The sequence below is a fragment of the Salvelinus namaycush genome, chromosome 5, assembly GCF_016432855.1.
Source record: "Salvelinus namaycush isolate Seneca chromosome 5, SaNama_1.0, whole genome shotgun sequence".
NCBI classification, from domain to species: domain Eukaryota; kingdom Metazoa; phylum Chordata; class Actinopteri; order Salmoniformes; family Salmonidae; genus Salvelinus; species Salvelinus namaycush.
The window spans coordinates 26,594,132-26,659,433 of record NC_052311.1 but is presented as its reverse complement, the minus strand read 5'-3'; the positions used below and the strand labels follow the sequence as shown (position 1 = coordinate 26,659,433).

The following is a 65,302-nucleotide window of genomic DNA, read 5'->3' as shown; positions in this document are numbered from 1 at the left end:
TGCCACTGCACCATGCCAAAGGCCTGGGAGAACAGGACACCACCAGTCAACACACCCTGTAACTTTTCTGAAGTCAAATCTGGTATACCCAAATACTTCTCTGCAGCTGCCACCACAACATCTATTCTCTGTGATTCACGTTCCATTTTTGTGGTACAATTGACAACCATTGCTATGAACGCTAAGAAGCCAACCTTACTGAAGCATACCGTATATCACTCGTTGGCCTATCCCTCTGTGCTGGCACAGATCTACTACTCACAGGAATCCTCTCAGGATACCTCACCCTTGACCCATCCTCCTCTACTTTCTTCACTGTTTCAGCATATGACATCTTCTGCACTACTCTAGCCACCTCAACCTGCCTCTCTCGCACTGGACACTTCTGATCCCGCCTCTACCATCCGTCCTATTGGCCAACGTGCAATCATTGGAGAATAAACTGGATGAGCTCCGTTCGAGACTATCCTACCAACAGGACATTAAAAACAGTAATATCTTGTGTTTCACTGAGCTGTGGCTGAACGACGACCTAGATAATATACAGTTGGCTGGGTTTTCCTTGCATCGGCAAGACAGAACAGCTACCTCCGGTAAGACAAGGGGTGGTGGTCTGTGTCTATTTGTCAATAACAGCTGGTGGGCAAAATCTAATATTAAAGAAGTTTTAAGGTTTTGCTCGCTTGAGGTAGAGTAAGCTGTAGACCAAACTATTTACCAAGAGTTTTCATCTAGATTTTTCGTAGCTGTCTATTTACCACCACAAACCGATGCTGGCACTAAGACGGCAGTCAACGAGCTGTATAAGGCCATAAGCAAACATGAAAATGCTCATCCAGAGGCGGCGCTGCTAGTGGCCAGGGACTTTAATGCAGGGAAACTTAAATTCGCTTTACCTAATTTCTACCAGCATGTCACATGTGCAACCAGAGGGACCACCTTTTTTCCACACACAGAGATGCATACAAAGCTCTCCCTCGCCCGCCATTTGGCAAATCTGACCATAATTATATCCTCCTGATTCCTGTGTCAGAGGAAGGCCTTAAAAATGTCCAAAGACTCCAGCCACCCTATTCATAGACTGTTCTCTCTGCTACCGCACAGCAAGCGGTTGCGGGGCGCCAGTCTAGGTCAAAAAGGCTCCTTAACAGCTTCTACCCCGAAGCCATAAGACTGCTGAACAGCTGATCAAATGGCTACCTGGACTATTTGCATTGACCCCCCCCCCCCCCCCTTTTTACGCTGCTGCTACTCGCTGTTCATTATCTATGCATAGTCACTTTACCCATACCTACATGAACATTACCTCAATTACCTTGAGTAACCTGTACCTCCGCACATTGACTTGGTACCGGTACCCCCTGTATATATAGCCTCGTTATTGTTGTTTTATTGTGTAACTTTCTTTTACTTTAGTTTATTTAGTAAAATGTTTTGTTAACTATTATTTTTCTTAAAACTGCATTGTTGGTTAAGAGCTGGTAAGTAAGCATTTCACAGTCTACGCCTGTTGTATTCGGCGCATGTGACAAATACTATTTTATTTTATTTTGTTTGGCTGCTGTGATTTCAAACTTTCCATGTGTGTGGTCTTGGTCGGCAGAAATGATGGTAAGGAATTTCAGTTAGGCTATCATTTTGCCTTTCACTTTGAGCTATGTCTTTGGTGTAGCTACCTAAGTTCTTTGTAGATGTATACTAGCTTGTTATTGCTATCAAACATTAACGTGGCTATAATCTACCAAGCTAACATTAACTAACCTAGCCTGTTAAAGTAGCTATCATCACTGAGAGTCCTGTTTGCTGTGAGCGACTGTTAGCTAACGTTATCAACTTACTAAACTATTTGTAATTTATGCTTGTGTTTGACAGCATATCACAGTTTTTAAAGCTGCTGATAGCTGCATAGTTTTATTATTTTATCCCAGTGCCAGAATGCCAATTGTATCGTTGTCCTGTCTGCCCCCTCCCATATCATGCCCCGAGACTATGCCCCCTCCCATATCATGCCCCGAGACTGTGAGCACACATTGAGTCTCACAGATTGAAGTCTGTGCCGCATAGAGGTAAGCACATGTAGCTACAGTAATTGCGCCAAAATATTTAAAAAATCTAATCGGAAAATCATGATTTCCCAGTAGGGGAGCAGAGTAAAAAAAGGGGGGCTAATAATATTGCAGGTAGCTACACATAGGCCTTCTAGCCACATAAAGCCTACCATTAATTGGACTAGGTCATCCCCTGTCATCGCATGACAACCTTGTTTAATATAGACTAGCCAGGCTATTTGCATCCCCACTTAGTGTTTAAGTTTTTGTCATTTCAGAGGGATCTGTGGATGCTGGTGGCGTCTCTGCGTCTGAAACCATTCGACGTGAGAGAATGGTAAAACAGAGTCATATAGAAACCTGTCACAATAGGGGGACAAGACCGGCCTTCAGAACCTGCAGGCTCTGGTGAAGTGTATCACGCTGCGTCGTACAAAGACCAGCCATGTGTGTGGGCAGCCTCTGTTCTCTCTGCCGGAAAGGAGCATCAGTATAGAAAAGGTGGTGATGGCACGCACAGAGGGACGCACCACCATCCGCAGGCACGTTGTGGAGGGGTCCTTCCTCAGGAACTACGCGGATGTTTTGGTTATTCTGGTCATGCTGAGACAGTTATGCTGCTACCCCTACTGGGCAAGACCACTAAACACACAGGTGTGGTAACTGTGACTCTTGCAGAGTTGAGAGGGCATCTGATAGAGATGCTGAGGCTGGTGCTGGGCAGTGGCTCTGATGAGGAGTGTGCTGTGTGTCTGGACTGTCCTTTTGCCCTTCACCACACACTGTGCACACAGGTCTACTGCAAACTCTGCAGCGCAGAGGTCATACGTACCGAGCAGGAGCAGACGCGGTGCCCTCTGTGCAGAGGCCAGATCAATGCCAATGAGCTGGTGGAGTTTCCTCAGGAAGAAGAAGAAGAGGAGGAGGAGAGCAACCTCTCAGAGAACTGGAGGAGCAGCTCCAAGGTGGAGGCTGTAATGTCTAGCCTGCTCAGACTGCACAGTGAGGAGAACAGCATCAAGAGTCAGAAGCAGGATCTGGTGGAGAAGGCTTTTGGCTTCCCCAGAGAGAGGAAGACTTCATGCGTAGATGATATCCGAGCCCTCGTGGAGCTCTAGACATCTGGCTGTTAAAAATACTGTTTGAAGAAGACTGTTCTCACTGTTCTTTTGTTCTTTAATATCCTTTAAATTCAGAGGGAATATACACAGACACAAACACAACAAGGCCCATCTTTTACAAAAAAATCATCAAGAGCTATGATGAAACTGGCTCTCATGAGGACCGCCACAGGAAAGGAAGACCCAGAGTTACCTATGCTGCAGAGGATAAGTTCATTAGAGTTACCAGCCTCAGAAATCAGCAATTAACTGCACCTCAGATTGCAGACAAAATAAATGCTTCCCGGAGTTCAAGTAACAGACACATCTCAAGAATCAACTGTTCAAAGGAGACTGCGTGAATCAGGCCTTCATGGTCGAATTGCTGTAAAGAAACCACTACTAAAGGACACCGATAAGAAGAAGAGACTTGCTTGGTCCAAGAAACACGAGCGAATTTACATTAGACCGGTGGAAATCTGTCCTTTGGTCTGATGAGTCCAAATTTGAGATTTTTGGTTCCAACCGCTGTCTTTGTGAAACGCAGAGTAGTTGAACGGATGATCTCCGCATGTGTAGTTCCCACCGTGAAGCATGTAGGAGGAGGTGTGATGGTGTGGGGTTGCTTTGATGGTGACACTGTCAGAGATTTATTTAGAATTCAAGGCACACTTAACCAGCATGGCTGCCACAGCGTTCTGCAGCGATACGCCATCCAATCTGGTTTGCGTTTAGTGGGACTATCATTTGTTTTTCAACAGGACAATGACCTAAATCCCACCTCCAGGTTGTGTAAGGTCTATTTGACCAAGAAGGAGAGTGATGGAGTACTGCAGACTTCAACCCAATTGAGATGGTTTGGGATGAGTTGGACCGCAGAGTGAAGGAAAAGCAGCCAACAACTGCTGAGCATACAATATGTGGGAACTCCTTCAAGACTGTTGGAAAAGTATTCCTCATGAAGCTGGTTGAGAGAATGCCAAGAGTGTGCAAAGCTGTCATCAAGGCAAAGGGTGGCTACTTTGAAAAATCTAAAATCTAATATTTTGATAATAATATATATAATATGTTTTGATTTGTTTAACCATTTTTTGGTTACTACATGATTCCATATGTGTTATTTCATAGTTTTGATGTATTCACTATTATTCTACAATGTAGAAAATAGTAAGAAATAAAGAAAAACCCTTGAATGAATAGGTGTGTCCAAACTTTTGACTGGTACTCTCTCTCTCCCTCTCTCTCTCTCTCTCTCTCTCTCTCTCTCTCTCTCTCTCTCTCTCTCTCTCTCTCTCTCTCTCTCTCTCTCTCTCTCTCTCTCTCTCTCTCTCTCTCTCTCTCTCTCTCTCTCTCTCTCTCTCTCTCTCTCACTCACACTCTCTCTCTCTCTCTCTATATATATATATATATACAGTGCAGTGAGAAAGTATTTGCCCCCTTTCTGATTTTCTCTATTTGTGCATATTTTTGATACTGAATGTTATCAGATCTTCAACCAAAATCTAATATTAGATAAAGAGAACCTGAGTTTACAAATAACAAAAAAAATGTATACTTATTTTATTTGTTTAATTAACAAAGTTATGCAACACCCAAAGTAATTCACCCCTTACACTCAATAACTGGTTGTGCCACCTTTAGTTGCAATGACTGCAACCAAATGCTTCCTGTCGTAATTTTGTCCCAATCTTGCATGCAGAACTGCTTTATCTCAGCGATATTTGTGTGTTTTCAAGAATGAACAGCTCATTTCAAGTCCTGCCGCAACATCTCAATTGGGATTAGGTCTGGACTTTGACAAGGCCATTCCATAATGTCAAATATGTGCTTTTTTAACTATTTTCACTTAGGCTTGATTGTGTGTTTTGGATCATTGTCTTGCTGCATGACCCAGCTGTGCTTCAGCTTCAGCTCATAGACGGATGGCCTAACATTCTTCTGTAGAATTATCTGATACAGAGCAGAATTCATGGTTCCTTTTTTTAAGGCAAATCGTCCATGGTCCTGAGGCAGCAAAGCATCCCCAAATCATCACACTACCACCACCATGCTTTATCGTTGGTATGAGGTTCCTACTGTGGAATGCAGTGTCATCTGTCCAGGTGCTTCCAGGTGTTTTTTGGCAAACTTCAATCAACTTTTTGGTTGAGATGGTTCCCATTATGTCTGGCAAAAACCAAACACTGCATTCCAAGGTAAGAACCTCATACCAACGGCCCTCCAACTGGTAATTACTAGTGGGAAACTCATCTATCATCCTTGAGCTCCAAGTAGGAGGTGGGAATTGTGAAGTTGTAAATACCAGTTGGATGTATTCACATGCTTTGAACTCGTTGAGAAACGCCCAATTGGCTAATGGCCAACAAGTTGTGTCAACCATAAACTAAAAGTCCAGCTATCAGGCTTTTAAACAAATAATATTGTTCAAAAACCATATTAATAGATTGCTTTTAAACAAAAATGTTTTGTACTTGCATTTAACTGCTGAAAATGTTGTTATGCTGTTATCGCTGTCAGCGGTCACCATGTGGGAGATGTGTGGGAGAAGCTCAAGGATGACAGACGAGTTTCCCACTAGTAACTACCAGTTGGAGGGCCGTTCAAATAGATTTTTCCCAGTTGTATGTGGTAAACATAGAGAATGATAGAGATATCATCTTTATATATGTCCCATTATGATGTCTGTGGGTGCACGGGCAGTGCCATTGAGGCCATCTCCATTTTGAAGTAGTACATTTTTCTTTTTACTACTACTTTATGAGTTGGCAAACAAACTGAAAGGGTGCATACTACCATCTAGAGTGTGTTGTTTGAATGGGTATAAAGCCACGGTTGGTGATTTACTGCCACCTACAGTTATGGAATGTTTGCTCACAATAATAATTAATTGACTGATTCCTCCTGATGACCCGGATGGAATCATGTAATCCTTCCTTCACCCACAGAACGGCACACTCAGTTGACTACTTTAAAATGGGGGTAGCCCTCAATGGCAATGTCCATGCCAAAATGGGTTTTATCCATTTAGAGTCTTCCATCTAATTCGATGGAGGTAAATTCCCACTTCCCAATTGGTTAGGAATGCCGCATTACTCAATCAAATTATTTAAAAAGGAAAATCAGAACGGTTATTTTCCAATAATAAACACAAATAAAATAGTAAAGAGTAGAGAGCTACTATGAGGAATTGTGGTGTGTGTGTGTGTGTGTGTGTGTGCGCGCATTACGCACTTCCCCCACAGAGATTAATCTGACTAAATCTCACCAAATCCCTCTCCTCACCCCTCCCATCCTCCTTTTGCTGTATCTGTCTGTGTCCTTTCAAAATTACAAAAGAGAAAAACTACATAGTCAACTGTCTTTTTGTTTTACACCACTCACTGCAAACCGGCCAAACCCCTCCCTCTCTCAGTTCCAGCCCTTCTGTTAGCTAACCTCGCAGTGCCCTGATTCTGTCCCAAGCGATCCCCAGTCCTGGCTAACACCCTATATTGTTAAGGCCTCACTGAAACAATAGAGTAGGAAGTGGAGGGCGGAAGGATATAGCCGAATGCCGCAGCTTAAACCATAGAAAAGCCATTTGTCACACTTTCTGTCTGTGTATATGAAACTGTGTACACTGTAACTGTGCTACACTTCTTGTTATGCATCAAAGTGTGATGCTGGTGTGTGTGTGTGTGTGTGTGTGTGTGTGTGTGTGTGTGTGTGTGTGTGTGTGTGTGTGTGTGTGTGTGTGTGTGTGTGTGTGTGTGTGTGTGTGTGTGTGTGTGTGAGGGCCAAAGCTTGGGGGGTGCAGAGTGCAGGAAGTCTTTAAAAAATGTATATTAACAAAACGATAGACTAAAAAGATACAATGATATATAGCCTATTTTTTGTGTGTATTTTATAGATTAGGTCTATACATAGATTTGAACAGAAATGTGATAGGCTACAGACTAAAGAAAATGAGTATGCCTATAAACACACGCACTCAAATTGCATGTGTGATGTAATTTCTTTCCACTGGACACAATACGTAAGCTATTATTTTACCGTAAAGGAAAACCAAACGGAAAGGGAAAGGGGGAGACGGCTTCAGAAGAGGGGGCATTCCTACAGCGCCTCCTTCACAACCGCAATCAGACAACCAGATTTGAATGCTCAAATACATACTGTAGGATAATAGTCAGCGTTTTTTTACTTCAATGTACTGTATATTTTTATCTTCAATGTTAAGCCGAGCATATCTTCCAAAGAAGTGGTCTGTATCGATTTCGTACATTTTTATTGTGTTTATCCATGTTGTTTTGATAAGCCTCGCCTATGGATGATGATTTGACACTTCTATTACTTTTTATGTGAGGGGAGAGTAAAAAGGACAATCACATTATTTTTAAATGGGCGTCATTTTCTGAAATTCACAGAGTGGAGAGAAAAACCGAGTTTGAGAGAGAGGAGACATCCGTTTGATAAGTGACAGTGAAGAAGGCGGACATTGTTATCCTCCACACACCACGCAATAGGACAAGCATGAGTCTGGATTCATATTTTTTTGAGTGACTTCAAAGCCTTATGGTTTGTTTGTTTTTCTATGGTGAATTTCAAATGACTGCCTCTCATAGTTTCATAATCAAAAGGAATGAATGTTATGCCATGAACAAATCCTCCGAACAGAGGGAATACAACATTTACTCGGACAACGAACGCAGATGCTCTTCCGCACGTCTTTTCTGATAAGACTTGAAGATCTCAGTGAAAGAACATTGTCATATCTTTGTCCAAGGTTTTGCGATATAGGATTACGAGCCAGCTACAATAAAAACGAAATAACGGATTGAAGCAGCATGAAAACCTCACCCTGCCGACGGTAACCAAGGAAAAGAAAGGGGAAACGGGACAGACAGTAATGCATACTTGTTTCATAAAGGCCTCTAATCACAGATTATCATGTGAGATTTGAGAGTGATTGATTGACATTTGATAGAACAAATATTGCCATTGTTGCTTTTTTTTTTTATAGCAATAGCGACCTTGTTCAGGGCATTTTATAGCTCATAGAAAAACGTCAATTTGATCATGTGAAGCATGTGCACTGTTCCCTTTATCCATAGGCAAAGCCAAGAATTGCTGTTGGCCTACATTTGCTTCAACGGTGGGAAAGAGACAGTTGATAGTCACAATTCAGGGCAGACTAAAAAGCTTGCTATACATGCCCCATTGTAGAGCATCCCAGGAATTAAAGGCTACAGTTATTTTACCCTCAACTGCCTGTAATCAGGAAAGGCATTTTTTTCTCAGGTTATTGTATTGTAATCAGCTAAAACAATATGGGGAGTGACAGTGAGATTTACAACAGAGAGTTGTCAAAGATGTCTGACGAGGATTTACTCGCCTGCTCTAAAGAAGAGCTGGTGAGGCGACTGCGTAAAGAGGAGTCTGAAAAGATCTCTGCTCTTATCCAGCGTGGTCGGCTGATAAAAGAAGTCAACAAACAATTACAAGGCCACCTGCTTGAGATCAGGGAGCTGAAAACCATCAACCAGCGTCTCCAGGAAGAAAACACAGAACTGCGCGACTTGTGCTGTTTTCTTGACGATGACCGACTAAAGGTGAATAAACTGGCCCGGGAATGGCAGCTGTTCGGTCACCACGCAGCCAAAGTGATGCGTGAGGATCTGGGCGGCTACTTGAAAAAACTGTCCGACCTAGAGCGCATGCAAGACGGATTAGTGAAGGAGAATCTGGACCTGAAAGAGCTCTGTCTGGTCCTGGAGGAGGAGTGTGTCAGCAGGAGTGACTCCAGTCCCGGTGGATCCACTGAACTCAACCTGCCGTGCATGGTGTCCCGAGACCTGGGGGATGGAAGTTCAAGCACTGGGAGCGTTGGTAGTCCGGACCAGCTCCACCTGGTTTGCTCACCTGATGACTGAAGATGGAACAGAGCTGGATACTTTCACTGATTAGTGAAAAAGCACGATACAGCGTAATATGGGTCGAGGAAATATGTTGACATTGTAGGAATATAATTGTTTACAGCATTCTTTGCTAGAACACACACTTTGTTGGGATTCTTTTAAGAAGATATCATATTACACGAAATACAGCAACATCTCCAGAATGGCAGCCGGTCAGGTGTGCCTTCAGCACCTGCTGCTGTCGTCACGAAAACTTGAAAAATAATCCTGAAGAGAAAATAAAAATGCTTTTTCCTGGAAAGATTGACAGCCCTACAGAGACATTAGACACTTTTCGACCAATCTTGTCGGTTTTTCTCTTTTCAGTGATTGAGACTGTATATGGTTAACATTAGAGGTGTTGTTGGAAGGGAGGATGAGTTAGGATGTTATCTCATGCACTGGCAGTGGACTACTTTTCACCGTATTGCACTGGACAAAGCATGGATCCCTGTAGATTCATATCTCAACACAGATTTGAGCCATACTAGTACATGATATCCAAAACCATTGAAAAATTTGAAGGATGAGTTTTTTTGTGAGAGACCTTTAAATAACATTTAAATCATGTAGATTATGCATTCAGTCCCTCAGGTCAGGATTGGAGTGCTGTGTGTATGAAATCTCAAACTAACAATGAAATTGTGTATTATCAGCGCTGTCTTGGCTGCCCTTCAGTTTTACACTGAAATTGCACGAGAGACATAGTGTGCTACAGTCATTTAGGCTGTACAATACACTAAATATGGCACCGCTGGTTTGAGTCTTACACCTGCACCTATGAACTGAACTCACTCAGAACTGAACTGCCCAGGCAGTTCTCAACCAGCCACTTTTGTATCAAACTGGTAGGTCTAGACTGGAGTTTACAAGATGATGGATTTATAGATGCTGGCGACTAGGCAAGACACTTTTTATTTCTTTATTATTGTTATGATTATTATAACTGCTTCACATTTTCTGTATAAGTTGCCAGTAGTCAGGATCCCAATATAACTCATGTTTTGTGGTAATTCTGTAGAGCTACTCTCTCATTGTCTTCATTAACTTGACCTATTAGTATTACTTCATTAATGAATACACATTTCTGTTTTGTGCATCTAGAACATGGTCCTGGATTGGATAACATTTGCTTTTTTGGCTTTAATTGGTGGGCTGCTCGTATTGCATTGAAGACCTTTAAATACACTGGCTGAGACACTCAATCGTATTGTGACCTTTGTGTGTGCAGGAAGACCATTTTACATGGTGTAACGTGAGTGATTGATTGATCTCGCGATCTGTTTGTCCCAGACTGCAGTTGATTGATGTTTCTGTCCATGTCATACAGCCTGACATTGTGGATATTCATCAGTTTTATTGTTGAACCTGTTTGCACAGCAAGGAGATCTGGAGTGGACAGTAACACTTTCATCAACTTAGTGAAACACAGAGAGCTCCTTTGACAGTGAGGAACACACATAGGCACTGCACTCTCTCTTCTAACCCCTATATTTATCATATGCTCTCTGGGCCCCATGTGAGTGAGTGACTCACTTCATTTGCGAGAAGTACAGTAACAAGAGAACTCTTGTGTTCAGGAATCAGGGTCATGGTAAACAGATCTCCATTTACTAGACTCATGATCTACTCCTCTACTTTCCTGGACTCCCTCTTACTGTAAACATGTTTTCCCATTCAATCAAACCAAGATGTGTCATTGTGACCTCATTTTCTTCTTGCTCGTTATCTTTTATACTCGGCACATCTGAAATGTTAATTTGTGTTCTTTTCATCTGTTTGTATGTGCCAGTGATACAGTTCTTTGCCTTTTACAAGGACAACCAGAGAGGATGGACAGTTTTCCACTCCCTTTCCTCCCCAGCATCCATTACTCCCTTCTGTAAGGTTGCTAGGCAGCAACATCAAGCAGGAAACAGGACCTATTCAAAATGGAACAACTAACTAATTGGTTTAACATTAAGGAATATTCTTTAACCCTTTTGTACTATTTTAAAGCATAGAATTTGCTTGGACTTGACAATGAGATATTTGCGTCAGTATGTTATCAAACATACTTGATCACCACCAAATCAACATCCATAACTTTGTCTTTATAGTCTCTTTTATTGTACAGCTTTGTAAGATCACATCAAACTGGAGGCACTGCCCACTAAACCCACAGTCAAAAGAGACACATTATCAAAAATATACACTACACGATCAAATACATGTCTATATATATATTCTATATTTACTCCCATGGTCCTGCCTTAGTTGTCTTGAAAATGTTCCAAGAATAATGCGGTTTTGCATAAATGAAATAAATTCTATTGTATTAAAGATACAATATGTATAATTTTTTTATATAAAAGATAGCATACATGAGAAAGATTACCACTTGGCATGCACGTATGATTATCCTAAAACAAAACCAACGTGTTTATTAGCATGTTGTTACAGGTAATAAAGGCTAGTGTTCATACAGAACATGTAAGGCTTCAGTAAATTGATGTGGTTGCTACATTTCAAATGCAAAAATATCACCATTATTGACAAAGTGCACAAAGTTGATGCATTTTTGTTTGAACATTTGCACAATTCTACCTCTTGGGTTTTGAGCATAACACATATACCGTAGTTAGTCAGAAGTTAAATGCATCAGGGAAAACAAAAAAATGGTGTAACAATACAATCCTTTAAATATAAGTCGTTTGCATCACCATAATGCCTTGTGAGTGTCAGTGTGTTAGCTTTCGTAGGTCACCCATGTCGTTGTCATAATCGTCGTCATCTTCATAACCGTCAGTGTTGTCACTCAGTCTTTCCCAACATGGAAGCCCGTTAAATCACAGTGTTAAGATGGTAGGGGAGTTTAGGGAGTGATCTGATTGGTCCCCACTGCTGCTGCTACGGCGATGGGCAATACTACAGGGCTGGGGGTTTCGAGACTGCTGGGCCACATCCTGTTGAGAGGAAGATGGCAGAGGCGGTAGAGCCTGGGATGAACTAGTGGAACTGGAGTCTAGCGAGCCAGAGGGATAACTGAAGACCAGACTAGCCATGAAAGGAGTAAGAGATGGAGTAGAAATAAGAATTGGGGTGTGAAGGGACTCAGATTCTATGGGGACGGTAAAGGATGTCACAGGACGAGCAGGGATAATAATTTGGGGTTTGGGCTTCTTAATCTTTGATTGGCTCTTTACTGAGGACCGTGGTAGGTCCACAGGCTCGATTTTAATTCCTAATGAGGGAAGCCCTGAGCTCGGGTCAGAATCCGAGTCAGAGTCCTGGATCTTGCAAATGGGACGGTGGGCCTCTATGACCAACTCTAGCTTTTCTTTGTCCTTCTGTAGTTGAGCAATCTCCTTCTGCAGATGGGACTTTTTAACTTCCAACTCGTCTGTCTCCTAAGAAAGAGAAAAGGTTAGGGTTATATTGTCAATCTATTTATTTTTCCAATTGGCACAAAAACCCAGTAGTTAAAACATTAAATGTGAGTGTCTTATAAACGGGTGATATGATTTACAAAACGTTAAGAAATATGTTAATAAGCCTCTTCAAATTAAACTTACGCTTTGCAGCGTGTCTGTCAGCTCACGTCGGCGGTTACGACACTTGGCAGCTGCCTGTTTGTTCCGCTCCCTCCTTATTCTGCGTCTTGCCAACTCCTCTGGGGACAACTAAAGTGAGAGAAAGACATTTGATGACTATGAAAAAAGTACCAATAAGTTTGACAAAAATGTACTAGAACTTGAAAGACATCTAGCTCAACTCAATTGAAGGGGACTGCACTAAATAGCAGATCACTAAAATGTGTTTAGTTGTGAAATACTACCACCTTGTGTATAAACTGAGTCACTACATTCAAACTTTCACAACGGCATTTTGTAACATCTGAGCCTTTTGTCACGCCCTTCCTCCAATTTAATTTAACATTTTGTCCAGTTATTTGTTTCTGTTCATCCAATTTTTCCCGCCCCTGTATTATGATGATTCACTCAGACCCCCGTTGTGACTCAGGTATGAGTCATATGACTTGCCCCACTGAGTCACATGATAGCCCATTTCCCATCCCATCATGCTCAATCAACCACACATTCTGGAAGTGTAAATGATAGCCAACGGGTATAAAAAGCATATACCCTCAAGGAAAACAAAAACATACTACTAGTAGTAGTTAAGCAATTTGATAATTACTTGATGTGTTGCCGTCTTACATTTCGTGAACCCGCACGTCAGATATATTTTGTCTCAAAATCAAAACAGGCTGATAAAAGCTCTCATATTTTCTAGCACTTAGCCTATTAAGTGACTAACGTCAAATGAGCGGCATTTCTCAAACAATTATAAAGCAGGTCAGTGTACATAGCTGTTCCAAAGTACATAGGCCTAGGTGTCAACCAAAACAGATGTGGTCAACCTCGGCATCATCTGGAATTTCCAAATTTTCAGGAATATTTGTTTCTGTAATTTCATTTTTCATCCTATCAGACAGAATGGGTGTGTGGTAATGTCTCACTGCCATGTCAGAAGTATAAGTCAGTCACAGACACTACAGGATATTACTCACTACTGACACCGACTCAGCCATCCGTCTCTACACCTCTGTGAAGTCTCTAGTTGCCATTTTCCATGCCCCTCTCAGTCCCAACGAAGCACTGGAATTCTAAGCCTCTCTGTATCCAGTGTAGCATTATTAATAAAACAACTACACGGAAAAGGGTCTACTAGTGCAGAGCGATTAACCGAAAAGTATATATTTTTTAAAAGAACTAATTGACGGAAGTCAGTTCAATTATTTGAATTCCATTTTGTTTTGTTTTTTTCTGTGAGCTAGATGTGCGGTTTCTGTAGAGATAAATCAGATGAAGCCTTAACTGTCCGATGTAGGGAGGTGTAGTTTCCACCAGGCCAATATTCTACAGTTTAGCTCAGAAAATGTTGTAATTAACTAGAATGACCATAATCCATTGTGCTTCTGCTTAAACTTGTCTGAGTGGAGCAGACATGGAGACAGAAGAGAGAATGCGCGATCGAGAGGGCTAGAAAGCAGTTGCTTTGCGAGCTTGAAAATACATGATTTAAGTCAGGGCCCGAGTTTGGGAAACCTTGATCTAAGTGATTGATAGTTGGTATTCAGCAGTCAAAGTATGCCTTATTTATTTCGAAGAACTATTAAAATAGTGATTTTGTCACAGCATAGGCAGCAGCTCTAGAGATGAGATGACTCAGAATGAAATAATTAAGTCTTCAAATAAAACAAATATTTTATTAAAGTATATTAAAGTAAAGTTATGTGAATAAATTATGATTAATAAGTGATAAGCCGTAATGGGCAGTCACAACCATCATGGGACTTTTATTAACTGGTTTATTCAGTGTTAAAGCATTCAGCCCACACAAAACATGAGATTTTTTTATTTTTATAATCGAACTGAATCCGAACCAACTTCAAAAAGTACTAATCACTCAGCACTTGGGCCTACTAAACTATACCTCTTCAAAGACAACCACCTCTTCGAAATGCATGTTGTGATAAGTGACCTTACGATTCATCTGCATTTTGGTCAAATATCCACCGACATTCTGGCACAATGCCTACCTACCTTTTGAATTAAGAGTTTTACACTCTGCTGGCTAAAGACGAAACATATTCTTACATGTTCATCGTTCCTGCGTCTGGTCGTGCTTCCGGAACTTGCCGCAGCCCTTATGACCCCTGGTCTGTAAAGGTGTGGTTGGGAAGGTGAGGGGTTGAAGGACCTCATTCCTGCTACAGGTGGGCAAGGAGGACGTGGAGGCCACGAGGGGCCAGCTGGACCGATGAGGGAGGGCTGGACCAACCACTGGAGGTCTTGGTTGGAAGTGATGTCGTTGAGACTGGGAACAAACTGACTGCCTCCTGCCACAGTGAACTTCTGAAGAGAGCGAGAGCAAAAAAAAAGAATGAGAGCAAAAGAGAGCGAGATTAGCGTAAAGAGATTGACAAGCAGAAGGATTTAAAGCAAAACTATTATTTTGAACCAGATATATGACATGGATGTATCAGGACATAAAGGCAACAGTTTTGATAGACTGAGAATTAATGGTTAAATACATCCATCACGTGTATCAATTCAACATAAGCCCACAATCAGACAATGGTAATCAGACTTACACCATGGCTATAATACAATTATTAGCCTACTACATTATGTCATTATTATTCCATTACTACTCTATTATTAATATATTCTGCAATTAATACTATTAAGCAATATAAATATCGGGGGGAAACTTTAAACATTTTATAATGTATTACTCTTATTAAAGTTTATCAACATAGCCCATGTGTGCCGCCTACCTGATGTTGTTGAGTGGTTGAAGTGCTGGTGTCCTGGGATACAGCGCTCGATGCGGTGTGTGGGGGCCCAGAGTCGCTGTTGGGGTACGTAGAGCTGCCTCCGCGGCCCATGTCCCCAAAGTTCCGGTACATCTTTGATTGTGAACTGCTATCCCGATGAGTGCAAAGTAATCCAGAGGAGTTTTATGAAGAGCAAGCGGTGAAGTGAATGAAGTGTTCGAGTAGTGTCACGTTCAGTATTCAAACCTTGGGGAAACCCTCCTTATTGCGGGAAGTTGGTAGGATCCGAAAATATGTAACCTGAAAAGGGGAAGAAGGAAACTGCTAATGAAAAGCTTGTTCTTGTATATGACTAAATTCGCTAAAATAAATGTAAATTACTCCTTACTTACATTGATCATTCCAGTTGGACTGAAAAGTATAGAATGATCGTAGAATTATAAAAGCCCAAACCAATACTATAGTTTCTCCACGCCCCTCCCAAATTACTGGAAATGGTGTTGTCTGGTTTTCGGCGTGTAACTGACCACGTGCTAATGACGTATTTGGCCATATATGGTGAGTTTCCTCCAGCAAGTGTTCCCGGGAATCCTCATTGACAGTTTGGTTGTTTAAATCAAATCAAATTGTATTGGTCACATACACATATTTAGCAGATGTTATTGCGGGTGTAGCGAAAGGCTTGTGTTCCTAGCTCCAAGAGTGCAGTAGTATCTAACAATTCACAACAATACACACAAATCTAAAAGTAAAATAATGGAATTAAGAAATATTAGGATGAGCAATGTCGTTGTGACATTGACTAAAATAGAGTATTAGCTGTTTTTCAGTCTCGGTCCCAGCTTTCACGCACCTGTACTGACCTCGCCTTCTGGATGATAGAGGGGTGAACAGGCCGTGACTCGGTTGGTTGATGTCCTTCATGATATTTTTCGCCTTCCTATGGACAGGACGCTCTAAATTGTGCATCTGTAAAAGTTTGTGAGGGTCTTAGGGGCCAATACGAATTTCTTCAGCTCCTGAACCTACAAAACTATGGAGCAAAACAGATGGGGTTGGCTTAGATGTGACAACATGTAAACTATAGATTTCGTCTCCAATGTTTATTGAAAACATAAAAAGACGTTTGCACAATGACCACTTGTCTCAAATACATTGTTAGTTGTTGGCTAGCTAGCGTGCGAATTTTAGCTATATTAGCAGACATGAAATCAGTCAAAACACCTCAAATCAAAACGTGGTATCAAGAACAAGCTTAAACCGGTTTAAATGCCTCACGTACGATTCCCCACATGGTCGTTTCTTGTCATTGTTGGTAGCTATCTGGCAATCCAGAATCACAACAACTCACGGACATCTGCCCAATTGAAGCTGTGCGTATCGTTTTGGTGATGTTGTCAGCTAACCCATAACAGAAGCGGAAAACACGCCCTCTTTGAAATCTACACGTTTCTGCCCCATACTTTTCCTCCACTTTCTTTTTCTTGACCACATAAATCTAGGGAACGGTGCCTGAAGGAGGTCAGTCAGCGGAATGACACTTTGGCTGCGTTTAGACAGGCGTTTTCACTAATTGGTCTTTTGACCAATCAGATCAGCTCTGGAAAAGCTGTGATGTGATTGGTCAAAATACCAATTAATGGCAAAAATATCAGAATTTGGTTTGCCTGTGTGAACGCATAATGTGAATTATTTCTCCATCTGTTTCAACTGTCTTTGGCAGTGTCAGTAGCTGGCGGTTTTCTATGTAGCCTACTATCAAAAGCTTCCATAAAAATACTTAAATCCTAAATGTGCAGCGACTGCCACCGTTTCTCTAGTAGTGGCGATATCACTGAACAGCTGCAGTCCCTGCTCTCCCTTATGGCTCTATTGGGGTTGAGTTCCCGCCATGGTTGACTCATCTTTTGTGAATAACTACCGAGTATTATCGAAGCCAATACATAGCCTACTGTAGGATTCAGTTGCAATTTATACCAGCTTGTCTCTTAGGATATAGAATAAGGCTAAAACTTAGCAGCATGCATTATGATAAATTGATATGTATTGAAGATACAGTGAATCATGACTGTTTTATCATCGTCTTTATCATTTGAGCCATTTTGCTCTTACTGTTGTTTTTGGCACTCACCAACATCGCAATGCGTGAAAGTGAAAGATTTTCACAACATTTGATTTATTTTATTTTTATTTAACCTTTACCTAGGCAAGTCAGTTAAGAACAAATTATTATTTACAATGACGGCCTAGCAACAGTGGGTTAACTGCCTTGTTCAGGGGCAGAACGACAGATTTCTAAAGCATCGCATTTTTGTCTTATGCATCACAGTGACCTAATATTACGTTCACTTCCTTCTTTTCAGGTTTACTTTTCCTGTATTATTTATTTTTGTGGGGACACGTGCACTTCTCTCTCTGTGGCATACTATATGAATGACACCTCATTACCTCATGTTGAATGAGAATATAGGGGAAGGTGAAGATGACTTAATGCCTCTGGAATGCCGTGATGACACACCGTTTCTGTCTCTATATGACATGCCACAACATGCTGGCCGGCCCGGGATTTTTTTTCACACCAATTGACTCAGACATGCATCATTGATGCATCACAGACGTAGACTACATATACATGCAGAGGTAGCTACAGTGGTACACATCGTACAACCATGCACATTACACACCCAGATGCATTTTCTAAGTCTTCATGTTTTTTTCGTATGCCACATCACATACACCTACTCATCCAATCCCCCATAACACACACACACACACACATGCAATCTCCTACCATACACACTAACATCTAATATGGATGAGTAATTTCCCTGTCTTTTTGTTGTACCTTTGATAAATAATGTTTTGTTGATATGTTGTTCATTTGATTATGTATCAGATTACAAGTAATAACCTTCACAGTTACCAAGTGTATTTAATTAGTCACCATGAGTCACTGTTTCTTTCAGAAGACAACATGGCCTACCTTCTATAAAACTAAAGTTAGCCAGAGGAATAGTGCACTGTAATTTGGTTTTATGTAAAGCAACACTGTGTTTACAATGGCTTTTTGTTATATATATTTGTTACTTTTCTTAGGTGACAAATAAGCATAGAAGCAGAAAATAGCCAACTAATTGAAGCAAGCAGTGTCAAACTGAAGTAATGTTCCTCAGTTCAACAGTTTTGACTTTTGGCACAAGCTGCCAACAATTCTTGATAAATGTGTAGTTTGAGTGCATTCTTTGAACATAAATTGTTTCTATATCCAAGCTCTAGATAACAATCCACCTCTTCATGGAGATAGGGTACTGCTAGTACCATAGACAATCAGGAAGTAGCTGATTCTGCTTGATCTTGGCCATAGTTTTATAAATATCTATATGGCTGTATAATGTATATACACTGCTCAAAAAAATAAAGGGAACACTTAAACAACACAATGTAACTCCAAGTCAATCACACTTCTGTGAAATCAAACTGTCCACTTAGGAAGCAACACTGATTGACAATAAATTTCACATGCTGTTGTGCAAATGGAATAGACAAAAGGTGGAAATTATAGGCAATTAGCAAGACACCCCCAATAAAGGAGTGGTTCTGCAGGTGGTGACCACAGACCACTTCTCAGTTCCTATGCTTCCTGGCTGATGTTTTGGTCACTTTTGAATGCTGGCGGTGCTTTCACTCTAGTGGTAGCATGAGACGGAGTCTACAACCCACACAAGTGGCTCAGGTAGTGCAGCTCATCCAGGATGGCACATCAATGCGAGCTGTGGCAAGAAGGTTTGCTGTGTCTGTCAGCGTAGTGTCCAGAGCATGGAGGCGCTACCAGGAGACAGGCCAGTACATCAGGAGACGTGGAGGAGGCCGTAGGAGGGCAACAACCCAGCAGCAGGACCGCTACCTCCGCCTTTATGCAAGGAGGAGCACTGCCAGAGCCCTGCAAAATGACCTCCAGCAGGCCACAAATGTGCATGTGTCAGCATATGGTCTCACAAGGGGTCTGAGGATCTCATCTCGGTACCTAATGGCAGTCAGGCTACCTCTGGCGAGCACATGGAGGGCTGTGCGGCCCCACAAAGAAATGCCACCCCACACCATGACTGACCCACCGCCAAACCGGTCATGCTGGAGGATGTTGCAGGCAGCAGAACGTTCTCCACGGCGTCTCCAGACTCTGTCACGTCTGTCACATGTGCTCATGTGCTCAGTGTGAACCTGCTTTCATCTGTGAAGAGCACAGGGCGCCAGTGGCGAATTTGCCAATCTTGGTGTTCTCTGGCAAATGCCAAACGTCCTGCAAGGTGTTGGGCTGTAAGCACAACCCCCACCTGTGGACGTCGGGCCCTCATACCACCCTCATGGACTCTGTTTCTGACCGTTTGAGCAGACACATGCACATTTGTGGCCTGCTGGAGGTCATTTTGCAGGGCTCTGGCAGTCCTCCTCCTTGCACAAAGGCGGAGGTAGCGGTCCTGCTGCTGGGTTGTTGCCCTCCTACGGCCTCCACGTCTCCTGATGTACTGGCCTGTCTCCTGGTAGCGCCTCCATGCTCTGGACACTACGCTGACAGACACAGCAAACCTTCTTGCCACAGCTCGCATTGATGTGCCATCCTGGATGAGCTGCACTACCTGAGCCACTTGTGTGGGTTGTAGACTCCGTCTCATGCTACCACTAGAGTGAAAGCATCGCCAGCATTCAAAAGTGACCAAAACATCAGCCAGGAAGCATAGGAACTGAGAAGTGGTCTGTGGTCACCACCTGCAGAACCACTCCTTTATTGGGGGTGTCTTGCTAATTGCCTATAATTTCCACCTTTTGTCTATTCCATTTGCACAACAGCATGTGAAATTTATTGTCAATCAGTGTTGCTTCCTAAGTGGACAGTTTGATTTCACAGAAGTGTGATTGACTTGGAGTTACATTGTGTTGTTTAAGTGTTCCCTTTATTTTTTTGAGCAGTGTATATATATGCTACCAGGGCTGCCCAACCCTCTTTCTGGAGATCTACCGTCCTGTGGGTTTTCAGTCCAACCCTAGTTTAACACACCTGATTCTACTAATTAGTTGCTCAAAAATACCTTAACTAGCTGAATCAGATACACTAAATTAAGGTTGGACTGAAAACCTACTGGACAGCAGATCTCAGGAAGAGGGTTGGGCAGTCCTGTGCTATACAGAGCCTATTCAGATCTTTTTTTCACTAATCGGTCCAATCAGATCAGCTCTGAAAAAGATATTGATGTAAAAATACCTTTTTTCCCACTTAGTCGAAAAAAGGTCAGAATTGAGTTGCCTGTGTAAACGCAGTCTATGTGGCTCTGTATAGCATATATACACATCATACACACTAAAATACAGTAGAATAGAATACAGTATATACATATGAAATGAGTAAAGTAGTATGTAAACATTATTCAAGAGACTAGTGTTCCATTAGTAAAGTGACCAGTCAATGTCACTCCGACATTGCTCATCCTAATTCCATTATTTTACTTTTAGATTTGTGTGTATTGTTGTGAATTGTTAGATATTACTGCACTGTTGGAGCAAGGAACACAAGCATTTCGCTACACCCGCAATAACATCTGCTAAATATGTGTATGTGACCAATAAAATTTGATTTGATTTAGAATACATGTGTATTCATGTCATACTATTCTAAATGTTTGACATGGTAAAGACTCTACAGCAATCATTTTTGCTCCGGCCAAGGTTGAAGGAGCTGATGATTATCAACGTTTCCTGATTCACCACGACAAATATCCCGGAAAACCAATCAGTGCACAGGCTGAATCTTAATTTAACGTCACAAGTTACCACAGCCACAAAGTCATAATTATGGCTAAATCCCGCCAATTTCTACATTTGATCTTCTTACAATCTATACTTAACCACACTGCTAACTTTATGCCTAACCTTAAATTAAGACAAAAAAGCACATTTTTGTTTCCATTGCTTTTTAAGATATTGTAATGAAACAGGCAGGGAGCAGGTCTCGAACCCTCGACCTTCTAGCCCGAGGTCCGGCGCGCTATCGACTGTGCCGCAAAAGCATGCTCAAGCGGCAGAGTCGATTTCCGCGCTTATAAACCCAGGGTCGTTACACTACTCCCTCCTTTCAAAGAGCGCGTCCTCGCGGGTCGTTACAATATAGACAATTTTGACTTTGTGGCTGTGGTAACAACCATCTTTATGGTTGTGACTAGAGGGAGTACAGCTACGACCGGAAGTTACTTTTGGTAGCAGGTCAGGATAGCAATTTAGCATACCTTAACTCTAACCTTAACCAAAGTCTCATAACCTGATGCGTAAGAGCCAACTTATACTTGATCCGAAAATGTTATAGGAGACTCCGTATGGAGGTGACGCTATCGCGGGACTTCGGAGCTCAGTACCGCATGGCTGTGGGCCTCCCAAATTTTGTAACAATACAGAGGGCTCTGTATAGCTCCGCGTTGACATGATTGTTTGATGGTAGGTGGGGGTGGGAGGTCCTGTGTAAACACAAACTCACTTCCTTGACAACATCCTTCACAACAGCTCTGAACTGTGCTGCAAAGTGCAAGAAGTATGAATGCTCTGACTTCTGCAGAGGCTCTATAACCGTAAATGCTGCACGGCCAATGCAGATGTCAGATTGACCATGTAAAGCCTAGAAATTCTTCAAACCTGTAACGAAAAAGTCAATTCCGGTCGTAGCTGTACACTCTCTAGTCAGAACCCATCTTTATTTATGCCAATATAAGCGCAAATAGAACAATACAACTCTTTGATATAAGTATTTTGCTAATAGTTAGCGCTATCTGTAATCCTAAAGACGTCTCTACCATGGATTCTAACCTTAACCACTATCTAATTGAACCCTTACAAATAAAAAAAATTGTTGTTTTTATTTATTTATTCATTTAATTTTATATTAACAAACAAATATCCACAAACTAAAGAGGAATAGTCAGATGCAAACAAACATACATACAAACTATTTATATTGCCAGGAATCCTAAACAAACAAATTATATTAATTAATAATACAACAAGTTTTAATTGCCTTTTTGTTTTTCATTTTAGTTAAAGTAGTGCCATGTTGAAATTCAAATTCATCACAAGTTAGGTTTTGAATTAGCAATTTGCATTTGCGAATATGAAATGTACCTAACATTATTAGCAGTTTAATTAAATATACTTAAACTTTATCAATGTCCGAATTTCTGAAATAAATAATTATATTTTACCTTAAGTATTTTAAATGTTAACTTCAATAATCACTGTAATCACAATAATCAACTCATCACTGTCAAACGCTCCCTAAATCACTTCTGCGAGCAAGCCTTTCTAATCGACTTGGCCGGGCTATCCTGGAATGACATTGACCTCATCCCGTCAGTAGATGATGCCTGGCTATTCTTTAAAAGTGCCTTCCTCACCATCTTAAATAAGCATGCCCCATTCAAAAAATGTAGAACTAGGAATAGATCCTTGGTTCACTCCAGACCTGTCTGCCCTTGACCAGCACAAAAACATCCTGTGGCGTTCTGCATTAGCATCGAATAGCCCCCGTGATATGCAACTTTTCAGGGAAGTTAGGTCAGGGAAGTTAGGAACAAATATACACAGGCAGTTAGGAAAGCTAAGGTTAGCTTTTTCAAACAGAAATTTGCATCCTGTAGTACTAACTCAAAAAAGTTCTGGGACACTGTAAAGTCCATGGAGAATAAGAGCACCTCCTCCCAGCTGCCCACTGCTCTGAGGCTAGGAAACACTGTCACCACCGATAAATCCACTATAATTGAGAATTTCAGTAAGCATTTCTCTACGGCTGACCATGCTTTCCACCTGGCTACTCCAACCCCGGTCAACTGCCCGGCACCCTCGACAGCAACCCGCAAAAGCCCCCACCATTTCTCCTTCACCCAAATCTAGATAGCTGATGTTCTGAAAGAGCTGCAAAATCTGGACCCCTACAAATCAGCCGGGCTAGACAATCTGGACACTCTCTTTCTAAAATTATCTGCCAAAATTGTTGCAACCCCTATTACTAGCCTGTTCAATCTCTCTTTCGTATCGTCTGAGATTCCTAAAGATTGGAAATCTCCCGTGGTCATCCCCCTCTTCAAAGGGGGTGACACTCTAGACCCAAACTGCTACAGACCTATATCTATCCTACCCTGTCTTTCTAAGGTCTTCGAAAGCCAAGCTAACAAACAGATTACCGACCATTTCGAATCCCACCGTACCTTCTCCGCTATGCAATCTGGTTTCAGAGCTGGTCATGGGTGCACCTCAGCCACGCTCAAGGTCCTAAATGACATCACAACCGCCATCGATAAGAGACATTACTGCGCAGCCGTATTCATCGACCTGGCCAAGGCTTTCGACTCTGTCAATCACCACATTCTTATTGGCAGACTCGACAGCCTTGGTTTCTCAAATGATTGCCTCGCCTGGTCTACCAACTACTTCTCTGATAGAGTTCAGTGTGTCAAATCGGAGGGCCTGTTGTCCGGACCTCTGGCAGTCGCTATGGGGGTGCCACAGGGTTCAATCCTCGGGCCGACTCTCTTCTCTGTGTACATCAATGATGTTGCTCTTGCTGCTGGTGATTCTCTGATACACCTCTACGCAGACGACACCATTCTGTATACTTCTGGCCCCTCTTTAGACACTGTGTTAACTATCCTCCAGACGAGCTTCAATGCCATACAACTCTCCTTCTGTGGCCTCCAACTGCTCTTAAATGCAATTAAAACTAAATGCATGCTATTCAACCGATCACTGCCCGCACCTGCTCGCCCCTTCCAGCATCACTACTCTGGACGGCTCTGACTTAGAATACGTGGACAACTACAAATACCTAGGTGTCTGGTTAGACTGTAAACTCTCCTTCCAGACTCACATTAAGCATCTCCAATCCAAAATGAAATCTAGAATCGGCTTCCTATATCGCAACAAAGCATCCTTCACTCATGCTGCCAAACATACCCTCGTAAAACTGACCATCCTACCGATCCTCGACTTCGGTGATGTCATCTATAAAATAGCCTCCAACACTCTACTCAACAAACTGGATGCAGTCTATCACAGTGCCATCCGTTTTGTCACCAAAGCCCCATACACTACCCACCATTGCGACCTGTACACTCTCGTTGGATAGCCCTCGCTTCATACACGTCGACAAACCCACTGGCTACAGGTTATCTACAAGTCTCTGCTAGGTAAAGCCCCACCTTATCTCAGCTCACTGGTCACCATAGCAGCACCCACTCGTAGCACGCGCTCCAGCAGGTATATCTCACTGGTCACCCCCAAAGCCAATTCCTCCTTTGGTCGTCTTTCCTTCCAGTTCTCTGCTGCCAATGACTGGAACGAACTGCAAAAATCTCTGAAGATGGAAACACTTATCTCCTTCACTAGCTTTAAGCACCAGCTGTCAGAGCAGCTCACAGATGACTGCACCTGTACATAGCCCATCTATAATTTAGCCTAAACAACTACCTCTTCCCCTACTGTATTTATTTATTTATTTTGCTCCTTTGCACCCCATTGTTTCTATTTCTACTTTGCACAGTCTTCCACTGCAAATCTACCATTCCAGTGTTTTACTTGCTATATTGTATTTACCTCGCCACCATGACCCTTTTTGCCTTTACCTCCCTTATCTCACCTCATTTGCTCACATTTTATTTAGACCTATTTTTCTACTGTATTATTGACTGTATGTTTTGTTTATTCCATGTGTAACTCTGTGTTGTTGTATGTGTCGAATTGCTATGCTTTATCTTGGCCAGGTCACAGTTGCAAATGAGAACTTGTTCTCAACTTGCCTACTTGGTTAAATAAAGGTGAAAAAAATAAGGGGTAACGTCAGAGTTGGGACGTCCCAAGGATCCCAGATAGCCAAATGGTTATCCAAGCTGCCACGCAGACAGAGGAGGAGACCAATAATAGGTTACGCTAAAGTAAAAGGGGCGGGTTCTACGAAGCACCAGCAAACGTAGGTAGGTGAAGTTTGGGCTTTTTAAATAGTTTATATTTTATTCCATGAGTAACTAAGTCATAGTGTTATTATAATTGTTTTAATATGATTATATACGTTGATATATGTTATTCTACTTTAATTAACTGTCAATTGTTCTCACAGAAATGGTGGCAAAAACTAACCATCTCTCAGTTAGCTAGCACACAGCGAACTAGCAAGAGAAACCAGCTATAGCTGGCTAGCTAGTGACGTTAGTGTACAGCATTGAAAATAGCTAGTTAATTAACGTTACTGGATGTAAAGATCCAGCAACGTATGAAGGAGCGTTGCAGGCTGTTATCAAACCAGAATATTGTGTTTCTATTTTTGAACAGCTGTTTATAATGGACCTTCCACATCATGGTTACAGAGCAAGTGGTAAGTAACGTTAGTTACAGCTAAAATGTTCTCTGGAGCTAGCTAGAGTTATGCAAGCAAGGCTGTCATTGCATCATGCTACAGGTTGAATACTCATTATTGTCACTCTTTTTGAATCTCATAATTGCTTTGGGACTCAGTATTGTCACGTTCCACCATAGTTGAGGAACCCCGGCTCAAATCCATTCTCTTATATGGATGCTGAGTTGGGTTTTCATGACTGGTCGCGGAATTTGCTAGCAACAACATTGAGTCACCATCAGTCGATTCTGAAAACGCTTAACAGTATCTTTGTTCCGTACAAGTGCGTTTCTTACGCGGGGTGCCGAAATTAATACTTAAAATAAAAACTTTTAGCGAATACAACCACCGATTTAAAAAAAAATCCGTTGACGTCCCAATGATCCCAGATTGCACTGAAACAATTTAATCTCTGTTTAGGTAGTATGAGCAACGAGGAAAATGTCGGTTGTATTCGCAAAAAGTTAAAAGTATGAATTTCAGCACCTCGCGGAAGGACCGCAGTTGTACAGGACAAACATAGGTACAGGTAAACGTTTTCAAAATGTAGGTCTTTAGAAGAATCGATTTATGGTGACAAAATGTTGTTGCTAACAGATCCAGAGACCAGTCATCAAAACTCAACTCCGCCTCCATATTAGAGAGCGTTTATACATTGTGGAATAATAGTGAAGACATCAAGTATGAAATAACACATGGAATCATGTAGAAACCAAAAAAGTGTTAAACAAATCAAAAAAGCCACCCTTTGCCTTGATGACAGCTTTGCACACTCTTGGCATTCTCTCAACCAGCTTCACCAGGAATGCTTTTCCAACAGTCATGAAGGAGTTCACACATATGCTGAGCACTTGTTGGCTGCTTTTCCGTCACTCTGCAGTCCGACTCATCCGAAACCATCTCAATATGGTTGAGGTCGGGGGATTGTGGAGGCCAGGTCATCTAATGCAGCACTCAATCACTCTCCTTGGTCAAATAGCCCTTACACAGCCTGGAGGTGTGTTGGGTCATTGTTCTGTTGAAAAACAAATGATAGTCCCACTGAGCGCAAACCAGATGGTATGGCGTATCGCTGCAGAATTCTGTTTAAGAATTTAAGGCACACTTAACCAGAATGGCTAAGTAAATCAGACAGTGTCACCAGCAAAGCACCCACACACCATAACACCTCCTCCTCCATGCTTTACGGTGGGAAGTACACATGCAGAGATCATCCGTTCACCCACACCGCGTCTCACAGACACGGTGGTTGGATCCAAAAATCTCCAATTTGGACTCCAGACCAAAGGACACATTTCCACTGGTCTAATGTCCATTGCTCATGTTTCTTGGCCAAAGCAAGTCTCTTCTTCTTATTGGTGTCCTGTAGTAGTGGTTTATTTGCAGCAATTTTACCATAAAGGCCTGATTCACAAAGTCTCCTATGAACAGTTGATGTTGAGATGTGTCTGTACTTGAACTCTGACACATTTATTTGGACTGCAATTTCTGAGCCTGGTAACTCTAATGAACTTTCATCATAGCGCTTGATCGTTTTTGTGACTGCACTTGAAGAAACTTTCAAAGTTCTTGAAATATTCCGGATTGACCTTCATGTCTCAAAGTAATGATGGACTGTCGTTTCTCTTTGCTTATTTGAACTGTTCTTGCCATAATATATAGACTTGATCTTTTACCAAATAGGGCTATCTTCTGTATACCACCCCTACCTTGTCACAACACAACTGATTGGCTCAAAAGCATTAAGAAGGAAAGAAATTCCACAAATTAACAAGGCACACCTGTTAATTGAAATGCATTCCAGGTGTCTACCTCACGAAGCTGGTTGAGAGAATGCCAAGAGTGTGCAAAGCTGTCAAGGCAAAGGGTGGCTACTTTGAAGAATCTCAAATATATAAAATGTATTTTGATTTGTTTAACACTTCTTTTCTTTTTTGCTTACTACATGATTCCATATGTGTTATTTCATAGTTTTGATGTCTTCACTATTATTCTACAATGTAGAACATGTTAAAAATAAAATAAAAACCCTGGAATGAGTATGTGTCCAAACTTTTGACAGGTAGTGTCATTTTTACATTTATTATCAATACAAAATATTTCTAATATGACGTCATACAATACTACAGAGGGACAAATCTCCATCTCATTTCATCCCTCTGTAGCAAAGCCAAGAGCTCGTGCAGGGGACCCTCTCCTCTTTGAAGATACCAGTTCTGCAGCGCCACCAATGAACAATCAGAGTTATTACACTCCTGGATACAACATTGGAGGGGCTCCAGTTGGAGGACCAGGGGATGCTGGGGTCAACAACCTGTTTGCTGACCCAATGGCCAGTGCAGCCATGATGTATGGCTCTTCCCTGGCCAACCAGGGAAAGGATATTGTTAACAAGGAGGTGAGAGAATCACAGAGGCTGGTCTCATGTTCATTAGGACGATGGCTACATTCCAAAAAACTAGCAGCTGAATGCACTAAAGTTGCTGTAGGTACAGTGCCTTCGGAAAGTATTCAGACCACTTTTTCCACATTTTGTTACCTTTCACCCATATTCTAAAATGGATTAAATGAAACAATACAATAACACCCCATAATGACAGTGAAAACACATTTTTTCGAAACATATACCTTATTTACGTAAGTATTCAGACCCTTTCTATGGGACTCGAAATTGAGCTCAGGTGCATCCTGTTTCCATTGATCATCCTTGAGATGTTTCTACAACTTGATTGGTGTCCACCTGTGGTGAATTCAATTGATTGGACATGATTTGGAAAGGCATACATCTGTCTATATAAGGTCCCACAGTTGACAGTGCATGTTAGAGCAAAAACCAAGCCATGAGGTCGAAGGAATTGTCCCTAAAGCTCTGAGACATGATTGTGTCAAGGCACAGATCTGGGGAAGTATGCAAAAAATGTCTGCAGCATTGAAGGTCCCCAAGAACACATTCACCTCCATTTTTAAATGGAAGTTTAGAACCACCAAGACTCTTCCTGGAGCTGGCCACCCGTCCAAACTGAGCAATGGGGGGAGAAGGGCCTTGGTCAGGAAGGTGACCAAGAACCAAATGGTCCCTCTGACAGAGTTCCTCTGGAGATGGGAGAACCTTCCAGAAAGACAACCATCTCTGATGCACTCCACCAATCAGGCCTTTTTGGTAGAGTGGCCCAGATGGAAGCCACTCCTAAGTAAAAGGTACATGACCACCCGCTAGGAGTTTGCCAAAAGGCATCTAAAGGGGACTAGCCATGAGAAACAAGATTCTCTGGTCTGATGAAACCAAGATTGAACTCCTTGGCCTGAATGCCAAGCATCACATGGGAGGAAACCTGGCACCATCCATACGATGAAGCATAGTGGTGGCAGTATCATGCTGTGGGGATGTTTTTCAGTGGCAGGGACTGGGAGACTAGTCAGGATCGAGGCAAATATGAACGGAGCAAAGTACAGAGATCCTTGATGAACACCCCAGTCTGAGGCCCTGAGCAGGTTAAGGTTCACCTTCCAACAGGACAATGACCCTAAGCACACAGCCAAGACATCGAAGGAGTGGCTTCGGGACAAGTCTCTAAGTGTCTTTGAGTGGCCTAGCCAGAGCCCGGACTTGAACCTGATCGAACATCTCTGGAGAGACCTGAAAATAGCTGTGTACCGACGCTCCCCATCCAACCTGACAGAACTTGAGAGGATCTGCAGAGAAGAATGAGAGAAAATCCACAAATAGATGTTTGCTAAGCTTGTAGCGTCATACCCAAGAAGACTCGAGGTTGTAATCACTGCCAAAGGTGCTTCGACAAAGTACTGAGTAAAGGGTCTGAATACTTATGTAAATGTAATATTTCCATTTTTATTTTTTTATAAATTAGCTGAATTTTCTAAAAACCAGTTTTTGTTTTGTCATTATGGGGTATTGTGTGTAGATTGATTGATTGAGGGGGAAACTTAAAAAAATAAAATAAAAACATTTGAATAAAGCTTTAACCTAACAAAATGTGGAATAAGTCAAGGGGTCTGAAATACTTTCCGAAGGATCCTTTCATGAAAATGCTTCAGCCAGATATGGATAAAGGTAGGATTGTTAGGGTTAGTCGTGCATGAGGTAGCCACATGAGTTCTAGAGCTGGTCTGCATCTGTTACTTTGGCTCTGTTTGTGTCAGATGGATCCCACTGTTGACCTTTTCCATAGTTTGTTCCTTAGCATTATGAAAAATATCTCTGTCCGTCTCTTGATGCTGGATGAGACTGCGCCAACCGTCTTTGCGCAAATTAATTTCTCTGTCAATCTCTCTCTTCAGATCAGCAGGTACGTGTCTGTGAACAAGCTGAAGTACTTCTTTGCTGTCGATTCCAAATATGTAATGAAGAAACTACTGCTCCTCATGTTTCCGTACACACATCAGGTAATGAAGTATCACGTCCTTACACTTGATGTTCCACAGATGTTCCCAACACAGATGTTCCCAACAGCACTGTAGCAGACACTGGTGTGTCAAGGTCATGGAGATAGTCTCGGCGTTCCACCTTCGTCTCGTCTCATGTTCTCTTGCGCCGAGCAACTAGTCAGGCCTCCAAACAAGATAATCACTCGGCTAGCACTTGTGTGTTTTGATGTTGATGTCACACAGAAGATTACAGATGTAAAAAGGACCGCTGCATTTGTGTTTCATCAATATTTTATATTAACAAGCCTGATCAGTTTCCACACATGTTCCATACTCAGATTTAGAGAAATTGTTAGACATTCTGTGACCTGATTAAATGTTAGGTTCAGCAAAAACTATATGGCTTCTCTATGAGGTGTAAATATATTGTAATGTCAATAGGACTGGGAAGTTCGTTACCACAGGGACACTCCTCTCACACCCAGGCATGATGTGAATGCGCCCGACCTTTACATACCTTGTAAGTTAATTTTATGATATCAGAAAGATGTTTAATATCATTCATCCTTCATGACGGAATCTTTTGAATTGGAATACTCACTTTGAATTGTTTTGTTTATTATTACTGTATTGTTTTTCAGCAATGGCTTTCATCACCTACATTTTGCTAGCTGGGATGGCCCTTGGCATTCAGAAGAGGTTACTTCAACTACTTTTTCTTTACAACTGTACAAACATGGCCAAGCAAATATATGATTTCTGTAATGTTACAGATACAATGTATTAATTTCATTAACACCGTATTTGTCTCTATTTGTAAATTTAATCAACAAACACTTCCCTCATTATTATTGTCTCTTCTTCAATGGCAGGTTCAGTCCAGAGGTCCTTGGTCTGTGTGCCAGCACTGCTTTGGTGTGGGTTGTCATAGAGGTCTTGGTCATGTTGCTGTGTCTCTACATTCTCTCTGTTCACTCTGACTTGTCAATTTTTGACCTCTTTGCCTACAGTGGATACAAATATGTGGGGTAAGGGCTCCAATAGATCTACATTCTGTAAGATATATTTTTTTTAACCTCACGTTGTTACATTTGTTCACACATTACTGTGATACCTCTGTTTTTTAGCATGATGATTCTTTGTTTTAGGATGATTTTCACAGTGCTGGGTGGTCTGCTGTTTGGCAGTGATGGGTACTTCGTGGCTCTCACCTGGTCATCTTGTGCTCTTATGTTTTTCATTGTAAGTACTTCAGAACTCTGGAACTGTTTCAGATATTGTCTTACCTAGTAATGCATGCTTAATGCAAGATAGTAGGCAAGTTGACATGGTTTAATTAGTTTATTTTACTTTAAACTTTGTTTAAGACTAAACAGCATTTTGATTGCCCCATCAGGTCCGCGCTTTCAAAATGAAGATTCTGTCGTCTCTCTCCCATGACTCCATGGGGGCTGGGGCGACAGCCAAACCAAGACTCCGCCTGTACATCACCGTGGCCACCGCAGCCTTTCAGCCAATCATTATCTACTGGCTCACCTCGCATCTGGTCAGGTGACCTGGTACGGGGTCTGACCCTGAGGGCCATTAGTATCGAATTAAAAAAAAATACAATTTTGATGCTTTCTACAAACTTGGCTCTTGCGAGTGTCATTTACCTACATACCAGCTCATCTGCCAGGGAAAACAGGATGATAGATATCGAGCTGTGTCTTGTGTTCAGCTTGTGGGTTAAAGCTTAAAATGACCATTTCTTTTTTACTTCTGTAGGTGAGACTTTTGTATGCAAGACATCACTTGTCACTGAGTGTTTTACAGACAGTAATTTTTGGCCACCTTATTTATAAAGAAAGAAGGGCTTTGTATTCATGAAATTGGAAGTTATGGTTATGATAAACCTTTGATGTCACACTCCAGTTCTTCCTCTAAAGTTTCCTGCATATGTTGTCCGTTTGGGCTTACCAGAAATGTTGCAATGTGTTTAAATGGAAAATGATTGAGATACTATTTTTTTTATTTTACTAGGTAAGTTGACTGAGAACACACTCATTTACAGCAACGACCTGGGGAATAGTTACAGGGGAGAGGGGGGACTTGGAGGATGTGCTACCAGTGCCCTCTTCTGCATTTTAGCCTTCTGTTAGTCCCTCCTTTTTATTATTTATCTAAACTTTGTGGAGCATGAACATTTTTTTTTTTGTAAAAATAAAATAGAATTTTAACCATGCCTCTGTCGTTTTGTTAACTGAATGTAATGTTTAAAAGGAAAACATGTCTGTCGCTCAGTTGGATCATCCTGAACGAGTGGAGTGACGCAGCGGTCTAAGGCACTGAATCAAAGTGCTAGAGGTGTCACTACAGACCCTGGTTTGATTCCAGGCTGTATCACAACCGGCTGTGATTGGGAGTCCCATAGGGCAGCGCACAATTGGTCCAGCGTCGTTAGGGTTTGGCTGGGGTAGGCCGTCCATTGTAAATAAACATTTTGTTCTTAATTGACTTGCCTAGTAAAATAAAGAAATAACTGTATCTTTAAGGCGAGAACGCGCAGGCGGCGTGCAATCTGCAAAGCGTCCTTTTGGTTTCCAAGGGAACCCTCGAAGAGATCGCGGATAGTCGGGAATTAGATTTAGATTCTTTGTATGGTTCTCGGACAATATTTTAAACCGTTGAATGGGAGATTTATCATGACTCAAGACTTTAACTAATATCCTCTGACAACTATTAACGGTGCTTTAGAGGTAAGACATGCATTGTCTTTTTTTATTCTCAAGTATTTATGTCAGCTCCAGAGGGGTATTTGACAAAAGACTGCTTGACTGATTGTGCTTAATGTAACTTTATATTCTACCGCCATTTTCCGAAGTATGAGCACATTGAGCAGCTTTGCTGAGCACCATGAGGCTTTATGGGCAGAATGTTCCATTTACCCTTATGAAAATAAGCTGTTTTCCAATCAAAAGGATTTTATGCATGCACCTGTCTAATGCATATTTGCTAGCTGTCTGAATGCGAGTAACTTAGTTATAGCTAAATCATGTATCAGTTACAGAAGTGAAATGGGAAGGACTTTGTTCAGACGTATGTCTTAATCTTTAACTTGTTAGCTAATGTATTTTTTTTATTCTTACCAAATGAAGGTTATTTGTGCAGGGAGTGCACAGTGAAGCTTTTGAAGAGCGATTGTTTATTTTATTTTAATTTAATTCAAAAGGTGATTCCCAAACTTTTTTGGTTACTGTACCCCGAATCACATTTTTCTCAGTCCGGAGAACCCACAAAGTACTTCCTCGTGTGCATTTTACCAGTAGGCCTATGGTCTTTTGAGTCTTCCCAAGTACCCCCTATGGCAAGGGGAGGGAAAGTAAGGCACGCCGGGCACTTCAATCTGGCCCGCAATACATTAAAAAAATGTCGTGGTATCCAATTGGTCTTGTCCCATTGCTGCAACTCCCGTACGGACTCGGGAGAGCCGTGCTTCCTCGGAAACACGACCCAGCTTCTTGACACAATACACGCTTAAACTGGAAGTCAGCCGCACCAATGTGTCGGAGAAACACCGTACACCTGGCGACCGTGACAGCGTGCATGCGCCCGGCCCACCACAGGACGACGCTGGGCCAATTGTGCGCCGCCTCATGGGTCTCCCAGTCACGGCCAGCAGTGACACAGCCTGGGGTCGAACCCTGGTCTGGTCTAAGGCACTGTGATGCTGTGCCTTAGACCACTGTGCCACTAGGTACAATACATGTACCCCCAGGGGTAACCAGTAGACTGATCTGGTCTACCATCTGATCTGATCTGCTAAGGCTATTATAAATTGGGTTTGTCTACATTTTTCTAATTGTGTAAATGCATTGCCATCAACTTGAGCTGAATTTTTCACCATGCCATTGAAATAATGTTTGTCTGCTCTGCTTTGCCCATCAGATCAACTATTGAATGAGTGTATAAGAAGTCTGCTGCTGGTAGAGAGATGGAGAGTGACTCTCACACACTGCCACTCCTCCCTATATCTCTTCCTTATCCCGCCACTCTCTACCACTGCCTGCCTTTCTCTTCCTCTCTTTTGCAAACTTCTTCCACTGTTCATGTTTCACTCCCTCTGTCTCCTCTATCGATCCCACCATCCCCTACTTCACTTTGTCCCACAGCCCCAGCTTCAATTCACCTCAAGACTGAACCTCTCTCCCCTCTTTTACACACCTTGTCCCCACCTTTGTTTCTTGATGGACAAAACTTACACTGCCTAAACTCTCTAACCACATCTGAAGAAGATGACTTGACCTGCCTCAACTGGCTGCATCAAAGAGGCAACTTGCTTCCCCTGCAGCCCCTGCCCAAAACAACACCACTGCCTCAGCTGGAGCCCCAGGATCCCATACCTACCCCAAACCTTCCTCCCTCCCCATCCAAGCCCCCTTACTCCTTTAGCAGTCTAATCTTCATGGCGATAGAGGACTCGCCAGACAAGAGGCTCCCAGTAAAGGGCATCTATGAATGGATAGTGAACAGCTTCCCCTACTACAGAGCAGCACCTGGGGGATGGAGAAACTCTGTTCGACACAACCTGTCTCTGAGTAAGAGCTTCCGTCGGATTCACAGGGACAAGAGCCAGGTGAGATGTGTTCACTGGTTTTCAATGTGTCAGTTTGCATGGTCTAGTTTTTGGGTTGAAATGATGGTGTTTAGTGATATTGAAGATTGTGTATGATTTCTTTTTCAGTTGGTGGGGAAGGGCTCACTGTGGTGTGTGTGTCCAGAATATCGACATGCTCTACTGGAGGTGCTCAGGAAAGCGCATTATTACCACGGCACCAACAGTAACTTACTAAACAACCCTGCGTTGTGAGTATGAACAAACACATTTTCAGTTTAGTTCAGTGTTAAATATCATGACCAATTTGCCCAAAGATTTGTTGGTTAATGAATGTCAGTTAATGATTTGTCTTACAGTAGTAGACTTATCACAACCCAGTCAGACCCTTACCAGTAGTCCAACTAACTGTATTTGTCATCCCTCTCTGTCCTGTGTGTCCGTGGAGCAGGTTGGAGGGAGCTGATTACGAAGTATCTATGGTGTATGACACTGTGGAGATCTCAGGTTAGCCCTCCTCCATCACTAAGCATGTCAGCCTCATAGATCTTGATAACCATGCTGAACTTTGGGGTAAACTACAGCCCCTGACAGTATTGTAGTGCCTCTTACAAATGTTTTTTTTAAGATGTCAGTTTCCTCTTAATTTTTCATTCATAGTTTAATCTAAATACTTATTTTCAATTGAGGAACAATTGATCTATCTATTACGCCTTAACTCGTCTGCTGATTAAAAAAAAATAATCCTAACCCTTTCTCTGCATGTTGCATGGTTGGTGAGTTTGTGTGCTGTTGTCTTGACAACAACCTTCTATTGCCTTGGCAACCTATAGCCATAGCAACATGCTGGCTCAGTTCTTTATGTCACTCTCTTTTAGTGCAGTGCTTATGTAAGACTGGTTTTGGCCAAGGCCAGTAATTCCCTACATTCCACTTAGATTGTCTACAGGGTAAACACTGTAATGTAGTGATGGGTGGAAGAAATTGATAGTTACATATTGCAATGTTATTTTGGATGATATTATATCGATACATTGACTCCAAGTATTGATTTGTAAAATATATATATATATATGAGTACCAGTCAAGTTTGGACACACCTACTCATTCCAGGGTTTTTCTTTATTTTTTACAATTGTCTACATTGTAGAATAATAGTAAAGACATTAAAACTATGAAATAAAACAAATGGAATCATGTAGTAATCAAAAAAGTGTTAAACAAATCAAAATATATTTTATATTTGAGATTCTTCAAAGTAGCCACCCTTTGCCTTGATGACAGCTTTGCACACTCTTGGCATTCTCTCAACCAGCTTCATGAGGTACTCACCTGGAATGCATTTCAATTAACAGGTGTGCCTTGTTAATTTGTGGAATTTCTTTCCTTAAAACATTTGAACCAATCAGTTGTGTTGTGACAAGGTAGGGGTGGTATACAGAAGATAGCTCTATTTGATAAAAGATCAAGACCTTATATTATGGCAAGAACAGCTCAAATAAGCAAAGAGAAACGACAGTCCATCATTACAATAAGACATGAAGGTCAGTCAATCTGGAAAATTTCAAGAACTTTGAACGTTTCTTCAAGTGCAGTCACAAAAACCATAAAGAGCTACGATGAAACTGGCTCTCATGAGGACCGCCACAGGATTGGAAAACCCAGAGTTACCTATGCTGCAGAGGATAAGTTCATTAGAGTTACCAGCCTCAGAAATTGCAGCCTAAATAAATGCTTCACATATTTCAAGTAACAGACACATCTCAACATCAACTGTTCATAAGAGACTGCGGGAATCAGCCCTTCATGGTTGAATTGCTGCAAAGAAACCACTACTAAAGGACACCAATAAGAAGAAGAGACTTGCTTGGGCCAAGAAACACGAGCAATAGACCGGTGGAAATCTGTCCTTTGGTCTGATGAGTCCGAATTTGATATTTTTGCTTCCAACCGCTATGTCTATGTGAGATGCAGATTAGGTGAACAGATGATCTCCGCATGTGTGGTTCCCGCTGTGAAGCATTGAGGAAGAGGAGGTGTGATGGTGTGGGGGTGCTTTGCTGGTGACACTGTCAGTGATTTATTTAGAATTTAAGGCCCACTTAACCAGTATGGCTACCACAGAATTATGCAGCGTTACGCCATCCCATCTGGTTTGTGCTTAGTGGGACTATCATTTGTTTCCCAACAGGACAATGACCCAACACACCTCCAGGCTGTGTAAGGGCTATTTGACCAAGTCAGAGAGTGATGGAGTGCTGCATCAGATGACCTGGCCTCCACAATCACCCAACCTCAACCCAATTAAGATGATTTGGGATGAGTTGGACCGCAGAGTGAAGGAAAAGCAACCAACAAGTGCTTAGCATATGTGGGAACTCCTTCAAACTGTTGGAAAAGCATTCCTGGTGACTACCTCAAGGTGCTGGTTGAGAGAATGCCAAGAGTGTGCAAAGCTGTCAAGGCAAAGGGTGGCTACTTTTTTACCTTGTTTTTGGTTACTACACGTGTTATTTCATAGTTTTGTGTCTTCAATATTATTCTACATTGTAGAAAATAGTAAAAAATAAAGAAAAACCCTTGAATGAGTAGGTGTGTCCAAACTTTTGACAGGTGAGATATACAGTACCAATCTAAGCACAATATCCCATAATGACAAAGTGAAAAATTTGGGCAAATTGATTGAGAATGAATTACAGAAATATATTTTTTCCATAAGTAATCACACTCCTGCGTCAAACTTTGAGGCGATTACAGCTTTGAGTCATCTTGGGTATGTTTGTATCAGCTTTGCACACCTGGATTTGGGGATTTTATCCCATTCTTCCTTTCAGAGTTTCTTAAGCTCTTAAGTTAGATGGGGAGTGGTGGTGAACAGCAATCTTCATGTCTTTCCATAGATTTTCAATAGTATTCAAGTCTGGGATTTGGCTGGACCCCTCAAGGACTTTAACATTCTTGTTCTGAAGCTATTCCAGCGTTGCTTTGGCTGTATGCTTGGGGTCATTGTCCTGTTGGAACTTAAATCTTCGCCCCAGTCTAAGGTCGTTTGCACTCTGAAGCAGGTTCTCATCAAGGATTTGCCTGTATTAGGCTCTATTCATTGTTTCCTCTATCCTTACCAGTCTCACAGTCCCTGCCGCTGAATAGCATTCCCATAGCATGATGCTGCCACCATTGTGCTTCATGGTAGGGATGGTGTTAGATGGGTCATGAACTGTGCCTGGTTTTCTCCAGACATAGCGCTTTGCATTCAGGCCAAAGAGTTCAATTTTTGTCTCATCAGACCAAATAAGTTTTTGCTTGGAGTCTTTCATCTGCCTTTTTGCAAACTCTAGGTAGGCTGTCATGTGCCTTTTTCTTAGGAGTGGCTTCCGTCTGCCAACTCTCCCAAAAATCCCAGATTGGTGAAGAGCTGTAGAGACTGTTGTCCTTTTTGCGGGTTCTCCCTTCTCAGCCAATTAACTCTGTAGTTCTTCTTTCCCGGTTCCTTGGTTGGATGGCCAGCTCTAAGCAGAGTCTGTGTAGTTCAATATTGTTTTCCATTTCCCAATGATAGAGACCACTGAGCTCTTGGAAACCTTCAACACTAGAAATAGTTTTATACCTTTCCCCAGATGGATGCCTCATCACAATTCTATCTCAGAGATCTACGGAAAGTTCCTTGGACATCCTGGTGTAGTTTCTGCTCTGACATACGCTGTCAACTGTGGGACCTTATATAGACAGGTATGTTTCTTTCTAAATCTGTAGATCAGTCTAATGTCCACCCCCTGCCAGGTCCAGAAGTGACCCAGCATCCGTTTGGGCCTCAGCATCTTATTTACATAAGTATTCAGACCCTTTGCTATGAGACTCGAAATTGAGCTTAGGTGCACCCTGTTTCCATTTATCATCCTTGAGATGTTTCTACAACTTGATTGGAGTCCACTTGTGGTAAATTAAATCAATTAATTGGACATGATTTGGAAAGGCACACAGCTCTCTATATAAGGTCCCACAGTTGACAGTGCATGTCAGAGCAAAAACCAAGCCATGAGGTCGAATGAATTCTCCTCAAAGCTCAGAGACAGGATTGTGTCAAGAGACAGATCTGGGGAAGGGTAACCAAACATTTCTGCAGCATTGAAGGTCCCCAAGAACACAGTGGCCTCCACCATTCTTAAATGGAAGAAGTTTGGAACCACCAAGACTCTTCCTAGAGCTGGCCGCCCGGCCAAACTGAGCAATCGGGGGAGAAGGGCCTTGGTCAGGGAGTTGAACAAGAACCCATGGGTCAGTCGGATAGAGCTCCATAGTTCTTCTGTGGAGATGGGAGAACCCTCTAGAAGGACAACCATCTCTGCAGCACTCCACCAATCAGGTCTTTATGGTAGAGTGGCCAGACGGAAGCCACTCCTCAGTAAAAGGCTCATGACAGCCCGCTTGGATTTTGCCAAAAGCCCCCTAAAGGACTCTTAGACCATGAGCAATAAGATTCTCTGGTCTGATGAAACCAAGATTGAACTCCTTGGCCTGAATGCCAAGCGTCACGTCTGGAGGAAACCTGGCGCCATCCCTGCGGTGAATCATGGCTGTGGCAGCATTATGCTGTGGGGATGTTTTTCAGTGGCAGGGACTGGGAGACTAGTGAGGATCGAGGGAACAATGAACAGAGAAAAGTACAGAGAGATCTTTGATGAAAACCTGCTCCAGAGCACTCAGGACTTCAGACTGGGGCGAAGTTTCACCTTCCAATCGGACAACGACCCTAAGTACAAAGCCAAAACAATGCAGGAGTGGCTTCGGGACAAGTCTCTGAATGTCCTTGAGTGGCCGAGCCAGAGCCCTGACTTGAACCCGATCGAACATCTCTGGAGAATAAGGCTATCTCATTTTATAATAAGGCTGTAACGTAACTTTCATGTGGAAAAAGTCAAGGGGTCTGAATACTATCCGAATGCACTGTTTTGTGAGGAACATGTTTGGAACATCAAATTGCAATAAAATGCAGGATTGAATCACAATACATATAAAATTGTGAAAATCGCAATTGTATCATTACCTTAGTATCATGATAATATTGTATCGTGAGGTCCCTAGCAATACCTAGACCTATACAATTGCACATCAACCACATGGATGTTGATGTGCCACATTTTTCAATGTACAGTATAAAAACTATTTTGGGTCTCTCTCACACAGATTCCCTTTGTCAAACTCTCCTCCTCTCCTCCCCCTCTACCCCAGCCTTGACCTTAGACAACCCACCTCTCTCCTCAAATCCACCTTGCCCTCTGACCCCTGACCATGAGGAGATGGTCAACATGGAGGCAATGGAATATGAGGAAGAGGTTGGTGAGGAGATGGAGAAAGACCCCCTGTCAGACAGTGGCTACATAGAGTTACACTACTACCAGTATCACCAGTACCAGTATCTGATCCTGCCCGGGGACACTGAACTGGATCTGGAGACCGTAGAGATCCTGCAGCTGGATGCTGAGGCCCAAGAGGCTGCTGGGTCACTTCTGGACCTGGCAGGGGGTGGACATTAGACTGATCTACAGATAAGGACATGCAGTGTGGTCTAAACAAATTGACCAATAGACTGAACTACACTGATGTAAGGAGATTATGTGCAACCTGAGTAATATAAATTGGCAATACGTTGCTGTGTGCTGACATTTTGACACTGCCTGAGATTTGATTTGCTGTCATAAAGTGATATACTGTAGCTACTATGATTGCACATCCAAGCCACCCTACCTGATGCATGTGAACACATTTAAGCCACTCGCCACACGCATTGACATATACCAGACATTGTCATATGCTTTTGGTATAAATTGAGGAAAACTACTGACACTGTACTGATAAGAATCAATACCTCTATATTTTGATGGAATACTACAGATGAATGATAACATGAGAAATCTACTGCCAATTAATCCACTTTCAGATTCAGGGGACAAAGGAAGTTATGTTAAATTCTGAATCCTGAATCTGATTTTATAATAATCTCTTTACCAGGTGCATCTTTTATTGAACACTTATTATTGTGCAGCATTTATTTTATAGGCTATGTCTATGTTTAGAAAGAAACATTAGACATGTGTCATTCATTCAACTCTTTTTCATTTCATAATTGTATTAACAATAAAGCACCAAAATCTTATAGGAAATGTTCATATTTTTTTTGCAGGAATGCAGTGTTCAAACGTTTTATCATGTACACCTTTTTCAAATACTTTATGGCAATCTATCAAGGAATCAAATATTTATATATTTTATATTTCTAAAGATCTTTGCATTCCTTGGATTCAATGTGCAGACTGACACCCTAATTAGTGGGGAGACATTTGACTGGAAATAACAAGTAACCGAAATAAATGCACATGTTTATTTGTGCCCGTCTAGGTATTATGTCAAGAGCCAAAGCGCAAGATTAACATGTTGAAAAAATCATAGCTATGTAGGAAAGTCGATTTTGGGTGTGGTGTTGATGGCATAACCACACGTTATATTCCGCGTTCGTAGCACTTCGATAAAACTACATTTGCCATCATCATTAGCGTAACCGTTATCGCCTGGAGGATCTTGGTAAATGTAGTTTAACTACTTCCCGGGATTACGCCAATGATCAATACTAAAACTACAAGGCGATCGGACACGGAAGTGACAATTCGTAGTTGGAAAGTTTTCATGGTTGCAGTGTTGTTATTTTTCTGACTCATAGCTATCTAGCTTGTTCCTGTGAAATTTGCTCATTTGGGATACCAAAGGTAAAACAGTGTTTCAGTTAATAAATCATGACTGTTCATGAACAGTAAACTATCGTTAACAATTGTGAGAATGTTTTTGTTAGCTAGATGCTTTTAGCTCGCCGAAAAAAAACATCGCTAGTTGGGGTGTGCGGTCAGTTACGTTAGCTAAAATATTGTACTATGCCGTGTCAACTAGCTAGATTGCTGAATAATTTCACTTGCCAACTAATGCCCTCAATGTATCATTGTTATTGATTTAGAGTAGGCATAAACTGTTGTCTAGACTCTGGTAGTAGTATAAAAGGAGTGTGAAATTGTTTGGGCCTTTCTATGTACTGTTAGCTAGTTTCAGTCATGCATATGCCTTTGTTACTCTGTACACTGCCTTTCAGACAGTCATGGTACCACACCTTCAGAGCACCGGTCATAATTGCTAATTGGCTATCTTGTCTATGACAGGAGTAATGTAATAGTGTGTGAACACATTCATTTTATTCTGATCTAAGAATGTCTAGTAAGGTGGGATATTGATGTAGCTTCCAACCAGGTAAGGAATTGTAATGTTGTGTTGATCGATATAGCCCTATTTGCCTTTTCCCCCCTTTCAGCAAGGGTGGCTACTAGCACTGCAACAAAGAGCCTCATTGAGAGGGCTAAAGGAATCTCCGCGTGGATGTGGAGCATGCATTAGCTCGCATCAGGGTTGATGTATCACACATTACTTAGACACAGTCCTGCACATAGACCAACATTGTCTAATGATTTAAAGAGTATCTGTGTATGAATAATTTCTCATTGGGTTTTCCTCATGGGGAAAAAAAGAATACAAATTCTATGTTACTCTGTCTTTCATGGCCTCAGTTTGAGCTTGAATTGTTTTTACAAGGAGTGAGATGACATGTCCAAATATAATGGCATAACAAGTTACCAGAGTTGTAACACCCAGTAGTTATACAGTATCATCAGCGTTGATATCAGCTTGATGTGAGACAGGCCTACATCTAACCGACACTAACATGAAACAATTCACACCTCAGATAAGTACCTACATATAAGTCAAAATGTCATGTCTGTCCTGTCACCCACAGGGAGCAATGGGGAGTGAGCCAGGTCCAGTCCAGATTGTGACAGTGTGCAAGAAGGATCACTCCTTTGCCTTGGACACAGAGGCTTTAGGACGGGTTCTGCTTGCACCGGAGGTTCGGGATAAACATGTGGTGGTGCTCTCGGTGGCCGGGGCCTTCCGGAAAGGCAAGAGCTTCATTCTGGACTTCATGCTCCGCTACATGTACAGGAAGGTCAGTGTTTCTGAAAATGGAACATGTACAGCCACACTTGGTTCAAAGTTCAGTATGTCATTCGTTTTATATCACATACCATCTCTCCCTGTGACGTGAATTGTTTCCTGATATCAGACTTAATCCCAGGGCTGCTGACCAGTCAGTAATGTGTAGCGACGTCTGTATTCCTCCAGAAGCATGGTGAGGAGTGGCTGGGTCAGGAGGATGAGCCCCTGACTGGGTTCAAATGGAGGGGGGGCTCAGAGCCAGAGACCACCGGCATCCAGCTGTGGAGTGAGGTCTTCCTGGTGGAGAAGAGTGATGGGATGGAGGTACTGACTTGATATGGGCATTGGAACACAAAAGTATGCAAATTGTTATGTTTGTGTTGGTATTATGCATTTGATTGATGGATTGATTTCTGCCCTTTATAGGTGGCAGTATTACTGATGGACACCCAGGGTGCATTTGACAACCAGTCCACCGTGAAAGATTGTGCCACAATCTTTGCCCTCAGTACCATGACCAGCTCAATACAGGTGGTCTGCTATGCACTCATGTAATTTGTTATAATTGGTGTTACTTTTTTAAAAACATTTATGTAATATGGTTGTGATTCTTTGTCTCTCTTGCAGATCTACAACCTCTCACAGAACATCCAGGAAGATGATCTGCAGCAGCTGCAGGTCTGTCTTCCTCAGCAGTAACATGTTTGCCTGGCTGAAACGACAGACTCTTGCTGACTCTATTCTCGGGAGGCACTGTAATGTTCCGATAATGAAAGGGGCTGTGCTCTTACAGTGGTTGGTTCTCTGGGTCTCTCTCACTGAAACACCCACACACACAGCCCTCCAGCCCCACCACCTTGCGTGGCTACTTATACGTTTTTCAAATCCAAGCAGCAAGAGGACTCAATCAGCTTGATTGCTCAAATCTGAGTTCTAAAACTACTGTAAACCTTGGACTCAATGAGGGTTAAAAAATAAACAGGGTATTCAGACCTGTGACCAGTGTGTACACAGCTCACATTGTGCCATGTGGTTTGGTGTCAGACAGACTAACATGTTCTACCTGTTCCACAGCCTGAGAGCATTGCTCCCCAAGGGCATGGAAATATCAGGGAATTGAAAAACCTGTCACGGGTTTTGGATATCAATGTGCTCATTCAAAATCAGAGAATTTGAATGTACCTAAAGTACATTTTTGTCATTTATTATTTGATTTCCTCTGCATAATGAAGGACATCCTTTATGTTCTGTCTTCTTCCAGCTGTTCACAGAGTATGGACGCCTCGCCATGGATGAAATCTTCCTGAAGCCATTTCAGGTATGAGAACCAAAAGTCTTATAAATACAAAGCAATTGGTTATTTAGAATCTAGACCAATCAACTTTAAGTTCCTTTTGACTTTGCTTGCTGCTTAGGGTATAATATTTGCTAACTAAAAGTGCATTATTATATGTGCCTTGTTTTTAATATATATTGGTCGCTCCATTCTCCCATTTTCTCAGTCTCTGATGTTCCTAATCAGGGATTGGAGCTTTCCCTATGAATATGCATATGGTCTGAAGGGAGGCAGTGAGTTCCTTGATAAACGTCTACAGGTACTAGACCCTTTTTATGGTACAATTTGAAATTGTTGGTGCTGCACTGTGTAAGACGAGAGAGTACATTTTGCCAGGTTTAAGTGTGCATTGGTGATAGTAACCAGTATTTGTGATGTTGTGCAGGTGAAAGAGACCCAGCATGAGGAACTACAGACAGTGAGGGAACACATTCATTCCTGCTTCACCTCCATCAACTGTTTCCTGCTACCACATCCTGGGTTGAAGGTGGCCACCAGCCCTGCTTTCAAGGGCCAGCTTAGTGGTATGGTTACTCCTTGTCCATCTTGTTAATCCATCTAATGATAACCACCTGAGTGTCTGAGGAAGAAACTTAATCGGTTTCAAACCTGTGTGTCAGATGTGGCTCCAGAGTTTAAAGAGGGGCTTCGGCACCTCATCCCCACACTGCTGCATCCAGACAACCTGGCTGAGAAAGAGATCAATGGCAACAAAGTCACCTGCAGGGGCCTGCTGGAGTTCTTCAAGGTGAGACTGTGTTTTTAGCCCTCTGAGGTTCCTGACTGCCAGGTTTGTATCATTATGTTGTGTTTGACAGTGGAATGTTTGATTTCAGGCGTACATCAAGATCTACCAGGGTGAAGACCTACCACACCCAAAGTCCATGCTGCTGGTACACACCCATTTATCACTTAGATTTCAGCATTACACCTCTTTGAGAGATGTAATGTAAATGCTGTATTGCTCTTCCAACAGACATGTTCATATTTGAGGAGGTTCTTAAGTCTTGAGTTTTTGTTGAATGTCACTAGTCCACTGCCAGTAAATGTACATTGCATCTCTCTCACACAAGGCCACAGCAGAGGCCAACAACCTGGCAGCCGTGGCGGCAGCCAAAGACCAGTATTACAAGAACATGGAGAAGGTGGGTTTGCGTTCTTGGCAAAGAAAGCTATGTGCATTTTTTCATCTGAAAGAATAATTCATCTTAACACTTAAGGCCTTGCATTCTGTATTAATCTATCGTCCTAAAGGTCTGCGGGGGAGACCTTCCCTATGTGGCTCCTGCTTCTCTGGAGGAGAAGCACCACTTCTTCCTCCAGGAGTCCCTCCATGTCTTCTCCTCCACCAAGAAGATGGGAGGACAGGAGTTCTGTGACCGCTACCAAGACCAGCTTGAGGCCGAGTTGGTAGAGCTGTGGCAGTCTTTCAGAAAGCACAATGAGGTAAGAGAGACTGACTCACAACCCACTTGGCACCAGATCCATTTTTGTCAGTAAACATTTTATTTTCCATTTTAAATTTACTGTGGATACATAAAAGGTAGAATTATTGAAGTTAAGTTTACAGATAAACATTTTGATTAATAATTTATTTTATTTCTCTTTGAAAGTCAAAGAATGTCTTCACTGCATTCCGGACGCCTGCAGTGCTGTTTGTCCTTGTGTGCTTCCTGTACGTGCTGTCAGGGCTATTGCTCTTCATCGGCCTGGCTACCATTGCTTTTGCATGTGACTGTGTCTTGGGCCTGGCCATGGTCGCCATGCTCACCTGGGCCTTCATACGCTATTCGGGAAAATACCGGGGGCTGGGGGGAGCCATCGACCAGACGGCAGGTGTCATATTGCAGCAGGTGAGAACATATTTTGAATTGTAGGTGTGGGTGGGACATGAGACAAGGCCCATTACAGTTGGTGCACAGAGTATGCAGTTGGACTGTAAAAAAAATAGCTAGGCATAGTTGTTTGTGAACTTTTGGTAAGAATCAAAATGTCCTTAGAAGTAATTCAAGTACCCTTATTTAAATGTTTCATTCAATGCAATTTAATTATGTCCTTTTCTTTCAGGCCACTGTGGTGTTGAATAAGTCGAGGCCAGCGGTGGCTAAGATGAAGAAATCCAGCTAGATGGCCTCTTTATCTCATTGCAATACAACATGCACACATCCCAGCACTAAAGCCTTACCATGCTATCACATGGAACCGACATATAGCACTGTCAAGGTGCAGTTACAACACCAACACATGATTACAATGGCAGTGGGAGGTCAACATAATGCACATACACCAGCATTTTTTCAATCGCACAATTTTACACTACATCACTCTATCTACATCAAGATGAGACCATATAGTCTTACAGAGTATCTGGGGCAAAGGTGCATTATCTCATACCCATGGGGTTGTTTAATCCTCTGGACCTATTTTTAACACTGACTGACACTGCCATTCGCACACTCCTCCTTGTCTGTAAAGACAACCCAGTGATGTTTACTTAGACACCCTAGACCCAAGTAATGCATTGTTATTGGACATGCCATGGATTTCAATGCATCATAATCTATGTATCCTTTGTGACCAATGCTTATTACTAAGAGGCTTGCATGGAGGCTTTTAAGTCAAATTAGACTAGAGCAGTTTATCCTCCTGATGGAATTGAACTATGCTGTGCTGTAATGGGGTATACATGTAGCCAGATCTTCTTGACTTTATGCTGGTCTCTTTGTACCGCTCTGTGGCCTTCCATCCCATTCCCAGTTTTGCAGCATGCTCCTTATTTGCTTCCCCTTATCCATGTCAGGGATTCCATGTTGTACTGTTTTTGCTTTTGTGTTTTATTCCAGGCTTGGAATCATACTGTAATATCTCTCATTTTATGTTTTTACAAGCCCACTTTAGAGGCACCACTGTTCTCCCTTGTAACTTGACCAAAAATGTCTTGCGTTACTTCTGACATTGAATGGTTGGTTGAGAAATGTTAGTTAAGTGGCACTTACTTGATGAATGAATGCTCCAAAGATATATTATTCATATTATATGTAAGATTTCACTATACAGAGGATCACTTGAAATTAGATTGTGATCATTTGAGAACTTAAAAAAAAATCTGGATGAGGTTAACTGGTTTGTGTGTAAACAAGTGATGGGTAATATGAGGCCCTTGGTCACCTGTCAGCCAAAGAATTACCCATAAGCATAGGGGTACAATGAAAGGCAAGAGACCTTACTTGTCCTCAGAATCCAAATAATTATACATAGTTCTAAAAGTTGTATTGTCTCTGACATTCTTTTTGTACATTCCATGTCTATGTTCCATTCCATTGTTGAGGCAAACAATTGGAGGTGTTTTCCGCATTTACTATTGCACTCTCCCTCCTCTCTGTACTGTTACGTTTTAACTCATTCAACAAATAAAAATATACATTACAGTAGATGCATGAAATTCATTGCTTTTTTTAATCATCTTTTGCAGTATTGTTTTGTGGCCTTGGTAACTATGTTTTATTTACATTTTTTAGAATAAGTATTGCTTAAGCCAAATAAAATGCAAAAGACCTGTACGTTTGGTTGAGTTCTTGACGAGTTCATATACCTATTTCACTATAAATTGGATATATATATACAGTATACCTATGTCAAGCCAAAAACGTTTTTCATTAAATTATTCTGTTGTTCCTTTTACTGAGTGGGTCAGAATGGAATGGATATAGGCCTACAGAAGATTGATGACATTATTGATATTATGAAGATAGCAATCTTATTGCAGTCTTTTAATGATGATGAATCAATCACCTCTTACTGTTAGTTGGCATCAAGCAGGGTTATTGAATTAATTCATAGGGTGGGCGTGCCAACGGACAGGTTTTTGTGTTGTACACTGCTTCGTTGTAACCGAATGAAAAGGGGTTATTATCCATTCATACTCCAGTGGCGGAGCCGTTCCCTCTTTTTATTTTGTCTTTGTCCCTCCTACTTCCCCCCTCTTGCTGTCACTCCTTTCTATGCTCCACAATGCTGCTCCCACCAGTATGTACTGCGCAGTGAAATTTGCTATAGCGAAAATCATGTCCTTGTTTCCTTATATGGTGATCGGCGTCGCGGGCTGCCTTGTTGAACCGAGGCGCGTGCACTGCCGCCGCCACCATTCGCTTCCATATTTGGAAGTGAGTTCAACAATCCTTGTAGAGGGGGTGTGGTGAGGCGAGAAAGAGCAAATGAGACCGAATACTGAGTTATTGTGGATCCTATACCATGATAAATAATTATTCTCGTATCTGAATAGCATACGTGTCCGTAGTCTTATATTGTACTCACAGAATCACTGTGATGCAGGGCGAATGTTTCGGCCTCAGGCATAAAAGCAACAACATGCAGCATCTTTTGAGAATTAAGGGATACTCATCCTCGCATCCGTGCAATTCTAATTTCATAAAACATGAAAATAGACTTCTATTTTATATAAATGTTGTTTATTTGTTAACATGTTATTTTAAACGTTTGTCAAAAATGTTGAATTTCTAATCCCACCATGCTCCATGTTAAAACTAACGACCACTCTTTCCTGGAGATGCTCGCACTTCTCACCCCGCCATCAAGCACGCGCAGCTAAGCGCGTCCACGTGCTGTATCAAGTGTGTGCGAGATCGACACTGCATCACAGCTCATTCAATTTCTAACCAGACGCCGACCAATTCAGACAGCTATGGTACGTTTACATTTAACAACTAGCTATGTGGTATGTCATTGAAAACAAAAATATATATATACACAAGTATCATTACTGTGTTTTCGCATTTTTTGTTGATTTTAGCTAGTGAACAGCGAGTTCATTTTGAGATGAAACCGACAGCATCATCAGATTGTCGGGTCAGCTGTGACTGCTATGCTGTGTTCTGGAACGTTTCCTAGTTGAATATTGAATCTTGGATGGTAGTAAATTTGTTTTAAAATACTTTTGAATAATTCAGGTGACTGTGCCTAACTCACATGTTTTATGCAGATGTTTGCTCGTCTCTTGACGTTATAATCGCCTAGCATAGGACGTGTTTTGTATGGAAAGAAAACGACCCAAAAACTGCCTGGCGCCATTTCCTCCATCACCCAATCTTCCGTCACTAAGGCCTAATGCCCAGTCTAGCACTGTAAGCACCGAGTTGCAAGTAACAGTCACTTATCACCGAATATGCTATCTAGTTTAATTAGCTAGCTACAGCCCAGTACAACCCACCCCCTCGAATTTGCCAGCTATCTAGCACTCTCTGGCCTTGTATTTGCCGGTACTAAAGGCTAGTTTAGCATGGCTAACGGAGTGCAATTTCTGTGCCTACACAGCTTGCTAAATGGCTAACATGTAGCTAACTAGCTAATTTGATTTCCACCTCCTTTGTCTCCGCCAGTCGCACGAGCCCCTTTGTTTTTAATAACTAGCAAACTAACTTGCGTAGGTGCCATGACAATTGACTAACGTTAGCTTTAATTATAGCTGGGACTTCTGTTTGCAACGTGTGAATATAATCGCGTTTGCGGTCTGGTATTTTCTCGACATCGTTTTGCCTTATATAGTGCACATGTGCCATCACTGCATTCATGGCCCCACCCTGGTTTTTGGTGCAAAGAGCATTTTTGAACCTTTTCTCTATTGTGAACAGTAGGCAATTAACGTTAGCTATTAAATGTCTATCCGGTGTAACTTTTATTTAGTGATGGGTAACGTTATAACAGTCAGGCGAAGGTGAAAAATTGTCGGGTGTCACCGTTATTCCACGAGCTAACGCTAAAGATTTTGCAAGCGGTCCTTTTGTCGTTAGCAAGCGTTTCCCACGACGTTCTTCCTGGTTTCTACGCATCAACTTTTGGCAAGTGGTGCGTCGGAACGAAGTGCCGGGATGCTTGCGAACGACAATCTACTGTAGCATACGCAATAAACAATTCGTCAAATGTTTGTGTGGCACGCACCTCTGTCTCACTCAACGTACCTAGGCTTAACGCTGAATAAACTTGTCGAATTATCAACATGTTTGTCCAAAAGCGCAAATTCTGGTGTCTGTTGTCATGCTTTCCGCATGATATTAAATTATGTTCTTAATTTGGTGAATCTGACTGATTGTGGAGGGGGATCTCGATTACTTTCAATTTAGTCGACCGATTAGAGATTATATTTTCCCACTTGCTGTTCATTTGTGAGGCCTTTATGTACCGTTCTTGATCATGTGAATAATGTATTACAACATGACATCAATGCTTTGGTTCTATTGTGTATATGATGAATGAATGAATGGTCACTGTTGGACACGATTGGCCCCTGTTCCTGCCGAGTAGTGAGCTGGCTGGGTCCAAGGTCTAGGCTGAAGGAAGTGCTGGTTCTGTCCCAGCTATTCCGGAGGAGCCCACAGTAGTCTTTAGTGCCCTATTATGGGTGCAGTTGGACAGACGCAGGACAAGCGAAGTAAAATGATTGGGTTAAATCATTTCTTCTTGATTACAGCTACTTGGTGAAGGATTATTTTAGGTTTTTGTTACACTTGATTTCAAGTGAATTGGAATAAAATGCATTGTCCATTTTCACCACCTCAACTGACGGTCAGTCTGGAGAACTACCTTTTGTAGTCACGAACCTGACATTGTCTGTCTTATGTGCTGTTACTTGAACCTTAACTTTTGGCAACATTCTGTGGTATTTTATTGCAGGAAGAAAGGGATCTCTATTGCTCTGAAAATAATATGCTTTCTGCATGGAGGGACTAAACGGGTATAATCTCCACTGGCTTCTGGGTATTTGTCTTTTCATACAGTTATCCCCAGTCAGTGCTTTAGTCTGGTGTGGCTTGCTGCAGTGTGAAGAAACATGCATTGTCTGAAGAGCTCTCAAAATAGTAACAGGAGTGCTCATTGTTTTGGAAGATCAGCAGGATTAAGTGGAGCTGCATGGCAGTTGGCTGCTCTTCAAACACTCTGGCCTCTTCACCCTTGGTAGTGGTCCCTTGCACTTCCTAGAAAAAATGGTTGCCCTGGAAATGGAAGCCTTTCCCCGGCAGCACTTCTAATACTCTTGCAAAGTATTTTCCGTTCTGAACAGGACGTCTCTAATCCAGATGTTTGTACTAAACTCAACACTAGGTGACTAGGTCCTGAGCCTAGTGTGGCCATCCTCACGCCCAGAGCAAACAGACCCACACCCTTCACACACAAATTACTTCAAAGTGGGTCACTACAGTGGCAGGGCTCTGGAAGGCTTGTAGCCACTCTCAAGCCAGGAGTGCATTTTTAATGAAGGCTGCCTCTGTTGTATGGATGTGGCTTTACTTGGTGAAAAGAGTGTCTAGTCTACCTGATTTAGCAGAAGGCTGATGAAAGGCTTGGCCAAAACCTGCCAGACGGAGGGATGTTTTGACACTTGGTAACATCCTCTGGCCGGTTCCTGCATGGGTTGATGTGATACTGTTGGGTAAAATGCCCTAATGGAAATCAAATACCTGAGCAAGGTTTATAGGGCTGTTGTGACTCGGATGTGGCCTATTTATTTTCCCCCCACAGAGGATCCATTGTCTGTGACCGACCCACACATTCTAAGGCTTAATTCCTGTCCCCACCTTCACTCCCATGGCTATTTTTAAAGCAGTTACTTACGTGGCATGGCTGGCTCGCACATACTGTACATGTTTATAGTAGGAGGAAAAACCCTCCTTGTGTAACCGGGTTTATCTGCCCTTTTCAGACACCTGTTACTGGCCCTTATCAGGCAGTGGCAATCTATCAATGCACCTTTGGCATGTTACTTTATTTACGGAGGTACACCAGACTGACCAACATTCAACTGCCCCCCTCACAGCTACAGGTATCCCTTATTCATCAGAGATTTTGGTGTGGGTTCTCCAGATTGTGTCCAAGTTTGAAAAAAGGGTTAAACCCCCTGTGCCTTATTCTGAATGCCATGCCTGCTGAGTCATGCGTGCCATGCTGTACATCATGCTTTTCTGGTCAATGCCATGGATGGGGACTTTATCTTGACAGATCATGTGGGTAGAGGTCATAGAAACCAGAGGATTAAAATCTGGCTTATGGTGCCCCCCACCCATAGGACTAATGGCCGTTTGTTCATAACTGCTAGTCATTGTGCATCTACCTCCCTATTGATTCCCTTTATCTGCAGTCCTTGACGGGTGCGTTCCTGCAATGTGAGAAGTCCAAGGCAGATGCATATGATTACTCTCACTGACCTCTCTCTGTCCCTCTCTGCGCAGGCTTCCGGGGTGACAGTGACAGATGACGTTATCACAGTCTTCAACGAGATGAAGGTGCGTAAGGCACAGGCGAACGAGGATGAGAAGAAGAAGAGGAAGAAGGCGGTGCTGTTCTGCCTGAGCGAGGACAAGAAGCACATCATCCTGGAGGAGGGCCAAGAGATCCTGACAGGAGATGTGGGTGTCACGGTCCAGGACCCCTACCTGCACTTCGTCAAGATGCTGCCCCCAGATGACTGCCGTTACGCCCTCTACGACGCCACCTACGAGACCAAGGAGACCAAAAAAGAGGACCTGGTCTTCATCTTCTGGTGAGGAATGAGAGAGGGGGGCTCGGCTTGACTTGGGTGTAGGCTGAGGGGGGCGTTGTACATTTTCTGCTATGGTGTCACTTGACAGTTCAATCGCTTGGCTTCTACACTTGGGACAATGGTTAAACCATTACCCCTCCCTCATAGGGCCCCAGATGGTGCTCCCCTGAAGAGCAAGATGATCTACGCCAGCTCAAAGGATGCCATCAAGAAGAAGTTCACAGGTGAGAAGCACTGACAGTTGCAGAAGTAATAGACCTTTTGGGCTCTGTGGGTTCTCTTCAAATTAAATGGCATCTCCTTGCTCAACCCTATAACTCTGTGTAATTGCATTATACATTTTTTGGGGGGGGGGTTATTAATATGCCTTGTGTCCTATGTGAAGCAAAATTTTCCCTCCGTTTCAGGTATCAAGCATGAGTGGCAAGTGAACGGTTTGGAAGACATCAAGGACCGGCGCACCCTTGCCGACAAGCTTGGCGGCTCATCGGTAATCACCCTGGAAGGAAGCCCTCTATAAGTTTAGCCCCAGGCTTCAACTGAAGCCAGACATCTGAAGGGGTTGGCTGTTCATTCCAATATGGTTGGGAGGAGGGGCAAAGCAGGACCAGGATCATTTGTGGGACTGTTGGGGGGGGGGGGGGGGGGGGGAGAAAGTGACAGTTTTCAAATTCCACAAATGCAGCCTGTCATTCCAGTTCACACGACATGATGACCACGAACAAAACGTACACTAAGAAAAAGCAATAAAAAGATAAATAAAATAAAAAATATATAAAATTGATGAAGGATGATGATGATTATGAAGACTAAATATGTAAATGTTTGAGGACAGGGTTTTGTTCTGTCTGGATTCCGCTAGAATGACGATCGCAGAGAAAAGGGACAGGGCAACAACTGTTACAATTCCAACTTGGCTCCAGCAAGATACTGTTCTTAATTATACAACTACCTTTTTTTGCCAAACTTCTAGTTAAGTTTTCTAAGTGTGTAGTTGAGACTAGGTGTAGTACAAGACCATTAATGCTTGATCGATAACACGTGACACATCGACGTTCTCCGGGAGAGCACGGTTTATTTGGGGGGGGGGGGTGAACATGCAAATTACACAACTTTTTAATTGAGTCCAGTTATTTTTATTTCCAGTTCTGAGTTAAATAAAACATGGCATTGATGTAGTAATTGAACACATTCCTTATACAACAGGATCTGGTGGGGTTAGAAGTGTGAAGGTAAGATGGGGGCAATGTATTTGAACAGCCAGTGTTCAGAATTTAGACTGGTATTGAATGGTGGATGTTTTGTATCGTCTCCTTATCTCTAATAAAAAGGCACTAAACTACCTTTGTACTCTGCCTTTTTTTGGTCTAGCTTGTGATTTGAGGAATGACAAGCTAATAAGGTTGATAATTTAGCCTGTCCAAATGGAAGATGTGGATGTCTGAGTGTTTTAGGCAAAAATATTGATGTCCTATTGGCTGCCTTTACACAGGCAGCCCAATTCTGATCTTTTGCCTAATTATTGGTCTTTTGGCCAATGAGAGAAAATATTTTGACAATACTTGGTCAAAAGATCGGAATGGGCTGCCTGTGTAATTGACTGTCAAGTGTCTGGGTAATATCTGAATAAATTGTCACTTAGTTGATCTATTGAAAACGATTGGTTGGTCCAGGAACCTGCTTACACTGGGCAGTTAGTGATGCTTTTATTTGTAATTGAACTTGGTATTCTGTGCAATGTATAACTTTTAACATCGGCTTGATTGAGTTTTATTTGTCAGAAATTGTCAAATTGAAACAATTAGTGGTTTTTAAAGACCAATGGCATCATGTATCCTAAATATGTTTAAATACTGACCACATGAGGGCACTCTAACTCCTCTGAAAAGTGGATTCCATTTTACAGTAGCAAGTAGCAACTCATTCTTTGTATACCTGTTGGTTTCCATAACTGACACAACCATTAATAATGATAAATATTTTAGTTTATTAAAATAGGCATTTGCAAAAAATATCACCAACATTCAGATTTTCACCCCCTAACCCGCTTGAAAGCAAGTAGTTTATACTGCCAGCATTCAGAGTAAGAAACTCCCTTAGGTTTTCAGAATCTGACTTTTGTTGATTTCACCATTGATACCGTTGACCCTTTTTGACATGTTTGGTGTATTGAGGCGCCGTATCTTGTCATTGTGGCTAGATATGCCTTTGGGGCCGAGTATATATTTTACAGGTGTCTTTCTAACCCAGAATGAAAAGTCCCTGTACTTTCCAAAATCATTCACATCCTTAAACGACGTTACCTAAACAAATAAGCCGTCCCCTCCCCACATCTCTTTGTAAAATCAACTCCACACCCGTACATTTGATCCTAAATGTTGAAAACATGCAGCCACAGTATTACAGAGAACAATGGGAGAGTATGATATCTATAAAAAAAAAAAAGTCCAGTAGTTGCTCCATTGGCTAAAGCTGTTCAATACTATTCCAAAGTATAAAGTTAATGGCTGCTACCATAGTTCTAAAACAGCAAGGCTCCTAGTCACAGTGGTTAACACCTCCAAGGGAAACCGGTTACGGTGCATGAAGGTTTAGCAGTCCTGTTTTCTTCGATAGTATTGTAGATGTTTTATTTTTATTAGGATTAAATCCCGTTTCACTCTTAGCCTTTTATAGACTGAGTTGGGGAGTAATTTCCTCTCCACATCTCCTTTAAAGGATTTTGTGCTTACTTTAAATAGTTATCTGTCATGGACTTCATAGCCTCTTTTTTTATAGGCCATCCCCCCTCCCCTTCTCTCTCAGTCCTGACTACAGTCCACTCGGTTCCCATGCACCCAGTAACAGATCTGGGCAAACTTCAGCGGGGTGAATCTCACAGCCACGTTGTAGTCGTGGTTCTCCCCATCAATCTCCAGCCACTGGTGTCCAGAGAAGATGCCGATGACTTTCCTCTCCCAGCGTTCCAGAGCCGTGTCCCACACGCGGCCGTAGACCCCCGAGCCACTGGCCCCCGGCCGGGCATCACAGTGCTGGTAGATCAGGTCGTTAGACTCGTCCTCCACAGGACAGAAGCGGTAGACCAGCTCCCCAGGCCTGTCACTGTCAAACCCAGAGAAATGGATGCGTTTCCCTGCCAGGTCGTCAGAGGAGGGAGCCACAGACAGACGCATGAAGGGCCGGCGGTGGGGCCAGCGCAGCTCCAAGAGGGCGTAGTCAAAGTCCATGCTGACCTCCTGGGGGCCCTGGATCCATCCCTTGGGGACACGGGTGCGTTTGACCCGGACCCAGCGCACCAGGGGCTTCTTGGTGGGGGTCTGGCTGGGCTTGGTGCCGTTGATGTACGGAGGAGTCAGGAAGCCTACCCTCAGTTTACGGGCTCCCTTGACGTAGTCCTTCCCATCATGCACGCAGTGGGCGGCGGTCAGGACATGGCGTCGAGACACTAGGACCCCAGTGCAGCCGGTGGAGATCCTCACAGCTGTGGAGAATGGGTAGTCCAACAGGAAGTGGTCACCGCGTATGTTGAAGCGCCCATCAGCCCCGTAGATCTGTCTTTTCTGACGCTTGTGCCTACTGGTAACTCTACGTCCTCTTGTTGGTGGAGGTTGAATGGCAGGACTGATGGTGCCCTCATAATCATCCTCATCCTTCACATCCACAGTGGTGAGGGTACGAGAACCATCTGCATAGAGCGTCTCGAAGGCCAGCTGCTCAGTCAGGTGCTCTCGCCTGCTCTCTTGCTCTCCTTTGTGGTAGCAGCTGGCATTGCAGTGAGTGGTGAAGTCCAGTTGAGTCTGGGAACTGAAGCGAGAGCGGGAGAGGGGCAGGGGTGCATGGGGCACCAGTGAGGGGAGGTGGAGGTGGACGGGGTGTTGGTGGGGGGGGGCTCGAGATGGCAGAGAGAGGGGGAGGAGGAGTGAGAGGAGCAGGACTAAGATGGAGAGATGAGCCAGGCCAGAGTTTGGATGTGGATACATGGTCATTGAGCAAAACACTGAAATGAAAAACATATAAAACATTTAATGTACACTCCACAACAATACACAAAAGACACACAAAAAAGGAATATACTTATCCGTGAGGAACAGTAGGGTATAGATGAACTAGGAATGTCATGGACTTTGCAGAAACCTTGTTTAATTAAAGACGCTTAAAAACAGATCATCACTAATGAAACAATGGTGTGGAGAACACCGGCTTTACTGGCTTGTCTCCCCAGTTTAAGTACATCATTCACAAACACTCTCAACCCATAATCCCCCATAAAACCAGTCCACTCTCAGTCTGACACATGGCTTCCAAATCCCCTCGCTCAGAGCCCATACACGCGGGATCAGCTAATGCAGGCTCATGTCGCAATGCAGGTCTGGATTTTCATTTCTTTGAATAGGTTACAATGCAGCTCTTGTTCCTGTCTATACTGTGGGCTATTCAGAAAATGTCATTTTAAACCACGCTACAAGGGTATGACAAGCATTAAAATGTCAGTTCTGCTGGTGGTCTTAATGCTCAAAGAGAGGTTTGTTATACAAGCCATCTGGTTATGTACACAAGATAAGAGTACATAAGGAAAGTGGCTGTTGGGGCACACATTGGATATCGGTCGTTGTGTTAGGACACTGCTTATGGTTGCACAGCTTATTTGTCTGCAAATTAACTCGTATCATAACTTTTTGAATCTTGGCTACCGTGTCTTGTATGAGTGGGAGGATAGGTGGACCGAAGGGGAGAGGACGTGCATTCCAGCTTGCTCTGCGGAAAGAGAAGGGCGTCTCAAATTATATTTATGATAAGGCTCTGGGGCAAGGTGGTGTCTGCCGTCAAACATGAACTACCTTTCTATGTATGAGTGTCGTAGGCAGGCTCAGAGGGTCCAGGGGGAACTCGATAGGTAGGAAAACTATGGACCCTCAGGCTCTAGTGGCGTAGAAGAGAGCAGGTGTCTCAAGGCCTGTTTATACCTGGTGCTAACATGCATCTTGTGTCCAGATAATGTCCACATTCGTATTATGCCCACATTTTCAGATAGGCGTAAACGATTAAAAGACGCATTGCGAACTGATTTTGATCAGATCTTATAAGTGTAAACGGACAAGATCAGGACACACTCTGACCTATACAGCTATGCAGTCAAAAACAGCAGTCACCACACCCTGGTCTCTGATCCCCTCCCATGTTCGTGCCAGGTATTAGTGGAGCTTAAAAGTGGAACAATAGACATTGGCATACAAAGAGAGGCAGGGGAAAGGTGGAGGCGAAAACAAGCAATTCCTACCACACAACTGTATCATCATAGTGTCGACAGAGAAGATACAGTTACTCAAAGGTGCTCATGTCTTGAATAGATGCAGCCTAGGGACTCCATTTTAGGTGTTACTGACCTACACTGCTATGCAGTCAAAAACAGCAGTCACCACACACCCCTGGTCTCTAATCCCCTACACATCAAACATCTACATTTAGCCATCTTTTATTGGGTTCCTTTCAATTTGTGAGGACATTTTTACAAACATGTCAGAGAGGACGTAACACGAGTGTCCACTTCTAATGCTATTAAAGTCTGTATAGACTGTAACCTTTATAGTTTCCATGGTCTGAGACAGATTAGCTTTAATTGGGGAATAGAATAGAATCACACATCTAACCACACTAACCTATAATCAGCAATCATTTGATGGACGACCCAAAATAATGGATAATATACGTCAAGAAATATCATGGTGAGTCTTTATTCCATTTTCCAATAATCTGCGGAGGGTGAGTTTGGTTTGGGTGACCCTCCATTGTAAGTCCCAAAGTACACAACAGTAAACTGATCCCCACATTAGAAAGATCTTCCGGCTCTAACACATTGTAGAGCCAAACAGCCTAACAGCCTTTTTGAATCCTCTCTAAGGCACTGGACCTCCACGAACTCTGTCAGCACCTTGCATCAGTCATTTCAAATACATTTCAATTCCAGTCAATTTCATTTGGCAATTTGAACGGAACGACCTTCCCCATTTCCACATAGATCCCATTTCTGACAAGCAAAGCTGATGATTATAGCCCTCTCAGAGGGTACTATACTAGTGCTACACAAATCCACAACTACACAGAACTCTATTCCACATTAAGTAACTCATACAAGCAGTAAAATTAGATTTAAAAAACAAGATTAAAATACACCTTACGGAACAGCGGGGACTGTGAAGAGACACAAACACATGCACAGACACATGCATAAACACATGATAACATACGCACTATACACACGTACACATGGATTTTGTTGTAGATATGTGGTAGTAGAGTAGTGGTCTGAGGGCACACACTTAATGTGTTGTGAAATCTTTTGTGAATGTATTGTAATGTTTTTAAAATTGTATAACTTCCTTAATCAATCAATCAAACAAATGTATTTATAAAGCCCATTTTACATCAGCCGATGTCACAAAGTTTTGCTGGACCACAGGAAGAGTAGCTCTGCCTTGACAGCAGCTAATGGGGGTCCATAATAAATACAAATAGCCCTCTGAGGGATCCTGAGAGGATAACAAGCACCAATGCACCTATATAAGCTACTAAGCACATAAACATTCGAATAATGGATATATGTACACCTGAAAGCTGTTGTCGGCATTCTTCATCTCATCTTTGACCCTTGAGTGAAGACTCTGGAATTCTGAGATCAACCTGCTTCCCAGGGCCAGAGCTTTGTCCTGAAAACCCCCTCACTGGGTCTTTTGTCATTCACCAACCTCATTCATCATGAGTGAATGTGGTACTGTGCCATGTCCACTCATTGGGTTGTTGTTAGACCCCAAAGACAACACATGATGTTTACCTTGCCCTGTCACTATTGAGTTGCACCAATACAGGGGAATAGTGCTGGGAGGCAGTATACTCAACTCACTGAAAAAAGCGCGGGGGGGGGTTGACTTTGGCAAAAGTTCATGTTTAGCTATGAAACGTTCACTTACAGTAGTGGAGCAACAATATTAGTTACTTTGCAGCACATTTCCCAGGCTAAACAAAGTGATGTTACAATGTAGCCTCCTGGTAACAAACCAGCTATAACTATATTCAAAATAACGATTATCAAATTATTAGGCTACTTAGAATGACAATAAATGTCATACTGTACCTTTTTGTTAAAAAGTTAGTCTGTGTTTAAATCCAATTCACGTTTTCGCCCCCTTCAAAACTATCGGACATATCAATTCTCCAGATTTCTCCCATCGCTTCAGTGTGACAGGTATATCTGTCTTTCTCTTCACAGTCCCGCAGAGAGCGAGTCGCCACTTTGATAACGTGTCCTAATCAATTCGGTCAAAGCAAAGTTTATTGATGAGAGTCAACTATTGGCTTATATTCATTCCTACTCAAAGTGACTGTCCGTCAGTGCGAGTCGCTTCAACCGCTGTCCGGCTCAAACGCGTTTACAAATAACTGTCTGAAAATTTTACTGAAAATACATTTAGAGGCGCTCTCCCTCACGGTCCTAGCGCCCCTGCTGTACACAAAAAAACGTAACATGTCTCAACTGGACAAATGTGCTTTTAGGATGGTGAGAGAAGATGGGTACTGGCAGAGCACATACGAAACATTCTGAAGCCCTCAAGTCAAGATCATTGTGTCCTCCAGCTGCAAACAGTCCAAGTGAAACTGTTAACTTGTTTCTCCTGTCAGGAGTAGACCTTGGCACTGGGGTTGGGGAGTGAATCAAATGTGAATAGACTGAGGCTATATCAAATGCCATCTGTCATTTAGAGCCGAAAAGATGCTGAAAAATACAAATTGCAAAAGGCTCTTAAAATTCTTAGTCCCTAATACAGTTGCAAAAAAAGCAACAGACATGGACTTATTAAGCAGCCTATAATGTACAGTCGTGGCCAAAAGTTTTGAGAATGACACAAATATTAATTTTCACAAAGTCTGCTGCCTCAGTTTGTATGATGGCAATTTGCATATACTCCAGAATGTTATGAAGAGAGAGTGATCAGATGAATTGCAATTAATTGCAAAGTCCCTCTTTGCCATGCAAATGAACTGAATCCCCAAAAATCATTTCCACTGCATTTCAGCCCTGCCACAAAAGGACCAGCTGACATCATGTCAGTGATTCTCTCGTTAACACAGGTGTTACAAGGCTGGAGATCACTCGGTCATGCTGATTGAGTTTGAATAACAGACTGGAAGCTTCAAAAGGAGGGTGGTGCTTGGAATCATTGTTCTTCCTCTGTCAACCATGGTTACCTGCAAGGAAACATGTGCCGTCATCATTGCTTTGCACAAAAAGGGCTTCACAGGCAAGGATATTGCTGCCAGTAAGATTGCACCTAAATCAACCATTTATCGGATCATCAAGAATTTCAAGGAGAGCGGTTCAATTGTTGTGAAGAAGGCTTCAGGGTGCCCAAGAATTCCCAAGAAAGTCCAGCAAGCGCCAGGACCGTCTCTTAAAGTTGATTCAGCTGCAGGATCGTGGAGAGCTTGCTCAGGAATGGCAGCAGGCAGCAAAGAAGCCACTTCTCTCCAGGAAAAACATCAGGGATAGACTGATATTCTGCAGAAGGTACAGGGATTGGACTGCTGAGGACTGGGGTAAAGTAATTTTCTCTGATGAATCACCTTTCCGATTGTTTGAGGCATCCGGAAAAACGCTTGTCCGGAGAAGACAAGGTGAGCGCTACCATCAGTCCTGTGTCATGCCAACAGTAAAGCATCCTGAGACCATTCATGTGTGGGGTTGCTTCTCAGCCAAGGGAGTGGGCTCACTCACAATTTTGCCTAAGAACACAGCCATGAATAAAGAATGGTACCAACACATCCTCCGAGAGCAACTTCTCCCAACCATCCAGGAACAGTTTGGTGACGAACAATGCCTTTTCCAGCATGATGGAGCACCTTGCCATAAGGCAAAAGTGATAACTAAGTGGCTCGGGGAACAAAACATCGATATTTTGGGTCCATTGCCAGGAAACTCCCCAGACCTTAATCCCATTGAGAACTTGTGGTCAATCCTCAAGAGGCAGGTGGACAAACAAAACCCCATAATTTCTGACAAATTCCAAGCATTGATAATGCAAGAATGGGCTGCCATCAGTCAGGATGTGGCCCAGAAGTTAATTGACAGCATGCCAGGGTGGATTGCAGAGGTCTTGAAAAAGAAGGGTCAACACTGCAAATATTGACTCTTTGCATCAAATTCATGGAATTGTTAATAAAATCCTTTGACACTTATGAAATGCTTGTAATTATACTTCAGTATTCCATAGTAACATCTGACAAAAATATCTGAAGACACTGAAGCAGCAAACTTTGTGGAAATTAATATTTGTGTCATTCTCAAAACTTTTGGCCACGACTGTAGGCTATTGTATATCTAATGCAAGCAGTTTCCAGTAGTCCACGTGGATTATCCCAGTCTCAAAAAAACACAGTAATTAAGGTATGGGTTGCAATGGATGCCATCCAACTTCTCCATCTGGACTGTTTTCCATCATATAGGATTTGATGAAACTCACCTGAACGGAGACATATTTATCCTTATTAGTGGTGTGATTATAGCCCACAGGCAGGCTGAGGAATTCCTGAGATGTTGGGGCATGTTGTGGCAGTGATGGTGGTGTTCATACATTCCCTGCCCACATCCCAGTCAGATTTACCTCCTGACCCCAATTTTTTTTTGTTTGGGGGTGACTACCCTTAGGCCCTATGTGGACATTTTGATTTTTCTAATGCACGTCCCAGCTCATTCTCCCAGTGACCCTCCACTGGCGCTGTAACAGAAGTCCCACTCACAGACACAGCGCCTTCTGGAAAGCTGTGGAATCTACCAGCAAGGACAGAACTCAAGCTCTCTCAAAAACAATGTGTCTGCTGTTGTCCCCAAGTGGGTGAGTATGCGTCCTCACTGTGAATGTCACACATACCTAGCAAAGGTTTACACTTTGGCCTCTTATCACCCATCCTTGAACTATTTTGGCATGGCTCGTCACAGCTTGCCTTACGCCTCCAGGAGCTAGAATGTGAGATGACAGATTCACGAGTTTTTCACATTAACAAGCGACCAGCAGTCTGTGTTGGTGATGAATGGGTTTTCTGATACATCCATCTTCTCTCCGAGGTGCTCCAGGGATATGTTGAGAGAACAGGGAATTGAGGCCAAAGTTATGGTCAATTACAGGAGTTTGCCTGGTAATAGAAGCCACATTAAACTTGGAATGATGATGAAGGGGTCTTATATCTTGTTGGTAGAAACAGTCCTGTAGGTGTAAGTGCGTCAGGCTGCAGCCACGCCGTTTCCACTGATGGTATCACTCTGGCTTTGGGCAAACATGAACTGTGTCACAGCAGGAGAGAGCGCAAGGGAGAGAGAGAGAGATTTCCTCTGTGTGTGTTTGGCATCAAAACGACTAAGATTCCTCTGTTCCCCTCTGCTCCTTTTTTTTGTTCCTCAGGTCAGTTTTCCCTCTCCCACACTCATGCCTCTCTGGGATTGTCTCTACAATCATACATTTACATAACATTGAGCATCAACAGACCAATTAGAACCATTAATCATATTTCAATGAGATTTGGGATTTTTTTCAGCATTGTCTATTTTCCAAATTTCCTCCAGTTCCACCTCCCTTTCATCGTGTGTAATTAGGAGGACCTAGTGAGATGTTGTAAAAACAGGCTCCTGGTCAGGATTTCTGCAGGACTGACTCCCGCCAGAAGTACAGTGGAGCGGTTGTTCCTGCCCTGACCTGGGATTCACGCCTCACCCAGGAGAGAGAGACTCACGCGAAGGAGGGCGCTTTGTAAAAACATTTTGGTCCTGTAAAATGTTGAAAACCTCTCTTTAAAGAACCCTGTCTCCACACACAGGTCCTGGGGGTCAGTGGCCTTGGGGCTCCTCTCTCTTCCCCTCTCTCCCTGAACCAGTTACTCTTTTCTAGATGATTCAGTTAAACCAACAAAGCAGCCCCCCCCTTTCCCCCACGGGACATGGCTGTCTTTATCGTATGACCACTCTTCAGAGTGAATGTTTAGTCTGTCAACTCTAACCAGGATAGAGGGGAAATGTAAATTATATTTTAGAAACACAGATTATGAAAGCGTTGACTATTATGTTATAAGTCAGCGCTGACAAGCGATTACGTTAATGTTTGCCTAGCTTGACTGTTTTGTGTTTTAGGTTCGCTAATATGTTTTATTACTTGTGGCAGTCAGAGTTTGAGGCAAAGCGGATTCAGCCGGGAGGAAACAGTAAAGATTCCAGATGAGTGAGTTCACGCTGAGTATATGTGAGTAGGCATACATCACATTTCCATGGAAATGGTCTGCCGTGGTAGGCACAAGACAAAGCCTGCACGTCCATACTGTACAAACACCCTGCTCATACCTTATAAGCTTTTCCCTATGGGCAAACAGTGGTGAGTTCTATTGGATTTGACAGAGATTACAGTATCATAAGAGCCTTTTATAGTAACAGTGGAGCTCTCATACAAAGAGCATTGTAAATCTATGCATGATGTCTGTCACAGGTAGGTTATTAGCTACCTCTGGCATGGTCAGTGCGCAGCTGGACAAACACACACACACACACACACACACACACACACACACACACACACACACACACACACACACACACACACACACACACACACACACACACACACACACACACACACACACACACACACACACACACACACACACACACACACACACACCCACTCTCTATGCCCATGTTGTGCCATCGTGGTAGGCCCAGGGGATCAGACCTTGTGTAATCACTCAGCCCGGCCCCACGACAGTTCTCCAAGCAAACAGGGATTATTAAGAGGATCACAGGGGTTTCTCTGTACTCTTTAATCCAATAATTGGGTTCAGATTCAAGCCAGTGATCTGGGCCTCACAACAGTAGAATGAACCTTTCATGACAATGGCCGCCTGAGCCCGCTGTCACTCACAATTCTCAATGTACTCCTTGGAATTCAGAGACTCCAATGTGTAATTCTTTAAGAGTGGTGAGCTGTGAACACAAACAATGTCCCCTTTCTGCCCTCACTCCAGCACTCCAGTATTTTATAGTTCTCTTTTATCATTCAGTTATATGTATTACTCCCCCTCCCTCCTTTTCTTGTCAAAGTCCTCCCCATCTGTCTATATAGTTGTACTCTCTCTTCGTTTCTCAGTTTCCCTTCCTTTGTAAATTCTACCTCACTACCTCGGTCTTCGTTTCATCCATAATCATGAAGACCACAATGAAATACATTTTCTAAACTTTTATGTGGATTCTCATTCGTTGTGATGTTGGCCAAGGTTTTTTCCATATCATACAATTAACCTCTCATGTGACGCCTTTCTCCCCACTCTCTTTCTGTGCCTTTCTCCTTGTCTCTCCCTCACAGGAGGTTGGTGGTACCTTAATTGGGGAGGACAGGCTCGTGGTAATGGCTGGAGCGGAATTATGCCATTCCATTCGCTCTGTTCCATCCATTATTATGAGACGTCCTCCCCTCATCAGCCTCCACTGGTCCCTGTACCAGCTCCTCCCGCTGGTCCCCGGTCCTCCTGCAGGACCTAGATGGTACGTC

At 42.6% G+C, this 65,302-nt stretch overlaps 7 protein-coding genes across 11 annotated transcripts; 5 read left to right on the top strand and 2 right to left on the bottom strand.

Moving 5' to 3' along the window:
• The first annotated feature begins 7,238 nt into the window (after positions 1–7,238).
• LOC120048129 (coiled-coil domain-containing protein 85B) lies at positions 7,239–10,286 on the top strand. Its single transcript, XM_038993852.1, has one exon. It carries the CDS (start codon positions 8,455–8,457, stop codon positions 9,055–9,057), a length of 603 nt encoding a protein of 200 aa, XP_038849780.1. The 5' UTR covers positions 7,239–8,454; the 3' UTR covers positions 9,058–10,286.
• An 887-nt stretch (positions 10,287–11,173) lies between these two features.
• LOC120048128 (fos-related antigen 1-like) lies at positions 11,174–15,884 on the bottom strand. Its single transcript, XM_038993851.1, has 5 exons — positions 15,799–15,884; positions 15,407–15,706; positions 14,724–14,981; positions 12,636–12,743; positions 11,174–12,470 (listed from the first exon to the last, which is right to left on the bottom strand). The coding sequence occupies exons 2-5, from the start codon at positions 15,536–15,538 to the stop codon at positions 11,910–11,912; spliced, it is 1,059 nt and encodes a 352-aa protein (XP_038849779.1). The 5' UTR covers positions 15,539–15,706; positions 15,799–15,884; the 3' UTR covers positions 11,174–11,909.
• Positions 15,885–25,327: 9,443 nt separating this feature from the next.
• LOC120048127 (protein YIF1A-like) lies at positions 25,328–32,436 on the top strand. 2 transcript variants are annotated; one of them, XM_038993849.1, is made up of 9 exons: positions 25,328–25,407; positions 25,763–25,805; positions 27,992–28,224; positions 30,126–30,230; positions 30,654–30,732; positions 30,854–30,911; positions 31,085–31,240; positions 31,361–31,454; positions 31,609–32,436. In XM_038993849.1, the coding sequence occupies exons 2-9, from the start codon at positions 25,772–25,774 to the stop codon at positions 31,765–31,767; spliced, it is 918 nt and encodes a 305-aa protein (XP_038849777.1). In that variant the 5' UTR covers positions 25,328–25,407; positions 25,763–25,771; the 3' UTR covers positions 31,768–32,436. The 2 variants fall into 2 exon arrangements, with proteins under 2 accessions (XP_038849777.1, XP_038849778.1); XM_038993850.1 differs by lacking the exon at positions 25,328–25,407 and having other exon boundaries at positions 25,447–25,805.
• A 1,490-nt stretch (positions 32,437–33,926) lies between these two features.
• si:ch211-145o7.3 (forkhead box protein N2) lies at positions 33,927–40,948 on the top strand. The gene is made up of 4 exons (XM_038992988.1): positions 33,927–34,827; positions 34,936–35,057; positions 35,258–35,313; positions 40,036–40,948. Exons 1-4 carry the CDS (start codon positions 34,186–34,188, stop codon positions 40,338–40,340), a joined length of 1,125 nt encoding a protein of 374 aa, XP_038848916.1. The 5' UTR covers positions 33,927–34,185; the 3' UTR covers positions 40,341–40,948.
• A 520-nt stretch (positions 40,949–41,468) lies between these two features.
• Positions 41,469–47,615, top strand: atl3 (atlastin 3). Of its 3 annotated transcripts, none has more exons than XM_038993847.1 (14): positions 41,469–41,567; positions 42,638–42,847; positions 43,027–43,161; positions 43,264–43,368; positions 43,465–43,515; positions 44,099–44,155; positions 44,340–44,432; positions 44,559–44,697; positions 44,794–44,921; positions 45,010–45,066; positions 45,247–45,318; positions 45,428–45,619; positions 45,787–46,026; positions 46,241–47,615. In XM_038993847.1, the coding sequence occupies exons 2-14, from the start codon at positions 42,644–42,646 to the stop codon at positions 46,298–46,300; spliced, it is 1,533 nt and encodes a 510-aa protein (XP_038849775.1). In that variant the 5' UTR covers positions 41,469–41,567; positions 42,638–42,643; the 3' UTR covers positions 46,301–47,615. The 3 variants fall into 3 exon arrangements, with proteins under 3 accessions (XP_038849775.1, XP_038849774.1, XP_038849776.1); XM_038993846.1 differs by having other exon boundaries at positions 43,024–43,161; XM_038993848.1 differs by lacking the exon at positions 45,010–45,066 and having other exon boundaries at positions 43,024–43,161.
• A 1,149-nt stretch (positions 47,616–48,764) lies between these two features.
• cfl1 (cofilin 1) lies at positions 48,765–54,067 on the top strand. Its single transcript, XM_038993845.1, has 4 exons — positions 48,765–48,878; positions 52,414–52,724; positions 52,872–52,948; positions 53,132–54,067. Exons 1-4 carry the CDS (start codon positions 48,876–48,878, stop codon positions 53,242–53,244), a joined length of 504 nt encoding a protein of 167 aa, XP_038849773.1. The 5' UTR covers positions 48,765–48,875; the 3' UTR covers positions 53,245–54,067.
• A 624-nt stretch (positions 54,068–54,691) lies between these two features.
• LOC120048124 (serine protease 23) lies at positions 54,692–60,221 on the bottom strand. Of its 2 annotated transcripts, none has more exons than XM_038993842.1 (2): positions 59,854–60,221; positions 54,692–56,721 (listed from the first exon to the last, which is right to left on the bottom strand). In XM_038993842.1, exon 2 carries the CDS (start codon positions 56,708–56,710, stop codon positions 55,526–55,528), a length of 1,185 nt encoding a protein of 394 aa, XP_038849770.1. In that variant the 5' UTR covers positions 56,711–56,721; positions 59,854–60,221; the 3' UTR covers positions 54,692–55,525. The 2 variants fall into 2 exon arrangements, with proteins under 2 accessions (XP_038849770.1, XP_038849771.1); XM_038993843.1 differs by lacking the exon at positions 59,854–60,221 and adding an exon at positions 59,330–59,468.
• Between the last annotated feature and the right edge of the window lie 5,081 nt (positions 60,222–65,302).

Coding starts and splice junctions, on each gene's coding strand:
- cfl1 (XM_038993845.1), top strand. Junction 52,725..52,871: donor GACCTGGTCTTCATCTTCTG/GTGAGGAATGAG, acceptor CCTCCCTCATAG/GGCCCCAGATGGTGCTCCCC. Junction 52,949..53,131: donor CATCAAGAAGAAGTTCACAG/GTGAGAAGCACT, acceptor CCTCCGTTTCAG/GTATCAAGCATGAGTGGCAA.
- si:ch211-145o7.3 (XM_038992988.1), top strand. CDS start 34,186: ATGGAGAGTGACTCTCACACACTGCCACTCCTCCCTATATCTCTTCCT. Junction 35,058..35,257: donor TTACTAAACAACCCTGCGTT/GTGAGTATGAAC, acceptor TCCGTGGAGCAG/GTTGGAGGGAGCTGATTACG. Junction 35,314..40,035: donor TGACACTGTGGAGATCTCAG/GTTAGCCCTCCT, acceptor CCTCTACCCCAG/CCTTGACCTTAGACAACCCA.
- LOC120048127 (XM_038993849.1), top strand. CDS start 25,772: ATGGACCTTCCACATCATGGTTACAGAGCAAGTG. Junction 25,806..27,991: donor TCATGGTTACAGAGCAAGTG/GTAAGTAACGTT, acceptor ATCCCTCTGTAG/CAAAGCCAAGAGCTCGTGCA. Junction 30,231..30,653: donor TGTTTCCGTACACACATCAG/GTAATGAAGTAT, acceptor TAATGTCAATAG/GACTGGGAAGTTCGTTACCA.
- atl3 (XM_038993846.1), top strand. CDS start 42,644: ATGGGGAGTGAGCCAGGTCCAGTCCAGATTGTGACAGTGTGCAAGAAG. Junction 43,516..44,098: donor ATGATCTGCAGCAGCTGCAG/GTCTGTCTTCCT, acceptor GTCTTCTTCCAG/CTGTTCACAGAGTATGGACG. Junction 44,156..44,339: donor TCTTCCTGAAGCCATTTCAG/GTATGAGAACCA, acceptor CCATTTTCTCAG/TCTCTGATGTTCCTAATCAG.
- LOC120048129 (XM_038993852.1), top strand. CDS start 8,455: ATGGGGAGTGACAGTGAGATTTACAACAGAGAGTTGTCAAAGATGTCT.
- LOC120048128 (XM_038993851.1), bottom strand. CDS start 15,538: ATGTACCGGAACTTTGGGGACATGGGCCGCGGAGGCAGCTCTACGTAC. Junction 12,744..14,723: donor GACGCAGGAACGATGAACAT/GTAAGAATATGT, acceptor CTCTCACTTTAG/TTGTCCCCAGAGGAGTTGGC. Junction 12,471..12,635: donor TGACAGACACGCTGCAAAGC/GTAAGTTTAATT, acceptor TCTCTTTCTTAG/GAGACAGACGAGTTGGAAGT.
- LOC120048124 (XM_038993842.1), bottom strand. CDS start 56,710: ATGACCATGTATCCACATCCAAACTCTGGCCTGGCTCATCTCTCCATC.